Genomic DNA, 72,089 nt, shown 5'->3' on the forward strand with positions numbered 1-72,089 from the left:
AGGAATTTTCGGAAAAGAGAATCAATCTCATGGAGCCTAGAGCTGTGGAAAAGTCATCTTTGTGTATAAATAATGAGAACCTATGGAGTAGGGCGTGTTGAACTATTTTCACTTGTTAAGCATTCCCCCTAAGGGCTAGCTTAAGCTAGTTCAGGAGATTATCCCTGGTTTCCTTTCATTCACTCCTTGAATTGGATTAAGCTATCGTATTTGCTTGATCTAATTGCAATAGCTTTTGCCTTTTTAAAATTGCAAGCTCTTTTCCTTCTTTTATTATTATAAATATGTTCTTCAATCTATCAGATATAATCCTGTTCGGTGCAACAATTCTTTATTTAATATTTAGAATCAGTCATTTGACGAGTAATCTAAACATTCTAATTAGTAATCTTTACAGGACTACAAAATGCAAAACACAGAGAGGTCAGAGCTCACCAAACTCTCTAAAGTCTAAAACAAACACCACAACAGAATAAAGGCAAAAGTAAGTTTTCATTTTCATCCCCAACATGAGAAGCTAAACACCAACTTAAAACTATGTTTGCACATCTTCTTCTCCACCATGTGCCGTCTTTTATTATTAACCAAAAAAAAAAAAAAAGCCAAGCTGACAAATAACTGAAGCATTCTGTCTGTTATATGCATATGCAACACCACACACCACACATCACACATTTATGTAATTCATTCCAACTAATGTACTACTCATTACACAAACATACTAAACGCCCACTGAAACTTATCCCGCAACTTTTCTAGTATAACTTCTGCCAGGTTGAAATTGATGGGTTTGTCTGAGAAACATGTCACCAGATTCACCACTCCACTGCACTCCAGCTTTCATAGGTGGCGGCTTAGGTTGTGCCCCAATCTGCCTGTGAGAACCAATCGACATACTCGCAAACTTATCAGCTGCATCAGACACTCCACGTGTACTTCTAGCCTTGTTAATGACCACTGCCAATTAATATTGCCTATAAAAGTTAATTTTTGAAATTTGGATTGACTTTTAAAAAATTGTCATTTGCCGAATTTCAAAGTTAAACATTATATATATATAAAAAAAAAAGAAATTCTAAATATTATAGATTGTCATGGTTCTTAAATAACATAGCTTGATTCGCATGTAATCAAGAGCAGAAGTTTTAAAAGATCTCAATCAATTCAAAATAAATAAACTTACTTGGGCTCTTCCTTCCTGGTGGTCGATATTTCTGTTGTTTAGCAGCACTCTTCAATGATTTTTCGTTCCTACTTGCGTCCTTCATCCATAAAGAAAGCCAGCTTAGAATTACTAATATTGCAGCCATATACACAATTTATTCAGCTATGATTTTCCCACCACTAAGCACTAATTTTCTCTCTATGTATGTATGTATGTGGGAAAAATAAATTCAAATTGGACTTCATATCTGGTTATGATAATTCCTATGTTCAAGTAAAAAAAAAAGTACAGGCAACGCACTACTGCATGCCATAAATGCAAGTAATGTGTCAAAGCTCCTTTATTTTAACTCTTGTAAGAAACATAAAATGATTGCATGAATAGGGGATTCATGGGATGGGAGGAAAGTACATCAAATTGTGAGCAGAAAAAGCTATACTTATGAAATATCAAATTGTATGCAGCTGAGAAATGACATTTGTAAAAACTATCTTGAGCCAAAATTCTGCACGACTAGGGTTTACTGCATAAAGCCCAAAAACCCTTATATATTAACTAACCCAACCCAACCCAACCCAATCTTCCAATAACATATTTGAAGTATGCGTAGATTTTGACCAACAGAGTATACGTGGCCTAAAACCTAGATGCAGCATCTTCCTAAAAGATTCTCAATTTCATTCTCAAAAAAGAATATTAAAAAAAAAATGATGTGATAGCAATACAGAATTTAACAGAAATGCTATAGCATCTTACCTGGTTAACCAGGTCCAGTTTACGCTGTACACCTGCAAAATTAGCACATTATGAGGATGACAACACAACATTCCCAACCAACCTACAATTAAAATGTATGACAACTAGTTTAGCAACTAAATTTTTCATTCAACTTCCAGTGCATTTTATAACATTACAATGGAACCATATACATGCAAATCCAAAAAATAGAGATCCAAAATTGATCATTTTAATATTTTTACAATAATGTACAAACATTGCATTATGTGTATCATATTTACAACTTCTAAATAGAATATCCACATTGGCACAAAAAATGCATATCATCATACAATTTATACATACAGAGCTGATAGAAGACTAGATTTAATATGCAAAACAACTTACAAGTTCAAAAGCCAATTAAATTATACCAACCTGAGCTCAAGGAAGCATTTAACTTTGAAGATAGAAAACCGTGAGTGACCTTTGAATTAGGCAATGACGCTGGCTGCCTCCTAGCACATTGCTGCTCCAAGGCAACCTTTGTTCCAGCTGTGCAGAAGCACGAGATCAAATAAACTAGGTTAGAATATGTTTTCTTTGTAAGAGTAAACACTCTACAATAGAAATTAACTTTTGCAATTGAAACCGTTCAATGCAGGTAGAAAACAAACCAGATGGAGGAGTTCTAGTAACAGGTGCTCTCGAACGAAGGGTTGGTGGAACATAAAAGCAACTCTGCCACACCAAACAGATTAACTTTAAATTGGGTGATTAAAAATGATACTTAGCAAACTTCAGCATACATTGATCCACAAAATGCCACCTGGAAAAAAGGATGTTGAAGTGCCTCTCCAGCTGTAGGCCTCTTGCTTGGATCCCAAGAACAAAGCAACTGCATGTTGAAAAAGACGAGTTGCAGGGGAAAGTCAGGAAGGACCTCTTAGAAAAACATTTTCCTATCCAATGTACTAGCACATAAGAATAGAATGTCTATCAAGTAGGATATTGCTGAAGATGTAGGGGGAAAAATTGAAACAACGCCAGAGCATTTAGAAACTGGTGCTAACCTTGATAAGGTTGACTGCATCGTCACTTGCTGATGGTATAAGTGCAGAAAGGTGGACGCCAACTGACTGAAATGTTAAGACAACTTTATTTTAAACTCCTATAGTTATGTACAAAGAGTAGAATTTATATTTAATATGCCTAGCAACAAGCACTAATGACTAGAAATTTTTCAAGTTTGCAATACATGAACCATAATTCTATCAGTAATTCCCAGTTTTATATATCCAATTGGAAAGATGTAACCGGAGGCATACACAAAGGAAATAGGCAACCACTACACAGAGAACAATTAAAATAGGTAAATTTAACCTGTGGGAACTGATAGTTAATAGCACTAGCAAGATTAAGTCCATCAGCCCAGGAGTCCTTTGTTGGACTCCCTATTATATTGCATATTTTGTAGATCTCATCTGCTTCACTGCACATATAATAAATGAAAAAAATTTCAATGGGCAGAAACTGTGCTGAGCAATTATCAACTCTTCAAGTTATTACCAAATTTTAACCAGAATTCAGATAACTACCTTGTACCAGGAAAAAGAGGACGAAGAGTGAATAACTCAGCCATGATAGCACCCATTGCCCACATATCTGCAGGTGAAGAAAATGAATAAATAGTTCAAATTATATTTTTCAGGTTAACTCATTGACTTATTAACAGCTGATACTGACCAACTTTGGAACTATAGAGGTATGACTGAAGCAGCACCTCAGGGGCCCGATACCTGGCACGTCCACATGGAAGAGGTCAGTGAGCAGGAAGACAATAACGTGAGGGCATCTGCCCATCAAGTGGCAGCATAGCAAGGAAAAACAAATAACATACCACCGCGTTGAGACATACTCCGTATAGGGTGGTTGTGAATTGATTTCTCGAGCAAGACCAAAATCAGCAATTTTAATTAAATGCTTTGTAACCAACAAGTTCTCTGCCAAGAAATGTGCATGTAAATAACTTATAATTGCAGCACATGCAAAATGGGAAACACTAGGAGTAGATGATACAAAGGATAAATAATATATCCAGTCAGAAATAAAGGATAATGCTGAATGGCATTTAATAAAACAAGCAAACAAATGTCATTATGAAACCACCAGAGGAAGCAAACATGTTGAACCTTATTGACATCATAAACAAACAAAAGAAAACAACATGCTTAAAAAAACAGCTGCTTATCCGGCTTGGTTAAAACCTCAATTCATGCCTAACTACATATTCACTTATTTCCCAGGGCATTCAGTGACAGCCCTTTGCTTCATTTGAGTTGCAACACCTAATGACCAGTAATTACCTGGCTTCAGGTCACGATGAAAATATCCTCGCTGGTGCAGGTAAGCAAGTCCTTGAAACAATTGGAAGCACCAATTCCTTATTTCAGCTTCAGAGAATAGCTTCTCTCTGTCTTTAATAAGTTGGTAAAGGTTGTATTCCTGTAAAGGAAATGTGCATGAAAAAACAAAAAATATATGCCAAGTAATAAGCAAGGAGTCTTTTTAAAATTGATGAAAAAATGTTTACCATGTACTCAAAAACAAAGTAGAGAATGTCATTTTCCCGTATGACTTCCTTGAGTCTCACAATATTTGGATGATTCATTCTCCGCAATGACTGTTGAAAGAAAAAGGCCATTCTTGGTAAGACATACAGTGAAGTTCATTATATAACAAACATGTAGGCAATATTACCTTAACTTCTCTCAGATTAACGCACTCTTCCCATGAATAATATTTTTTCTTCATCTTTTTAATTGCAACCTGTTCATTATTAAAGAAGCAAGTGTTTAGAAACAAGAAAATCTGTGAACCTTATAGTTGCACTATAGTTATCCATGCTACATATAACCAAAAAGTAAAATCATACTTACAACTTCACCAGACTGCTTATTAATCGCTCGCCACACACTCCCAAATGTTCCATCACCAACTTCCTTGATTAACTTGTACCTACATAAGAAACCACAAAAGCTTACAAATAAATCAAATCAACAACTATTATAAAGATTGCAATGCAAATGAAATGTGAAAATTCAACTAACCTCTCCATTCTTCCTTGTGGAATACAAAGATGCTCCTCCTTTATTCACAAAAAGTGCAAGTCTCAAAAACACTATATGACATCTAAGGTAGATGAACCGTAGTAGAAAGTACAGAAGTCCGGCTGGGTCCAGCTAATTCTCCAGTTAATTTTCTGTGGAGGTAATTGAGAGCACAAAACCAGAATGTTTTGGATGGAGGGGCTTATTCATTGCTAAACCCGCAACTTCAAGATAGCAAAAAAGCATGGAAGGCAGGACAAAACAAAGACCACAAAACATATTGGAACCAAACACAGAAGTAGGAACCCACCAGAATGATGGTCGTAGACAATCTTAAGAAAGTCACTAAAAGGTTTGATAACACAATAAAGAGCTACCTCATCTACGCTACATGGAAATTGTTCAGTGAGCAGATATCTTGACACTCAAAACCAGTACCCATCAGGAGCAACCATTTTCTAAGAACTACAGTCTGCAGGGATTTGAGGTAAGGTCTTATCTAATTCTTAATTACTTAAGCAGCTTTCATTTGGCTCCTTGCAGACTTTTAACTCTGGAAAAAAATCATAAAGGTTAGAGTGAAATTAGACAAAAGATGTGAAACAAATGAATCAAAAAGATGATGTAAGATATATATATATATATATATATATATATATATATATATATATATATATATATATATATATATATATATATTCAGTACCTGGATGACGTGTTCCCAAAAGCTTTGACTGGATGATGTATCAACAATGCACTATAACAAAATAATTTTGTTAGAGATGTCCTATTGTAAACTCTCTTCAAAAAGAAAGGGATAACTTCCTTACTTGAATAAGTGCACTAAAGATCTAACACCTATCTCAGAAAAATTTTGCATCACGCCTCTTGTTCTGTTCATTAAAGAGAAACTGACCACTAAGTGCAATTAACAAAGGAAACCAAAAGAAAGTCTCCAAGGACAAGACACCTCCAGTCGAGCACTTCTTGAAATGAAAAAACTCGAAACTGGAAGCAATTTGACCAGAAGCACACTTTCTCCATGTCTTAATAAAGGAAATGAAGCCGTCTAGATTCAAGTCCGTCACAACCTATCATTAAAATTTAAACACTGAACTTCAGTAGAAAAACATCACTAGTAACTAATACAAATGCAATTCATTTCAGACTTCCCAAACTCAATATCATCTGACATGCAAATGCATTTAAAAAAACTAAAATTGAAATAATTGCAAGGGAATGAGACACCAAACTCAGCTAAAAAAAAAACTGTGCAAATTATTAAATCTCATAGCATTGTAACAAGTTAACCATAAAATTCCCCTCATGATGAGAGTTTGTTGGACAAAACAAATCGCAAATAATGAAATAAAGGTTAATGGAAATCAATGAAACAGATCTGATAACATGGCAAAAATTACAAAATATGAATCATCAAATCAACATGAACAGATCAGCATGAGAAATCCTACAGGAGACAAAAAAAAAAGTAAAAACCAAGAAAATCCCAAATGCTTTAGATCCTAAATAATTAATTTAGGAATAATTTCCAAATTGATTTTAAAAACGATTGTCTAAAAAAAACGATTAGCTGAAAATCAAATCCCAACAACAGCCATCCACTTTCAGCTGATCAGAAGATCTGATTACAAACCTAATTGAAACGGCAATGAATCGTCCAACAAAGTCAAATCAAACCCTAATCCTAATAGAAACAAAACCCACGCACGGCACATCAAAATCAAAACAATCGGACATGCGAAGAAAACTAAGGGAGATGAGATCTGATCTGATACAATTCAATCGTAATCTCAACAAAAGCAAGCAAAGAAACATACATACATATATAGAAAAATCAAAACAAATATAGAGAAAGAGAAAGAAAACCTCGAAGCCAACCGGCATATGAACCGTCGCTTAGGACGGTAAGAGGAATCCAGAGTTTCTGTTTCTGAATCTCAGCTTTTTAGAGACCGAATTGGACGCAATTGCGCACCCACCGCCTACAGATACCCCTCTTTCGTACCTAACTTCTATCTATGTCCATGGTGGGCCTCCTAAACCCCTATTTATAGCTCACGACCTTTCCATTCCATGGAATGTGGCCTATGGCATTTGTAATTACCATGTTTTCTGGCTCCTCATGTTATTTTTGAAAAAAAAAATTATTATTTAATTTTTTTTATTTTAAATCAAATTAATTATTTAATTTTTATTTTAAAAAATATATTAATTAATTTTTATTGTCTACTTTTTAGTCCCTTGTCCAGCTGAGATCAAGTATTTCGTTGATCTATATATTTTAAAAAAAAGAAACAATTATTTTAAAAATTAAATAATTTAAAAATTAAATAATTTAAAAATTAAAAAATAGATAAATTATATTATTATATTTCTTACTAGAAGCAAAAGATATTCAAATTACTACTTAAAATGACAAGAGGAATTAAAGAGGCTTTTTCTAAAAGGTTATATTAAAAAATTTACCATGTAAGGTGACTTTACATTCATTTATCGAAAGGGATGATTTGAGAGATGGATAAGAGAAGAGAAAAAATTAGTATAAGTAGCGTCTCACTATTAAAAATTAATAAAAAAAGTATAATCTTTAAAAGTAAAAATAAATAAAAAATAGTTGAATGCTATCATAAGCGGCGTCGATTATTTTAATAATTTTTTTTACTCCTTTAATTTACACTCAAACTCACACTATAATTCTCTCTGTCATACCCATCATTTTTCGTTGTCGGAATATCTGTCTATGACAAAATATTTTGGTGAAAACTAAGACTTTACTATCTTGGGAGCAGCGGTAAAATGTGAAAGTAGGTGCATGTATATATATATTTTGTCACACCTTACCCCTCTGTAAGGTATAACATAATCTCGTAGTATACCTAATGAATTACCGACTTCGTCTACCGATAACCCATTAAATATACTACAAGAGATTTTAAAATAATTTTCTTACTTTTTGAAAGTTGTGAGTATTTCTAGCAAGCATTAAAAAAATGTAATTGAAATTTAGAAGTTATGTAAAATTTTTATCCATTTTTATTTTTACGCAAATTTTGGAAAAATTTCGGCAGAGTGTCAGCTGTAATTGAGAAAAATAAAAAATTTTCACCTGTAGAAAACACTTTCAATTTATGCACTTCACTAAAATCAACCACCATCATAGCTCAATTTTCAACTCAAATATCTTCAAAAATAATGCTAAATAATTTTATTCACATTCCATTAAAAAAAAATTAATTTACATTCATTAGTATAAATTTACAGTAGAAATTTAAAAAATAATATTATTATAGTTTCTATACAAACTGCTCAAGATCAGTTTACAATGTACACACATTCATTTATATCAAAATAAAGATATACAATAAGGGTATAATGTAATACCCGACAAAAGATCCAAGGTAGTACTATGATTCTTAGCAGCTCACTCGGCTGCTTTACTAGTCTCTCTACCTGCGACAGCAATAAAAAGTCATCGCTGAGTACAATAACTCAGTGGTGCACAACGTACTAAAAATACTCATTTATACATAATTAAATCACAAATATCCAATTATAATGATGAAGTCAGTAAATAGATGCAAAACACAATTTTAAATTTTAATCAAAGCATTTTCGTTTCAAAAGTCACAAAACAAACTTTATAAAAATACACAGTCATATCGTGCAATCAGTATAGTGTTTATCTCAATAGCCAGAGGCTTATGAGACATACCAAGGCTAGCTAGCTTAAACTATGGGTACCCATTCAAATTTCTTCATCTACTGGCACACACCTCAACACTTCAGTCAGAGAGGGAATTTAAAACTATTTCCTTCCACTAGTCATGCTAGTGAGGTATTCAGATATATAGTCATGACACTGTGGTTTCAAAACTATCTTAATAATTTTCTAAATATTTATTTGCAATTCATCACATACCACTAAATTTTCTAACAATTTAGGTCAAAAGCATATTGTTCCATTAAATCACAATTTCCAATACAAATAAGTCACAATTTATTCATTCAAATAATTTGCTAAAGGAAATTTACATAAAAATTCTATGTTGTGCACAAATCTCGTACGAGTCGCCTCTAAGCCTTGACTCTGTGATTCAGGTTCTTTTCCCGTATTTTTTTCAACTGAAACACACAATTTGCAGTGTTTCAGTATCACAACTTATAATAAATTCAATAATAAATAATTTCATGTCTACTTAATTCTAATCTTAATATGCTTAAAATCATGTTCTTAAAAATTTGTATTTTGGGGTTACTATTCATGGCACTATTCGAGTTAAAATATTGACTTTCTCATGCTTAATAGGTATGTGAATTCCAATTACACCCACATACTACATTTTAGGTGTCTAATTTATTGGTTTTGGTTGTCTCTTCAATTTTTAGGTCTCCTAATGACAATTTCAAATTTTCAGTTTTTGTGTCTTGTTTTGCACTGTTCCATTGGCCTGTTTACTGTGAGAATTTGGCTAAGTATCCTCAAAGTTCTTTCTTATTGTCTTATATTTAATTCTCTTTTTGAATCACTCCATTTGGAGTTTTGTAGCCCAAGATATGATCATTTGAATAAGGCTGGCCGGATTGGTTCTTAACCCAGAATTCTAGGCTTGTTTAGGTTCTGACAATTTTGGACAACTAATTTTGGGTGGCAAAATGACTTGGTTATGGGCAGAATTTGAGTTGGTATTCTTCATGAAAGTTGTAGTGCTATGTCATACCTTTCCAATGCCATAAAAATCAGGTCATTTGGACCTGTCTAGCCCAAGTTATGGCCAAATGAACACTATTCATTTGGTCATTTTTGTATAGTGGCAGTGCACATTACAAGGATTTGACCTGATTGTTCACTATCTAAATGTCATTTTCTGGGCATGGTCTCTAAACAAAAATTGTGTCTTTATGTTTCTAATTTCATTCTCAATTGGCCTCACACAAATTGGGTTGGTAAATTTTCACTTTTTGTCCTTGAAAGGGACCTAGGTCAAACTGCCAGATTGGAACCCTAACCAATCTGAATTGCTTTTTAATTCTACCAATTCCAACACATCACAAATGACCCCAATTAACCATTTCTAACTTCAATTAAGGTCATTTGCATCAATTGACTATTTCCTTCAATTTTTCTCCTAATTTCAAGAGGCTTAAGAATCCTAATTCCTCAATTGTGTAATCTAATGAAATTAAAGTGCATAGATCTTGTTTACATGCTTAATTCAACTAAATTAATACTTTAATTCCATCAAATTCATGCAATTTCATTTCCCCCTATTGCTGGCTGAATTTTTCATTTAGTCCCCCATAATGGTTTTTGTTTGAATTTAAGTTAAATTCTAAGTTAACTAAAAATATAGAAATTAAACAACAAAATTCAAGTTTAATTACTAACCTCAACTTTGATTTCTAATTCTCCAAATCTTCACTTTTCTTCCTTACTTTGTTTCTTCAATCTCCTTATCTACTTGCCAAAGTAGGGTTTATGGGGAAATTTTGGGGAAATTAGGGTTAATTTATGGGATTGAAAAGTTTGGATCAAGCTTTAATGGTAATTTTCATGGAAGTTTGAGAGAGAATTGGAGAGAGAGGGACAGCACAAAATTGAGGAAGATGAAGCAATTTTTATTTCTTTTAATTTTATATGTTTTTATGTTAATTTGACTTAGTAAAAAATTTAAGGAAATCAAAATTTTATTTTAACATCATAGATGATGTCATCAAAGTGATGTAAGAATTCCTTTTCTTTTCTTTTTCTTTTTTTTTTTCATAGTTCTTTAATTTAATTCTCTATTCCAAAATTTTCATTTCTCCGATTTTATTGAACAGTTAGGTCAGGAGTCACCTCTAGGGGTGAATTGACCAAATTGCCCCTCACCAAATTGATTCGGTTTGCAAATAATCCAGTATTTCTTCCGGAGTCCTAACCTAATTATTTGACCTATTTATCAACTCTTTTCTGTGATTTTCTCTTTTCCACTAGGTTCGCAACAGTTCTTAGGACAGCAGCGTCACATTTTCCTATTCAAAATTAGGGTTAGGACTGACCTCGCAGTCACTTCCAAGTAAGGTCACCCATCATTGTGACTCCCGGGTTATTTAAACTTTTATGTTATGTTTTTCTTATTTATACTTAACTATCTAGCAATCACTAATTATTTGCATTCAGGGCTTATCTAGGTGTTTTAGATGTGGTTTTAATCCCTTTAATTGTCCGGACTGACACCGGTCACCGGAACAATGCAATATACTAGGCTATGCATATAGGGGTGTTACAATTCTCCCCTCCTTAAAATAAATTTCGTCTCGAAATTGTACCTGGTATCAATCTCTGAACAGCTATGGGTGCTATCTCCTCATGTCCTCCTCTCGTTTCGAAGTAGCTTCTTGGCCCGAATGATGGTTCCACAGAACTTTAACCAATAGTATCTACTTGTTCCGTAGCTACTTCACCTCATATGCCAGAATCTCTATGGGTTCTTCCTCATATGTGAGGTCTAAATTTACTTCAATCTTTTCTACTGGTAGTATATGAGATGGGTCTAATCTATACCTCCTCAACATGGACACATGGAAGACATTATGTATCTTTTCTAGCTCTAAAGATAGTGCTAAACAATATGCCAAAGGACCCACTCTTTCTAGAACCTCATATGGCCTGATGAAACGAGGACTCAGTTTCCCCTTTCTGCCAAATCTCATAATTTTCTTCTAAGGGGAAACCTTGAGGAATACTTTTTCACCCACTACATACTCAATGTCTCTTCTTTTCAGATCAATATAGGACTTCTGATGGTCTGATGCAGCTTTGAGTTGATCTCTGATCAATCTGGTTTTCTCCTTTGTTTGCTGAACAATCTCTGGGTCTATCATTTTTCTTTTGCCTACTTCATCCCAACACAAAGGAGTTCTGCACTTTCTGCCATACAAAGCTTCATATGGAGGCATCCCAATGCTTGATTGGTAGCTATTATTGTAAGCAAACTCAATCAGAGGCAAGTGTGTGTACCAACTACCCTCAAACTCAATCACACAAGCCCTTAGCATATCCTCTAATATTTGTATTACCCTTTTAGACTGGCCATCTATCTATAGGTGGAATGCCGTGCTGAAGTTCAATCTAGTTCCTAGGGCTTTCTGAAGACTACCCCAGAATCTAGAAGTGAACCTAGGATCTCTGTTAGATACAATCGATACTGGCACTCCATGTAGTCTCACAATTTCATTTATGTACAATTTGGCCAATCTTTCTAAACTATAGTCCATCTGGACTGACAGAAAATGAGCAGACTTGGTCAATCTGTCAACTATGACCCATACTGCATCATGGCTCTTTTGTGTTCTCAGAAGTCCCATCATAAAATCCATAGTTATCCGCTCCCATTTCCATTCAGGCACTAGTAATGGATGTAATAAACCAGTTGGTACTTGATGTTCTGCCTTCACTTGCTGACAAGTTAGGCATTTAGAGACAAAATCAGCTACATCCCTTTTCATACCCATCCACCAGTAATGCTCCTTCAGTCCTCTGTACATTTTAGTGCCACCAGGGTGCATAGCAAAAGGAGACTCATGTGCTTCCTTCATAATGATCTGTCTCAAGTCAATGTCATTAGGAGCACACATTCTGCCCTGGTGTGGCAGTAGGCCATCACCTCTCACTGAGAATTCAGTTCTCTTGCCCTGCCAGACTTCTTCCAGTAGCTTCTGATATTTCTCATTATTATGAGTAGTCATTCTAATCTGATCAATCTACACTGGCTATACATGCCATACAACTACTGTCTGCCCCTCATCATTAATCTCTAAGCGGGCATGCAATGCACTCAACTCATGTACCATAGACAAAGGAGAAACTCTTAAACTTGTCATAATCTTGCAACTTAAGGCGTTAGCCTCCATATTAGCTTTCCCTGGCTGATAGTCTATCAGACAATCATAATCTTTAATCAGTTCTAACCATCTCCTCTGTCTCAAATTCAACTCTTTCTGGGTGCCTAGGTACTTCAAACTTTTATGATCTGTGTAGATGTAACACTTCTCCCCATATAAGTAGTGTCTCCAGATCTTAAGAGCGAATAAAATAGTTGCTAACTCCAAGTCATGTGTCGGATAGTTCCTTTCATGCGGTTTCAGCTGGGGCGATGCATATGCAATGATATTTCGATCTTGCATCAGTACATAGCCTAACCCATTGTGAGAAGCATCGCTGTAAACAGTATACTCTTTACCCGGGGTAGGTAAAGTTAGGACTGGGGCTTCAGTCAAACATCTCTTCAACTCATCAAAACTTTATTGACATTTATCCGTCCACTGAAATTTCACGTTTTTCCGAAGTAGCTTGGTCAAGAGAGAAGCCAACATAGAGAATCCCTTCACAAATCGGAGGTAGTATCCAACTAAACCCAGAAAAGTGCGAATTTCTGTGATATTTCTGAGTGGCTTCCAATTAATGATACGTTCAATCTTACTGGGATCTACCTTAATACCCTCTGTCGATACTATGTGCCCCAAGAAAAAAAATTTTTTCAGCCAAAATTCACACTTTGACAGTTTAGCGTATAGCTATTTTTCCTTTAGGGTCTGCAGCACAATCCGCAGATGTCTATCATAATCCTCTGCACTCCTCGAGTAGACCAATATATCATCAATGAATACCACCACAAACTGGTCAAGGTATGGTTTGACGATAGTGTTCATCAGATCCATAAATGCAGCTGGAGTATTAGTTAACCCGAATGTCATAACCAGGAACTCATAATGGCCATATCGAGTTCTAAAGGCAGTTTTTTGGATACTCTACTCTTGCACTTTCAACTGATAATAACTCGATTCAGGTCAATTTTGGAGAACACAGCTGCACCCCTCAACTGATCAAACAAGTCATCAATGCGAGGCAATGGATATCTGTTCTTTATTGTCACCTTATTCAACTGCCGATAGTCAATATATAAATGGAGAGTGCCATCTTTCTTAACAAACAGCACTAGCACTCCCTAAGGTAACACACTAGGGCAAATGAAGCCTTTGTCAAGCAGTTCTTGCAACTGCACCTTCAACTCTTTCAATTCTGCTGGTGCCATTCTGTATAATGTTATGGAGATTGGGTCCACACTAGGTATAATATCAATCTCAAACTGCACATCTCTTTCCAGAGGTAATCCTAGCAACTCATCAGGGAACACATCCGGAAAGTCACATATTGTAGGGATGTCCCTCAATTCTGGACTCCCCACTTAGGTGTCTATCACATGTGCCAAGTATGTTTCACACCCTTTTCTAATCATCTTCTTGGCTAGTGCAGCTGAAATAATGTTTGATGGCAATAATTGTCTCTCCCCGTGTATTACCACATCACTGTACAGAGGGAGACCAAAAGTGACTGTCTTCAGTCTACAGTCAATCATGGCATGATATCTGGCTAACCAATCCATGCCCAAGATGATATCATAATCTCTAAAGGGCATTTCAATCAAATCTGACAGAAAAACATATCCTTGGATCACCAAAGGACAATCTCTATACATTTTGTTGACTCTGATCTCTTGTCCTAACAGACTAGTTACTAGCACCTCAAAATCCATTTTGATACACGGAACAGCAAGGAAACTAATGATGCTAGCACTGACATACGAATGAGTAGAGCCCGGATCAAATAGTACAAATACATCTTGATCAGAGATAGAGAAGGTACCGGCCACAATGTCAGAAGTTTCAGCTTCTTCCTTTTTTCTCATCGTGTAGACTCTGGCCGGAGCACTACCTTGTTCTGACTTGTTTACTGTACCCTAACTGCCTAAAGTGCTACCTCGACCTCTGCCTCTACCTCTGCTAACTGGTTGTGAACCTCTGGTAGCAGAACTCTGAATAGATCCTTCTACAGTAGTAGGAGGTGGCCCAAATCTATGGGCACTGGTACAATCTTTAGCTAGATGCCCCATACCCCCGCAGTTAAAACAGGCTCTTGTAGCCTAGTAACATATCCCACCATGGGTCTTGCCACATGTCTCATAAGGGGAGGGAGGGTGAGAACTCCTAGTCATCTGCTAATCAGACCAAGGGGGTCTCTGCCCAGAAAATCTACCCTTACCAGACCTTCCACCTCTGCTTGATCCCTCAAATTTCTTTCTTTTTCCAGTATTGCCATAAGAACTTTGATCCGCTAACTTTCCACTTTTTTCTTTTTCTGATTTCTCTGTCTTTTCTGTTTTCTCTTTCACTGGTGCCCCTTCTGACTCAATTCTTTCTAACTCAAGTGCTTGAGAGATGAGCTCAGAGAAGTTATTATGTCTGAATCCAACCACTTGCATCCTCAGACTGGGCTTCAAGCCAGTTTCAAACCTCTTACATCTTTCTCTGCTGGTAGAAAGAAGATTCCCTGCATAGTGACTCAAGCGGGAGAACTCCTTTTCATATTCTGTCACTGCTCTATTTTTTTGCTTCAGACTTAAGAACTCTTGCAGCTTATGGTCCACATAGGCATTGGGGAGATACTTTTGTCTAAACTCTCTGATGAAGTCATACCATGTCAGTACTGGGGGTTCAATAAGCTATGGGGGATGGTTTTCCACCAATCATACGAATCCCGTTACAGTAGTGACACTGAATACTCGAATTTCAATTCATCTGTGCAGTGCAGTTTCTTGAACACTTTGTCCATTCTCTCTAATCACTGCTCTGCCTCTAAAGGGTCTACTGTACCCTTAAACTCTGTAGCCCCATACTTTAGTAGTTTATCATATTGTCTGGCTGGAGCCTGAGGTTGCACCACCGGTGTCTAAAATAGAGCTTGAGCATGCATACTTCCAGCCATCTTTTGGAACATCGTAGCCATCTGCTGGGCAAATTGTGCAGGAAACTGCAGTATTTGTGGGGCTGGTACCACTGAATCATTGACATTTTGAAGAGCTGGGGCTTCCTCTTATGTCCCAGCCTCTACAGATTGCTCAACTGAGCGGTCCCCTTCTTCCATTTCAAATCAGGGGTAGGATATCTCTTGGACAAATAACACAAGGAGATTTCCCTCCGTTAGTTTATATTTATAATGTAATGCACTGTATGTATCAAATAAGGACATTGAGCAATTGTACTTATCAAAGGAAATATACAAATTCACAAGTCAAAACATACTTTAAAAATTTGCTCTTATACCACTAAAACATGTCACACCTTACCCCTCTCTGTAAGGCATAACATAATCCCGTAGTATACCTAATGAATTACCTACTTCGTCTACCGATAACCCATTAAATATACTACAAGAGATTTTAAAACAATTTTCTTACTTTTTGAAAGTGGTGAGCATTTCTAGCAGGTATTAAAAACATTTAATTGAAGTTTAAAAGTTATGTAAAATTTTTGTCCATTTTTATTTTTACGCAAATTTTGAAAAAATTTCGGCACAGTGCCGGCTGTAATTGAGAAAAACGAAAAATTTTCACCTGTAAAAAATACTTCCAATTTATGCACTTCACTAAAATCAACTACCATCATAGATCAATTTTCAACTCAAATATCTTCAAAAATAATGCTAAATAATTTCATTCACATTCCATTAAAGAAAAATTAATTTACATTCATAAGTATAAATTTATAGCAGAAAATCCGAAAATAATATTATTACAGTTCTTGTACAAACTGCTCAAGACCAATTTACAATGTACACACGGTCATTTACATCAAAATAAAGATATGCAATAAGGGTATAATGTAATACCCGACAAAAGATCCAAGGTTACTCTATGATCCTTAGCAGCTCACTCGGCTGCTTTACTAGTCTCTCTACTTGCGACAGCAATAAAAAGCCATCACTGAGTACAATGACTTAATGGTGTACAACATACTAAAAATACTCCTTTATGTATAATTAAATCACAAATATCCAATTATAATGATGAAGTCAGTAAATAGATGCAAAACACAATTTTAAATTTTAATCAAAGCATTTTCGTTTCAAAAGTCACATAACAAACTTTATAAAAATACACAGTCATATCATGCCATCAATATAGTGTTTATCTCAATAGCCAGAGGCTTATGAGTTATACCAAGGCTAGCTAGCTCAAACTATGGGTATCCATTCAAATTTTTTATCTACTGGCACACACCTTAACACTTTAGCCAGAGAGGGAATTCAAAACTATTTCCTCCCACTAGTCATGCTAGTGAGGCATTCAGATATATGGTCATGATACTGTGGTTTCAAAACTATCTTAATAATTTTCTAAACATTTATTTGCAATTCATCACATACCACTAAATTTTTCAATAATTTAGGTCAAAAGCATATTGTTCCATTAAGTCACAATTTCCAATACAAATAAGTCACAATTTATTCATTCAAATAATTTGCCAAAGAAAATTTACAGAAAAATTTTATATTTTACACAAACCTCGTGCGAGTCACCTTTAGGCCTTGACTCGGTGATTCAGATTCTTTTCCTTTATTCTTTTCAACTGAAACACATAATTTGCTGTGTTTTAGTATCACAACTTATAATAAATCCAATAATAAATAAATTCATATCTATTTAATTCTAATCTTAATATGCTTAAAATCATGTTCTTAAAAATTTATATTTCGGGGTTACTATTCATGACACTATTTAAGTTAAAATGTTCACTTTCTCATACTTAATAGGTATGTGAATTCTAATTACACCCACATACCACATTTTGGGTGCCTAATTTGTTGGTTTTGGTTGCCCCTTCAATTTTTAGGTCTCCTAATGACAATTTCAAAATTTCAATTTTTGTGCCCTATATTGCACTGTTCCATTGGCCTATTTACTGTGAGAATTTGGCTAAGTGTCCTTCATCAAAGTTGTTCCTTATTGTCTTATCTTTAATTTTCTTTTTGAATCACTCAATTTGAAGTTTTGTAGCCCAAGATATGATCATTTGAATAAGGCTTGCCGGATTGGTTCTTAACCCAAAATTCTGGGCTTATTTAGGTTCTGGTAGTTTTGGACAAGTAAATTTGGGTGGCAAAATGACTTGGTTATAGGCAGAATTTGGGTTAGTGTTCTTCATAAAAGTTGTAGTTCTATGTCATACCTTTCCAATGCCATAAAAATCAGGTCATTTGGACTTGTCTAGCCCAAGTTATGGCCAAATGAACAGATTGGTCATTTTTATACAGTGGCAGTGCACATTACCCGGATTTGACTTGATTGTTCACTATTTAAATGTCATTTTCTGGGCATGGTCTCTAAATGAAAATTGTGTCTTTATGTGTCTAATTTCATTCTCAGTTGGCCTCACACAATTGGATTGGTGAATTTCAGTTTTGGTCCCTGAAAGGGACCTAAGTCAAGCTGCTAGATTGGGACCCTAACCAATCCGAATTGCTTTTCAATTCTACCAATTCCAACATATCAAAAATGACCCCAATTAACTATTTCTAACCTCAATTAAGGTCATTTGCATCAATTGACCATTTCCTTCAATTTTTCTCCCAATTTCAAGAGGCTTAAGAACCCTAATTCCTCAATTATGTAATCTAATGAAATTAAAGTGCATAGATTTTGTTTACATGCTTAATTAAACTAAATTAACACTTTAATTCCATCAAATTCATGCAATTCCATTTCCTCCTATTGCTGGCTGAATTTTCCATTTAGTCTCCCATAATGGTTTTTATTTGAATTTAAGTTAAATTCTAAGTTAACTTAACTAAAAACATAGAAATTAAACAACAAAATTCAAGTTTACTTACTAACCTCAACTTTGAATTCTAATTCTCCAAATCTTCACTTTTCTTCCTTACTTTGTTTCTTCAATCTCCTTATCTACTTGCAAAGTAGGGTTTATGGGGAAATTTTAGAGAAATTAGGGTTAATTTATGGGATTGAAAAGCTTGGATCAAGCTTTAATGGTGGTTTTCATGGAAGTTTGAGAGAGAATTGGAGAGAGAGGGACGGCACAAATTGAGGAAGATGAAGCAATTTTTATTTCTTTTAATTTTATATGTTTTTATGTTAATTTGACTTAGTAAAAAATTTAAGGAATTCAAAATTTTATTTTGACATCATAGATGATGTCATCATAGTGATGTAAGAATTCCTTTTCTTTTCTTTTTCTTTTTTTTTTATAGTTTTTTAATTTAATTCTCTATTTTGAAATTTTCATTTCTCCAATTTTATTGAACAGTTAGGTCAGGAGTCACCTCTAGGGGTGAATTGACCGAATTGCCCCTCGCCGGATTGATCCGGTTTGCAAATAATCCGGTATTTCTTCCGGAGTCCTAACCTAATTATTTGACCTACTTATCAACTCTTTTATGTGATTTTTTCTTTTCCACTAGGTTTGCAATAGTTCTTAGGACCGCGGCGTCATATTTTCCTATTCAAAATCAGGGTTAGGACTGACCTCGCAGTCACTTCCCGGTAAGGTCACCCATTGCTGTGACTCCCAGCTCATTTAACCTTTTATGTTGTGTTTTTCTTATTTATACTTATATATCTGGCAATCACTAATTATTTACATTCAGGGCTTATCTAGGTGTCTTAGATATGGTTCTAATCCCCTTAATTGTCTAGACCGACGCCGGTCACTGGAACAGTGAAATATACTAAGCTATGCATATAGGGGTGTGACATATTTAAAATGTTCAAAATGTATTTAAGAATGAAAAATGTTTTAAGAGTTTTATTCTTTAAAAGGTTTAAAGAAGTGTTTTGGGCAGAAGAAACTTTGGCAGTCGAAAGATAGATTTTTAGCAATCGAAATCCTTTTTTGGTGCGAATGCCCAACTGAGCAGAATCAATTCTGGCAGCCGAAAGTCTCTCGACTATCAAGGGTATAAAAGGCACAACAACTCATTTTCAACTCAAACCACTTAGGGTTTTTTTTCTTTCCTCTCTCTCTTAACTATTAGAGCATATAAGGAACTCTTTAAAGTGATCCTTTGAGTTTTTGAAGATCTAAAGGTGGATTCTTCTATTTAGCTATGTGGAAGAGTTGATTCAAGTTTTAAAATCTTAATTATCTCGCCTCCAAGCTCCAAGAAAAGATGTAACCTTTTTTTCTTCTTAATCTAATAGATAGATCTAAGAGAGTTGATGATAAATTAGGTTTCTAAAGTTTTAATTTCATAAAAAGTTATTTTAAGTTAAATTTTTAGAAGTTTGTGCTATGTTGGATTGGGGAAAACATAGGATTTGAGCTTTTTAGAATGTATGTGGGTTTTAAAAATATTTTCTAGTTGTTCTAGGCCCTAGAGATGTATATATATGTTGGGATTGTATTTTGAAACTTTGAAATGAGTTTGGGTGTTGATGGGAGAAGGGATCTATAGGTTTTTTACTTGGGAATTCTGGAAATTCCCAGGTTTGGCTATCAAAAGCCAGAGATTCGATAGCCGAAGCTTGCTTTTCTCAGAAAATCTAAAAATTTTTTAGGTTCGACAATCAAAGTCCCAGACTTTGACAGCTGCAGTGGCTATTGCCCAAAATTGGGTACTTGATGTCCAAGGTTCGGCAGCCGAAGTTCAAGTTCTGGCAACCGAACTTGGTTCTGCCCACTTATTTTCTCTTTTGATTCTAAGGTTCTAAAACCTGATTTCATAGTTCTTAAAGGCTTAGAATATGATGTTTATGTTATGTATAGAGTTTTAGAGCCTTGTATAATACTCTACGGTCCGATTTTATAGGATCAGGCTTGAGGGACTTGAAAGAGTAGGGATCTAAGGATAGTTCCAGTTCGAGTAAGGAGGTTGATAGGTTACAAAAGGTGAGTAACTCTAACCTTGATAAAATGAAAACTATATACAAATAATTAATTATCATCCTCATACATAATGTCATATTTTATTTAGGATGTATGTATCTAGAACATGAAGATGTTGCATAATTGCATAAATTACTGTTGGTGCATTAATGGATATTGGATGACTCATTACTCCCCCCATGTTATGTTATGTAACGTTATGTATGTTATGGATCCATAAGTAAATTCTAAGGGGAGATCTTGACGTTGCCCTTCAAGGGAGATCTGATAATTGCCCCTGGGTACATAACACAAGTTATGTATAAAAGAAAAGTTTAAAAAGTTATTGGTGATAATGTCCATCTTACGTGAAATATTTGTAATGTGAAAATCACTGTGAATGATGCATTGCATATGTATGAATGAATGATAAAATTAATAATGGTTAGCTTATTCACTGAGCTTGTGTAGACTTACCCCATTCTCATAACCCCTAGGTATAGGGTTGCGGGACTAGAAGAATTCCTTAGAGAAAGAGTAACAAGGGTAGTCTTAGTCTTCCCTTTAAGTATGATGTACGAGTAGATGAACATGTAATTTATGAATGGATAGTACTGTGCTAGTGATTAAAGAAAATATGTCATGTTGTTTTAGTATAATGATGTATATGTATTGTGTAAACCCTTTTGAGTGTATGTATGTTAAACCATTACACTTTGGAACTTTTATATGTTAAGGTTCAAATTAAGAACCATTATTATATTATAAATGTTTATGCATGGATGAAAAGACTAATGTGTAATGGTTTAACATATGTTAAGATGGTGAGATGTAGGAATATATGTATGTTTCATTGGTTTCAGGCTTGCTACGAGTTTCAGCAGTTTTAAGTTTACCCAAACCATAGTGCTGTTAACAGCTCCTGATTTGGATCGTTACACTCTTACATGCACTTCTACCCACACAATATATTTATTGATTAACTAATAATGTTATAAAAAAAAGTATTAATAATTATCGAGCATATAAAATTTAAAAATCAAATTATTTATAAGTAAAAGTTTATTAATATTATCATAACAAATTAATAAATTTTTTATATTGAATGAGTAATGTTAGATATTTTATAAATAGTTGAAATTGTTATTATATAGCATTTATTAATTTAGTAAAATATTAAACAATGATAATTGTTATTTGGATTTACATTTAATATAAATGAATAAAAAAATTAATAAATAAATGTTGAAATAATCTAATTAAAAATAAATGGAATGATTTATAAAAATTAAATTAATATTTAAGAAATATGACATTAAATAATTAAAATAAATAAAACTAAATATTTTCAATATAGTTTTAATAATTAATTGTATAAAATTTTGATCATTACTCTATAATAGTTAATCTCTATTAATTATTAAACAATTAATTAAATTGGAGAGAAAAAGTTATAGTTAAATAATAAAATAAAAATAAATAATCACAAAAGTGAAACAATTAGTGAAACAACAAATATTAAAATTTTATCTAATTTTTATATTGAGATTTAATTAATTTTTTAGCATATAGACAAAAATTTAATTATCTTCATATATATTAAAATTTAATTAATTTTTTTAAACATAAAAATAAAAATGAAACAATTAGTGAAATACAATAATAATTAAAACCTTTTGTTTTTTTTTTTTGAAGGATATGCTTTTGCGAATTTATTGTGTAATTATGTGAAAAACAGGTTAGTAAGCGGGGATTTTGTAGTCAACTAAAGACTTTTACAACAGTACCTTGATGCATTAAATTAACAAATATTAAATAATAATAATTTTCAATTATTTATAAAATATTTAATATTCTTCATATACTATAATAATTTATTAATTTTCTATGGCAATATTAATAAACTTTTTCTTATAAATAATATTTGTTTTTAAAATTTTTTATTCTTTATAATTATTAATATTTTTTTATATCACATTATTAATTGATTAAACAATTGCACTGCATGGATGCAATTATTAATAATAAATTTTTATTATTTATTTATAATTTATGTATAAATATTAGATAATAACTTTAGATATATTTAAAAAATATAAAATTATATAATAAAATAATTGGCGCTCTCTTTTTATACAAAATTACAAATATAGGATTCAACCAATGCTTTTGTATGCGTAAACAAATCCTAGAAAATGCTCGTTGGTCTTTATCAAAAGCGTGAATATTGATTTGATGGATCATTTACAAATAGAAAGAATGACTCAAGTGAAATTTGGTGGGATCACTCTGACGTTTAATTGAATTTTTTATTTAATAAGAACTTATACTTGATTAGGGTTTCAAGAGATATTTAAATGGATGAACTCTTTTTTTTTTAGTGGAATTTATAATTCGGGCCCTTCCTATTTTACACTTTAAATCTCGAATTTTAAAAATTAATTATTTAGTTTTTGATTTTTGTATCATATTAAACTTCAATTTTTAAATTTAAAAAATTAATTATTTAATTTCTTTAATTTTAATATATAAAATAATTTAATTTCTATAATTTTAATATTTAAAATAATTTTAATTTACAAAAAGATTAAATTATTCTATATATTAAAATTATAAGTATTAAAGTATGATACATTATAAAATTTAGAGACTAAATAATTAATTTATCAAAATTTAAGGATTAAAGTATAATATAATATAAAATTTAGACATTAAATAATTAATTTTTTAAAATTTAGAGACTAAAATATAATATAAGCAAAACCCAAAGATCAAATTATAAATTTTCCTTTTCTTTATATTTATCCTTTTGGGGATATGACAAACTACTCTCCTGGTTATGGGATAAATTTTGACAACCGTCCCTGAACTTATCTAGTATAACATTATAGTCCTTCAACTAAAAAATGTAACATAAAACCCCTTCAACTTAAAAATGTAACATAAAACCTCTTCAACTTAAAAATTTTACACAGTAAAATCCCTCTAACCTCTAATTGTCGGTTTTTCAGTTAGACGTTGATCTGAACAGTTCTAGCATGGAGCTTAATCAATATTCCTCTTTTCTCTCTCAAGTTATGTATAAATTGAATCATTTTTCTCACTGTAAATAGAATGATTTTTCAGGTGCAGAGAGAATAATTTTACAATTTGAATAAGTGAGGAGAGAGAAATATTGACTAAGAGCCCGCGGGAGTTATTCACATCAGTTTTCAACTAAAAAATCAGTAATTGAAAGTTAGAGGGATTTTACTATGAAAAATTTGAAAGTTTAGGGAGTTTTATATTACATTTTAAAATTTAAGGACTGTAGTGTTACAATCATATAAATTCAGGGATAGTTATTGAAATTTACCCCCTGGTTATGATACGTTTATATTCAAATAAGGAAGTGGGCGTAATTTGGCACATTTGAACCTATTATAGGTTTGGCAAAGAGGTCAGATCCTGGATTGAATCGACATTGATAAAAATTAAATTTAGAATCGGCTTGAGTCAATATTGATTCGAGGCCCTTAATTGGAAGTTGGAATTAGTTTTGATTCCTCTCTAGATCTTAAATCAAAACCAGATCAAAACTAATTTCAAATTATTAATTTTGGCTCAATTTAAATCATTTTTGAATAAATAGCCTTTAAAAGGTGCCACATGGACCAAATCATTTTTCAACAAGAACTAAAACTGTTAAAAATTGAAATCAGAATCAATTTTAAACTAAATCGAAAACCAAACTGCTCGTTTTAATTTGGGTTCACTCCCTCCTCAGAACATAAACCACCGGCACTGGCCCAAATTAGACCGATGGTCAAGCCTATCCTTTGGACATTGGGCTGTAGGATATTTAGGGGTGAGCAGATTTCGGTATAAATCGAAAAATCAAACCGAACCAAGTCAATTCGATTTAATCGGTTTGATTTTAAAATTTAATCTATTCGGTTCAATTTTATATTATAAAAATTTCAGTTATTTTAGTTCGGTTCAGTTTTGAAGAGAAAAAAATCTGTTAAACCAAACCAAATAGTAATTTTATATATTCAAATCGAACCAAATCGAACCGAATCGATTTTTGAATTGATTTATTTTTATGGGAAATTTATGAATTATATTTAATTATATATATATAAATTGTTTAAATTCATTTATTAATGTTTATTAGGTTCAAACTAAAGTCAAAATTAGACCAAATAACTTAAAAATCAAGTCTAAATTAAAAAATAATAAAAAATCAAAACCGATCGGTTTAAACTGACACCGAAATGAAATAGAGCGGTTCGATTTGATTCAATTTTTTATTTATTTCGGTTGAGTTCGGTTAATACAATATGTAATTCGGTTTTCATTATTTAATTCGGTTCAGGTTAAACCGAATGCTCACCCCTAAGGATATCTCGTAAATACTCTTATTAATATAGAAGAAAGAACTTTTTATCTCCAGAAACATAAATTAACCAGATTTAGTGCTTGTTTGGCATTGCATATGGAAAGTCAAAATTATTTTTCTGAATAAAAGTATAATTTTAGATGCTGTTAAAAAAAGTTTGAAAAAAATTATTTTATTATTTTAATGTTTTTATAACTAAAATTTTCAAATTTAATTTTAAATTATTTTTCAATATTTTCTAACTAATATATTTAAAAAAGTTATTTTTTCAACAGTAATACCAAACAAGTCCTTATTCAGCTGAAGACCATAGAATTTTCTTTCTTACTCTTCTTTCTATTCTTTGTTCTATATTTATTGTTTTTCACTGATGGGTTTAGGATTAGAATTAAAAGAAGCTGTTACTGATTTTTGTATTATAAAGAACTAAATTCTTAGCAAGGTGCTTGATGAAAATAATATCGAATATTTTAGGATTATTCCTCCGCATATTAAATAATTAAAATAGGATTGTTAATCAATTAATTTGAATTACTATTCATCATGTGATTGCAAGAACGTTTAACTTACCAACCAATCTTCGATATCTACCAGATCCTTTAATGGCTCTCCCTATGCAGAAAGCAATTGCTCATTTGGATCAATGGGGACATCCACATTTTAGTCTCTTCCGGCATATATATGTTCAAGGCATATTTCACTCATATATTGGTTAAAACTAGCTAAATGCTTGTGATATGCACAATTTTAATATAAATAAAATTTTTTAAATATCTAATTTAAATTTTAATATTAAAAAAATAAATTTTTTAAATATCTAATTTTTAGACTTGAAGTCATTAAAAAAATAGTAAAAACAAAAAACAACGTTCCCATATCATCCATTCCAAACATAGGATATATAAAGATTCAAGTAGCTTCTATTACAACTTCATTGGATTAGAGAATAAAAGTGTTTAACAAAAGGTCTTGTATTGTAAAAAATCCAAACATTTAGGATTAATGATGCCAAACAGACCTTAAAGAGTATGTAATTTGAAATACAAGAAAATTACCAGATGATGATTTAAGAAGGTAGTAATGTCCTCAATCCTTCAATGTTGAGCTTAGTGAGATGAATCTCCTGAGGAAGGAGACGATAGTTGATACCCAGATTTTCAAATATTTTCTTCAACTCCAGAATTAGCTCTGATATGCGAGCAGAACGTTCACCATAGTTTTGATGGTTGATGGTGTGCTGCACATACAAAGCCATTTTCAGAGAGTGTGCATTCTCTATTTCTTTCACTACCACTGAATGTTTTGGGTTCCAATAGCTTGGCTTGCTCTCAATGTACCTGCACTCACATAACCATCATCTCAATGTAGCTGCATTCACAAAATCACCTTAGAAATGAAAGGAGTTTGCTTACAATTGTATGGCCTTTTTAAGAGCAACAATAGTCTCCATTGATGTGGAAAGATCAATAGCAAAATCAATGGCATCACCCATCTCTGGACTTCTGTAGAAGTTGCTGATGGGTTTTGTGAGCAAAACTGCATTTGGGTAATAGATTTTCTCCATATCGTAACGAAGAAACACCGTTGTTAAGATATTCATCTCTTCTACAATCATCTACAAACGGTGGTCAAACTAGAAATTTAAAATTGGAGAGGCCATATTGAAGTAAAGATGACAACGAAATAACTTGCATATTTCAAGGATTGAATGAAAATTTTTGAATTTTAAGAGCTATGAGGAAGGCTTAAAAAAAATATTTCAAGAATAATGTGAAAATTTTTTACTTTAAAAAGCCGAATAGATATTTTCAAAGTTATTTATATAAAGGAAAATTATTATTTAGTATCAGCATTTTAATAAAATTAACTATTTGATCCTTATATTTTGAAAAATATACAATTTTATCGCAATATTTTACTTCCGTTGCATTATTGATTAGTCCCTCCATCAATTTTTACATAGTCAATACTGTCAAACTACTATTTAGTTTCTCTCTTTTAATAGAACTAATTAGTTAATCCCTATATTTAAAAAAAATATATTGACAGAGGGACAAAAGTAAAATATAATAAATAAATAGTGTATTTTTCAAATACAGGACTAAGTAGTTAGTTTTGTTAAAATATATGGACTAAATAATTAAAATTTATCTTAAATTAGTTAAACTTATCTCAAAATTGATTATTATTAAACGAATAATGCCAAGCCTGTTTAATTTTATATATTTAATTAATAATCTACATAAAATATACTTTTTATTTATAATTTAAAATTTAAAAAATTTAATAATTCTATAAAATATTCAAATTCTATTTAATTAAATATAATATATAAAGTTTTTAAATATTACTATAAAAATATGTATTCTATATTTAATTAATTATTTATATAAATAGATTTTGTTAATGGATATCCAATGTATAACATCAAAACATGATTCAAACTTAAACTCACCCCAATTCTAATTATAAACTATATAAACTAATTCTATTAGGATTTGGACGGGTTGGATACCCTAAAATACTCTACTTGTTGATATTCTTAGGTGGAATCCACATATTGGCTTTGAGATTCAAGAGTTAAAAAAAAGTTTTCACAAAAACACCAATTTAAAATTAGTACTATAGGAAAAAAGAAAAATTCAAAAAAATTACAGTTATTTTAGTGTTTTCATAATTAAAATATATTAAATTTAATTTTAATATTTTCCAATTATGATATTTAAGTAGATATTTTTCTCATTTAAATAAGAAAATTCCATAAAAAAATATTAATTGATTGAAATTATTGAAAAGAGAGGGAAAAATAAACACAAACCTGAACACCATCAATAACGCATCGATCTCCAATATCAAAAGGGTGCATAATGAAGACAAAAATGATAGATTCAAAGACAGTCTTGCACATATTTTGAAAGACGACACCCAAAATGACGAGTTGAGTAGCCACGAATAAAACAATCTTCATTGTTGCTAAACCCATCACCAGTAGAGTAACCACTATTATAATCACTGCCACAATTGAACTTGCTAGCTTGTGAAGTTGTTGCACTGCTGTTTTTGTATCATTCAGTGAATGTGCTAGTGATTTTCTCTCAAAATATGCTCTTACCTGTTTTTTCCCAAAATTATTATTATTATTTTGCAACACAAGCTAAGAAATTTTTTTTATTTGATTTTAATTTTCTTATAGTTTTTCAATTTTAAAAAATTAATAATTACGGTATAAAATCATATATTTATAAAATGTATTTGATTTAATTTGTAAATCGATTAAACTTACTTATAAGTAGAAAATCATAAATAAATTGGTATTTGATTTGATTTATAAGTTAAAAATCATAAATAAGAGAGTGATTACTTATGATTTATTTACTTATTTAAAACTACTATTTGATCAAGTAATAAAAACTATATTATCCTAATAATTTTTAAAAATATAAAGACTATTATCATTTTAATAATCATAATACTCAATGATATATCATTTTTTGTCATTTACAAATTGAGTTCCTTTCAAGTACTTTTTGACCAAATAGTTAAGCTATTTAAAAGTTAATTTTAAATACTTTTACTAAACAATTAATTACTTATTTCTAAATTAACTTATAAGTTAAAAAATACATTTTAAGTCAAAAGTTGAAAGTAAGTAGTTAACCTAAACACTCTCTATAATCATTGTTACAGTTTAATTTGGAGCTCTAATCCAAAGTTGAAATCAAACTAAAATTGGTATGCATCGATTTGATAGAAACTAACAGGTTTGACCCGATTTCACATTCAAAATCAAGATTTTCTTTTAAAAAAATTAAAAGAATTTCAACTTTTAGATTTGATCAATTGAGATTGAATTAGAACCAAATTGAGACCGAATCAGAATCAAATCAAAATTAAAATCGAAATATGAAACTGAAGGGTCTTGGCAATATAATTCCGATCCTTTGAACTACTAAACGGAAACTGCCGTTTTCGAATTCCAAGCTAGGCTGGACAAATGGCCATGACTATATATATATATATATATATATATATATATATATATATATATATATATGTAGGAGCTAGTGGAAAAGCATGGAGTAGAAGTGAGAGTTGCAACTTACCACCCAATTCCTGAATGCTGACTTTGAAATTCTTCCAGTCTCAAGGGCTCCTTCAAAGAGTGGAAATATTGTGTGAATTTCAATCCTCTTTAAAAACCTCATAAGATCTTCCTCTTCAATATACCTTCAAAATAACACAATTGTTTTCTATTATGGGATGTTTATGCTTGCATCCAAACTTTAAACAAGCCCAACAAAACAACTATATAAGTACGCAGTAGTTTTATTATGAAAGTTGATTATGGTAGGATCTGCTCAGCATCCACTTTAATCAATAGTTTTAATAAAATTATTATATATATAACGATTACATTGAATAAATTCTTTAAGAATGTTTTCAATAAAAAGTTAAAAAATAAGAGTTAAATATCACCCTTATAAGTTTTAACTTTTAAAAAAAGGTAATTATTTACCTATTCATTTCAAGGTTAACATTTAACTTCTCGATAGGTTATAAATATTAATGGATAAAAAGTTAACCTACTCTTTTTAAGTGTTCAAATAATATTAATAAGAAATTAAAAGTTACAAGGGTAATAATTATTTCTTATTAATCTTGTGCCAAACGCCTCCTAAGAGTCATTGCCCTTTATACAACTATATATATTATGGTACTCTATTCATGCAGCAAGTATGATGTAGACAAAAATTTCTGTATGTTTACGGGGGAATAGATATGTCATTCGCTTTTTAGATTTTCAATACACCAAATAACATCTTAGAATTGCATTCAATTCTAAATATTGAGATTTGTGAAAAATTAAAATGTTTGACTAAAATAGCAAATTACATAAATATTTAATCTTCTATATCCGATTATTCATTAAAAAAACGTGTTAAAAAAAATGTCTGCTGAAAGCGATACATATTGAAAAATTAGTGGTTCATAAATTCTTAGAAGAATGAAGGAACAACCACTTTGAAGAAGTGGGGGACTATGTATGCACCATCAGTGATAGAAAATAATGTCATGCGCAACAACAATAACACCACCAAATACTAGGTGATGCCCTTTGGACCACATGAGCAAACACAACCAAACCAATTCTCCATTAGATAGAGACATACAGGACATGCACTTTGGATCTGATATGTGGTTGCTTTTAGATTTCAGAATATTCCTACTGTTTCCAACAATTTTGCACCATATCAATTTCTTTAAATGCTTTACAGCTTTATCAAATTGATTTCAATAAATACTGAAATCATTTTCAGAGTTATAAAGTCTCAAATTTGAGTTTAATCAAAATCAGTTGTACTAAAAAAAGAAGAAACAAATACTTAGCAAAGTACTGTTGAAATTTGAATCAATGTTTAAATATTAGATCGAGTTGTCTACGCCATGTTACTACTCTCAAGAGTAATAAAAAAAGAATGTAGAGAACTATCCCCAAAGAGTAATCTAATTCACCAAAGAGCCTTCTATAATTAGGGTAGTTATTAGTTCTTAAATTCTATCAAATTCTTTCTAAAATATTGACTTAACATTTATAGTATTAGGTTCATCAGAGATCTTCTTGTCACGTTTTAATCATCTCTACTTGAGGAACTCTCTCTCTCTCTCTCTCTCTCTCTCTCTCTCTCTCTCTATATATATATATATATTAGGTACATTAATAAAAAATATTTTGACTGTGGATGCATGACTCTATATATTTATATGCAGAAAGTTCATCAACTTTCTTGATATTTCTTCAATTATTTTTTATTAGTTGTATCCCTCAAAGTTCTTTAAATTAAGGCTAAATTTCAATTAATAATTAATTCCTTCAATATGAGAGAGAGAGAGAGAGAGAGAGAGAGAGAGAGAGAGAGAGAAGTATTACTTGGCCCCTGGTTTTGCTACGTTTTTGAAGATCCGTTTGGCAGTGTTCCTAGCCTCCCACTCGCTAGTAATCTCCGATTCCGCTTTGCCAAAATCATCAACAGTTTTGGAAATCGTCGACAACCCTGACAACCTCACGTAGTTCACCAATCTTTTCATACTCCATGCAGAAGCCGTCTCCTCCATGCTCAACTGCCTCAGCTTCTCCACATCAATTTTTCTTGATGAGCTGAACTTCTTCGATTTCAGCTCATTTCTTGCCTCCTTCCACTTCCCTTTCTTCTTCCAACTTGCAGGCAGTGATTTCGATGCAGAAAAATTATGTGTTTGATTCGTTTCCTGAGCCAGTTCATCCATTGGAGGACCAGAAAGTGTATCAAGAATGTAATGGTGGAAAACGATTTCTTTCATTCGATCGAAATATGTGGTAACGTGGAAAGATGAAGCTAGCATTTTCACTAACACGATCTTCACAAGCCAGATTGTTGCATCTAGCAATACTGCTCCAAGTGCTTGGAAGACCTTTCTCAGGATCTTGTTTTTCTTGTGAATTTCTTCATTGAACATGCAAGTCCATGCAAGAAGAACAAGACCTAACCAAACACAATTTTGAATGCTCTTCCTTAGTCCATAAACGAAGTACAATACCTTCTCTCTGAGCATGAAGTTTCTTTCGATCAAGAACACTGCAAAACCCATCACCCAACCAGAAACTAAACGACCACAAAAGGTTACCATAACCATTAAGCACCATTTCCAGATTTCAAGACCCCATTTACGCATATTTTTGACAGATTCTATCGTAAGAGAGCAGAGCAAGCAAGTTAATATCATAAAAAACATTACCCACTCAACCACAAGTCTCCAAGGGACCTTTCTCTTTTTCTTTCTACGCTTTTGATCAGGCCTCACTTCTCCATCATCTTCATTCCACTCATCTTCATCTTCGTCGTCATCATCATCACTATCTTCATCGCCATCGTCCATCGTCGAAGAATAGTAGCCTTTCTCGATCAAGGGTTCCATATTGTTGGATGCAGCGGTTGTTTTCTGGGCAGTATAAGAATAGTTGTACTCGATGAATCGAGCTTTGGGTTTCGAGAAGCTGAGACGACGAAGGTTTTTGGTTGTGTTTTGGGATTTTTCTTCTTTAGTGATGTGGTCTTTGAGCTCAGTTTCCATTGATGGAGTTTTAGAGTTTCCTTGATCAATTATTAGAACCACATCAGACTTTGCTCCTTCCATCTCTCTCTCTCTCTCTCTCTCTCTCTCTCTCTCTCTCTCTCTCTATCGTTTTTGAATCTCTCTAGCGGCTATCCTATCTATATATACAGTGCGATTTTATTTTTTTGTTAAATTAAATTTTCCCTTCAAAATTAAGTTGGATGGTTACACTTTCTATGATGAAATGATTCAATCAGGTTTGTTTGGGTTATGTAAACAAACCGAGCTGAGCTGAAGAGCTCAAGATTGGTTAGTCAAAATTTTCTCAATTTATGTTAAACTCAAGTTGAATATTCATAAGTTTATGCTTGACTTGCTTAGAAAATGAACTCTAGATGAGCTGGGCTAGCCAAATTTTTTTATCAAATTAAGTCTCAAGCAGCTCGGGAGTAGCTCAACTAGTGAGTTTTAGGTTTATGATTATAAAGTATAAATTACATAATTTTGATTAGTTCTCATATAAAAAATTAAATTTAAATTACAAATAAATATATTTTAATAAATATTTTTATATATTGATTATACTATAATTTTAAATAACATATTTATTTTAGAATATTCATATATAAAATAATAAATATTTATAATATAATGAAGTATAATAACTAATATAAATCTTTTTACAAATTAAACGAACCTATAAATGAGCTAGTTCACGAGTCTTAATGAGCCAAATATTATAAAATTCGAGTTCAGCTCATTTATTAAACAAGCTTAAAAATCAAGCTCGACCTCGACTTATTTTCTAGACGAGCCGAACCGAACCAACCTTTTATTGAGCCAAGCCTTGAGTAGCTCGTGAACAGTTTAATTCAATTACAACCCTAGTGACTAGGTTTAGGTTTGAATAATTTAGATTTAGTTTAGGAAAATTATAATTAGTCTCAATAGTTCAACAAAATTAACTACTTAAACTCTCTATTTTGAAAAATACACTATTTGGTCTCTCTATTTTGAATCTATTAATTTTGTGGTCTATCCCGTCAAATCTAGGTGTTATTGAGGGTTTAGAAGACTAAAATGCACCTCCTCCTTAATGTAAAGACTTAAGTACATAAATGTGACTAAAACTGATTAGGGATTAGAAAATTGAAATCCCTAAAATAGATCCTCTCCTTTCACTATCGTGATTCTCTCCCCCCCACCATCGTGATTCTTTCTCCCTCTCACTGTTAAGATCGTTCCCACTTGGTTTCCTATGTTTAATCTCACCGTCTTTACCACTATACTTCATAAGTGCGGCGCTTTGTTATTGTCCTTTGATGGGTTCCTTAGGTGAATCCTTCGATGGGTTCCTCGATTATTTTCAATTAGTGGTTCTTTGGTGTGACATAACATTAAAGGTAAGTTTTGTTCCCCAAAAATATCTGGAAAGGACAGTTTCAATATTTTCCATACCTAATCCTTTGTATAAATGTTAGTGTTAGAGTCCAAGTCCAATTAGAATCAAGAAGTATAATTAATTTAGGAAATATAATTAGTTTAGGAAGTATAGTAGAATTTAAATTATGAAATTTAATAATTAGAGCCCTAAAATGACTAGATTTTAGTAGTTTATATATATGAATAGTAGGTTGGCCATTATATGGAATGTATTGCAGAGAGCCCAAAAAAAGTAGAGAGCTGTGTTGAATTCCATGAGTTTTATTTAAGTGATTTTGAGGGTGAGAAAAATAATTAGTGGTTATAATTATTTTTCCTTGACAGTGGATTTGTTTGGTGGAGTAAGTTTACACCGAACCACGTTAAATTTTGTGTTTTTTATTTTGTGTAGGTGTAATTTTTCACAACAGTTAGGGCAAATAAACACTAAGATGAAATAGGCCTGCTAATATGCCCAATGTCCCCACTACAATATGATGTTAAAAAAAAAAACACTCATTGTACTATTAGAATTTGTTGCTTTAAATACTCAATGTACTATTATCACATGTTACTTTAAATTTGTTTTTAATGCAAATTGATTGTTGACTGTATACATATATAGTGTGATAAAAATGATATATTTGGACCCACTTGTTAGTTGGATGGTAATATTTAGTTTGTTAGAATGTTGAAAGAGAAAATGATGTGTTGTATTGGTGCAATATAATACCATAGACTTGGCCATGATTCGGTTTGGACCATGAATCGGACTGAATCGAGGCTGGCCTAGGTCAATGGTTCTAGCCCTTGGATAAGACCAGTCTAGGAGAGCCAGTTATGGTTCCCCCTCTCATTAACAAAATTTGGAACTGGCCGGTTCAAACCAGTAGTTTGGGTCGGTTTCATTTTGATTTTTTGTTTAACTTTTTAATTTTTTAATCATTTTATGTACTGACCAATTAGAGGCTACCACATATCTGCTGACTGTTGGCCCAATCAACAGTTTATTTATTTATTTTATGTTTTTTTTTTGTTTTTGTTTTAATTTTTTTAAGAAAAAGACTAAATGTATTTCCAACAAAAAAAAATAACTATAATGTGGGGCATTTTGGGCAATGAAAAAAATTGTTTATCGTTATATATATATATATATATATATATATACACCTCCACAAATCTCTTCAAAAAACTAACATATATTCAACTTTCCAAATTCTCTTAAATCTTAATATAATCCCTCACTATTTTAATTCGCCAAAATTCAACATCCAAATTTTTATTTTTCGTCATCCAAAACTATATTTATTTCTTTCTTTTACGCAATTTCCTTATTCTCTCTAGTTTTCCTATATTGTTCTCCTCATATTGCACCAAAAAAAAAAAAATGTAACATCCACACTTGGGGGTAGTCAAAATTAGTAACCAAAGGGAGGTGGGAGGGACCTCCCATGAAGTCAAGAAGAGGAAGCTCGGAAGAAGTAAAGTGTTTGGAGAGAAAAAGAAAAGAGGGGTAATAAGCCCTGTCCCGGCAAGTTTGGCTGTGGAACTTGATCTAAACATAATATAAAACCAAAGGGTTGGAGCTTCACCAACCTACTCCCTCTGTTTCCTCTAACCCATATTCCTAAAACTTTACATGAAGAAGAATCATATTAAACCTCTATAAAAGGTAAAAAGTATCATTTTCTCTCATCTCTCAAATGGCTTGAAGAAGAAATGGGAGAAACTCCTCCCATTGGATGGCAAAAGTAGGTAAGCTCCTTCTCCTTCTTATTGGTATGTTCAAGAGGCATTAAAAAAAAAACCTAAAAAAACATCCTCTAACATGAGAAAGAATTATCCTTCAAAAGGTTTATTACCATCAAATTCAATTAACATGTACTAAATTAACTATAATTGTGCTCTCATGACCATGTACTTCCTAAGATATGCAAACAATTTCTCAACAATCCGTAATATTTTTCTCCTTGTTGCTTCAATCAACTTCTTTTTCAAACAAAAGACTTGTGCTGCACCATTCTCTTAGGATTCCCTTATTACAATTTTATTATTTATAATTTACTAAAATATATGGATTAATTTAATTTTTTATTATCCAATTAAAATGAAATAAAAATAGACTTTTATTATCATAATTATATTAAATTACTATGGGTATTTTTGACAATCCCATTATTCCCCTTCACATTTTTATATAAATTATAAATTATTAATTAATTAATTATAGATTATAGATAGATGAAATAATAATAATGTTTTTAACAAATTCAATAAAAAAGAGATTAAAATTAAAAAAAAAAAGTAATCACGAACATTACAATGAAGTAATAATTTTATATTTACTAAAATTACAGTCATTTAAAAAATTACAATGATGCATTTGTATTTGTATGGAATATAAACATTAAAACTCCACCAAATCTATAATTGTACTGAAATTTGTATGACTTCCATGACAATAAGGAAAGGCCTAAAAAAAATAGGGATTATAATATTGAAGTAGTAAATTATATTGTAGCTCTCACATTGTATTGAAATTATAGTAGCAAATATATAACACTGAGTCATTAACTACTCAACGTTGCAAGTAGATTTGTAGTATTGAAATTGTAGTAAATATATACATAAGTTCATAGCTAACTTCAAAACAATTCTAGTTCATAATGGCCAAATACATTATCACACACTTGTATTGTGTTTTTGTCTATTGCATTGTTAGAAATAGTTAGTGATAGGAAAAATTGTCCAATATAGAAAGAGTTTTGTCTGCTTATTAAAAGGAATTAAGATGAACTGTTTATTGCTAACAATTGTATCTATTCTAAAAGATCTAAGTGAACATATGTAATTATTCTAAAAGATATAAAGTAAACTGTTGTATCTATTCTAAGAGATGTGAGTGAATAAATGTTATTGTTCTAAGAAATACGAAGTGAACTGTTATATTTGTTCTTAGAGGTGCAAAGGCTTTATAAATAATAGTTTGAACAAAAATCAATTAATTTTTCTCTTCTATCTCTTCTCTTCAATTCCGCTTACAATCAACACTGCTATTTTTTAATTCATTAGTAGGAAAATTCTAGAATTATTGTCTAGAATTCTATTTTGACTTTGTTATCCTGAAGGATTTGCACAAACTACGTAGTACTAATATAGTGAGAGGCATAATTCCCTTAAGTAGAGTGATTACACAATCGAAGCCTATTGTTATTTTTTTTTTCTAGCAATCTTAAGGGAATTATCCAATAATAGAGGCTTCTGGTACTGGTGGTTCAAATTCTATCTTCAACAAAATTGTCAATCCTTATGTCTTCAAACTAGAGCATTTTGATGGAACTAATTTCACTTGCTAGAAGGACAAATTACTATTTTTGCTTACTGAATTGGGTATTTCATATCTACTGAGTGACAATTTGCCTAAAATTCCTGAACCATCTGATAATGAGACTACAACAGTCATAGTATCTCGTAAGAAACATGACGAAGATGAATTTTGCTATAGAGGATTTATTCTAAATTCTCTTTTTGATAGGCTACATGATTCATTTTGATTTATCGAATCTCCATAACAAATCTAGCAAGCATTAGAGAATAAGTATACTTCTGAAAAACAAGATACGGAAAGATTTTTAAATATGAAGTTTTTTTTTTAGTTTCAAATGTCAGAAATAAACCTGTTATGAATCAAGTAGTTTTAGTATTTAGACTCAAGGATTTGAAAATAAAAATGTCCAAACTGTGATTGGAAAATTACCAATGAATCTCTGGGGAGAAGCATTATTTACAGCTTGCCATGTGCACAACAGATGTAGACCTTTATTTTTGTGACCTTGTGGGTATGTGCATTGAAGTCATGAGGAATCCGAAAATGAAAAAATTATATGATTATGAAATATATTTGGAAAAATTAAAAAATAAATAATTATATATACTCCATTATTCTTGAAGAACATTTTGAAGAGTAAAAAATGATTAATTAAATTTAAATTAAATTTATTTTTGTTTAGATTTAATCTTGAAAATTTGTTTTGTTAAAAAAAAAAACCCTAATTGGGCTCTCTAAGGCTAATAAGGCCTAGTGTGGGTTGGGGTCACATGACGTGAGGTAAAAGATCATCTACAAGGATTGCATAAAGTGCACTACATAATGCCTAGAAAATATGATATAGTTACATCAGTCTTACTTAAGTACCACCTCCTTAGACAACATTTCTTAGATATGAAATTTATATAATCTTAATAGAATCAAGTCTACTAGTAAGTATCGTCTTCCCATAACACTACCACAATACTAAGGATTTATGCCACAAAAGCATAGATAGACAATAGTCGCTATCCGGGTATAAATCGGGACATATTCATCATTTCTTTCAAGGAACATCTGATTGAGGCATCAATTTTCAAAAGGACAACAAAAGGAAGTTGACTGATGCACTCAATTTTCCGATAGGGTCATAAATGACAACTTATTCCTTGCAGAGGTTTCACAACCATTATTACCATAGCCCAATGTCTAGGTTCGAGATAGTGGGTATGTAAGGGGAAGGTGTTAGGCACCCCTTACTCCTTGTTTAACCTCGTTAATTCGAGTGCTAGTCCTTTACTAATATTTCTAAATGTCTTATTTATTATTCATTTTTCAAACTTCTTACCAAAAAAATGTAATTTTTAAACCTACACACGCAAGTAATTTAAACATGTGTTGTTATTTAAAAAAAAAATTTCATGCACAAGTACTACTTATCTATGGGATTGCTAAATTAAATTAAGTAAAATTTACTAAATAACTAAAATTAATTTATTATTGATAATTCAATTTACAAATAACCCTAAATTTCTAATTAACCTATTTCATTTATTTAACAAGTTACCCTAAAGATAATTAAACTAAATAAATTATGTACATGTGTAATTAATTCTAATAAACACAAAAAGGCTCAAACAATTACACCCTAAAAATATTTGTTTCCAATATATTAATTTATTTTATTTCTGACCAAATATTTAATTAAATTTAATTTACATGCCAAAGTTAGTTTTTTATACAAATAAGATTTAATTTTAATTTACCTAATATTTATTTAATTAAATTTCATAAACAAGTGGGTTAAAAATACAAATAAAATTGATTTTATTATTTACCAAGTAAACCATATTATTACTACATATTACATATAAAATTATTATCTTAAGAAAGTTTGAGGGGAACTTACATTTTAATTATTGCAATTACCACTGGGGCAAGCTATCCTTGAAGAAGGGCTTTCTTTTCTACTATCCTTGTCTTACTCTCGTTAAGCTCCATGCAATTAAATACCCTTTTTTATCTTAACTTAGGGGTATTTACCAATTTGTTTTTTCTAAAATAAAATAAATGTTACAATTAAAAATTTAATCACTTACAATATGAGCTTTTAATGGGCTAAAACTATACAATGGCTATGAGTCCATCTAGCCTGATTTTATCACTTCATAATACCATATCAAATTATATACATCATTAAAATTAGATCAAGATACAATTTAAAACTTGAACACAAAAAAAAAAATAAACAAAATAAAATTTTCAGATTTTGCAGATTCATTGTCTTTGTATTTGAATTTCTAAAAAATCTAAACAAATATAAAAATTACAAAAAAGTTATAGGAGCAAGATCAAACATCATATTAAATTATGAAATTAATAACTAGGTCAAAATTATTACTAAATAAGTTACAAAAATCGAAACTTTTGATAGTGACAAATTTGCACCACTTTTTTAAAACTGCGATATCTCTCAAAATACAAAAAAAAGTTTCATTAAACTAATGGGAAAAATTAGACAAGATCTTGAATTTAATTTTAGACTCAAGAATAGTAGAAAAAGATAAAGAATTAAAGGATATATAAGCCTTCAAAGTCGACTACACTGCAAATTGAGATATGCAGGCACTCTAAATTTGGATAGCTATAACTTACTCAATTTAACAGCTTTTTTCAAGATTCTTAAAGCTAAAATTATTAAAATTTTATGAAGATTATAAATATAATTTTTATACAACTTTTACAAGATCATAAGTATACAAAAATTAATTAAAAACAAAGTGATAGTAACAAAAATATGTGCAGAGTTATCATCATCCTCAAAATTTTCACATATACATGAACAATATGAACATATGAAACCATCTAAAGGTACATAAATATGAAAGAATAGATATATGACATATTTCTTGAATATTCATAATTTAGAACACATGCTTTAAAAGAAACTCGAAGGTTTGTTGAAGAAAAAAGAAGAAAGTTAGGAGAATAAGAAAGAGTGAGATGGTGAAAACTTATTGAATTAGAGAGATGGAGTGAGGGTTTTTTCTTATGTTATGTTGTTTTTTCCTCTCCTCCTCTCTCCCCCTTTGTTTATTCTTTTCTGTGAGGTATTTATAGGGTTTATATCAAAAAACTATATAGGAAGTTTATATAATCCATAAATAAGAAGATTTTAGAGTCTTAAATAGAAAACTTCCTATTTAATTTTTATTTTCCTTTTAAAAAGAATTGTAGGCTCTTATTTATTTAATCAAAATTTTCTACTGAGCCTTATTGATCTTAGAGAGCCCAATTAGGTTTTTTTAATAAAACAAAATTCCAAAATTAAATTTAAACAAAAAAATAAATAAATTTTATTGTTAAACACTTTTTACTATTCAAAATTATTTTCTCCTAGAAACATGCCATACATATGATTATCTATTTTTTATGCCTTTAAATATATCTCATAGTCATACAATTTTTTCATCATTGATTTTCTCACAGACATACCCATAAGGTCACAAAAATAGGGGTCTAAAATTTGCCTGCTACTTTGGCCAAACTTAAAATCAATGCGAAGGCATTGCTCAAATTTCATCAAAGTAACAACACAATTTTTTATTAGAACTGTTTGAAAGTAAGTGAAATATCAACTATTAGGATCGAGTATGTCTTGCTCTGTCGACACATTTTGCCTGATTCATGTTCAGGACCTTAAGTTATAAGATTAGCCATGGCCTCACAATAGTGAAAATCGAATGTACTTATTCTGTTGATACTCTTCGTGTCATGGGACTAGCTATGATCCCACAATAGTAATAACTATGTTATTTGAAATTTTAAGTGTATCTTGCTCTATTGATACTCTTGTATCATGGGACTAGCTATGGTCCCACAACAGTGATAACTCTATGATCTGAAATTTCAAGTGTATCTTGCTCTGTTGATACCTTTTGTGTCATGGGACTAGCTAGGGTCTCGCAATAGTGATAACAGTGTGATTTGAAATCTTCGTGCATTCGTACTTAGGATAGCAGTCCTAAACTGCCTACGTAATCCCCCTCATTATCCTTGAAGAGGAATCAGACTCACTCATAGTTCAACACTTGAAAACTGTGGTGATGCATGATCTTCTACACCTTACACACTCACAAGTGATATTTTGATGCATGATCTTCTATGCCTTACATAATCATGTCATATGCCTTAAACAAAGTCTAAGCACTTACAAAAAAAAAAAAAAACTAATCTGTGATTTGAAATTTTTGAGGCTTTGAACCTAAAACCTCCAGACTTCCTACGTATCTCCTTTTTGGGGAGAATCAAATCCTCTCATAGTTCGAGACTTGAAAACTGTGGTGATGCATGATCTTCTACACCTTATACACCTACAGGTGACATGTTAATGTCTAATCTTGTATACCTTACAAAACTATGTCGTGCACTCTGAACAAAGTCTAAAGACTTACCAAAAAAACTAATCTGTGATATGAAAACTATGATGACTGAATCTCAACTGCCTATGACCTATGTGCTTTCTATCTTTCATGCATGCATGTTTATTTCCACTAAGGAATATCATTGAAAACTTTAATGGGAATGAATATCACTTGGGATTTTTCTGAAAATTTCAAAACTTTAATGGTGGTATTGTGAAAAATTCATTGGGAAGGTGAGAATCTTTCAAAACTTTTCAAAAAATGCACACCAAGAGACTACCTCTAGGTTAAAATAAAATTTCTCTCTAATTTTTCTTTAAAGTTCCTTCTCCTTCTTACCATGGCTTGTCATTCCAAGTCATGTTTAAGCCCATGCCTTGTCTTGATTGATTCTGCTCATCTTCTATGTGTTTTATTCTTTATGCCCTAATTTTTGCCTGAAATGCCCTTTTGGGTTTTTATCTCAGCAGGTTTATTCTAACTTTTGTCTAAGCTGTCCTTTCGGGTTTTCATCTCAACGGGCTTTGTTTTTATCTAAATTGCCTTTTCAGGTTTTCAATTTAGCTCTCTTTTTTTTTCTCTTTTTATTTATTTTTCTTCTTTTTCTTCTTTTTTTTTTTTGTACTCAAACTACTATCAGGGAATTCACCATCAATTATTCTATCGTGATAAGAAAACTCATATTAAACTGAAACATGCAGTCCTACTACTTTGTTATTTAATGTATCTTTCTGGACAAAAGCATTTGCAATCATAACTATATAGAATCCATTTCTTATCATGCAATAACAACCTTCTTTATTAATTTGGGTGCACCATTATCCCTTTTACATTTAGTTTTGCCATATTTCTAAAATTTCAAAGTCAGAAATAAAATGACAACTTACTGAATGGCCCTTTCGGGTTTTCTATCTAGATATTCTCTCAGTCTCCCTTTTTCTTATTTTTTCTTGACCCTAACTTTTGCCTAAACCGCTCGTTGTGAGTTTTTAGCCTAGCGAGTCTATCTCATTCAAAGTATTTTTTGAGCCTATCAAGATTAACTGATTCTTGAAACTCATTTTCATTTAGGTATGATATTCTCACAATACCTTGTAAGATTTTCTTAACAATATATGGATTATCCTAGTTTGGCTTGAATTTTCCTCTTAGATCAAAAGGAATGGGCCAGGCTTATTTCAAAACCATATCACCTTTTTTGATTTTTCTTGGCCTAACTTTTTTGTTAAAGGCTGGGGTTATCTTTCTCTGAAAAGACCACATGTGATATAAAGCCCTCATTCTTTTCTCATCAATCAGAGCCAATTCCTTATATCTTTTCTGAGCCCAGACATTTTGTAGGACCTTTGCTTTAAGCATCACTCTTAAGAATTCAACTTCCAACTCAATGAGTAGCACTACTTCAGTCCCATACACTAGAGAGAATGGAGTTGCCCTCATGGATATTCTTATAGTAGTGCGATAACCCCAAAGAGCATAAAGGAGTTTCTCAAGCTAATTCTTATAGGTTTCAACCATTATCCTCAAAATAGTTTTCAGAATCTTATTTGTTGCTTCAACTGCTCTATTAGTTTGAGGCCTGTATGGTGAAGATTTATGATGCTTAATCTTGAACTCTGTGATCAGTTCTAGAAAATCACCCTTGAATTGAGTGCCATTATCTAAGACTATCTCATGAGATACCCTAAATCAGTAGATCAAATTCTTTCGTACAAACTTGATCATCTGCTTAGCACCGACTACCTTGAAGGATTCAATCTCAACCCATTTAGTGAAGTAGTCAATTGCCACAATTATAAATCTATGGCCATGAAAAGCTGTGGGAGTAATCCTCCCGATGATGTCTATTTCCCAAACTGAAAATGGTTGTGGTGAAGTCACACTGTAAAGCTCACTCGGTGCTAGATGATTCAAATCCCCATGGATTCGACATTCATTGTATTTCTTGACAAACTTAGCATAGTCAATCTCCATAATAGACCAGTAGTAACCCAGTCTTAAAATTTTCCTAGCCAAAACCTTTCCATTCATGTGGAGACCACACAGTCCCACATGTACATCTGCTATTATCTATTCAACCTGCTTCTCTATCACACATAAGAGCAAAAGCCCTTTAAATAATCTTTTGTAGAGTTCCCCCTCAACTATTGTAAATTGAGTGGCTAATCTATGAATTGTAGCTCTATCTCTCTTGTTGGCTGATCTTGAGTATTCCCTCACTTTTAAATACCTCCTTATGTCTTCATACCATTTTCCTTCATCTTCCAGGTCTAAATGCATTATTACTAATCCTCCATAGCATGTAATTCTACTCCTCACTAGGATAACTGACTGAGTCAACTTTTGATCACCCTTTTCCCAGAGGAACGATAATGTGGCTAAGAAATTAGCCATATGATTCTGAGCTCAAGACATGCTTTATAGTCACCTAATTAAAATGAGACAACAGTCTTTTTGCATATTCCAAATATGGCCTGAACTTTTCTTTTTTCAATCCCCGTTCACCTTTAACACGGGAGACTACTAGCATTGAATCCCCAATTATCTCCACTTTTTTAGTACCAACAACTATCAATGCTTCTAGGCCACAGATGTAGGGCTCATATTTGGATTTATAGGGATCTTGTGTTGTACTATATCCTGATTAATTCCATGCATATCCTTATAAGACCAGGCTACTTCTTGGTACTTTGTTAATAAAGTTATAAATTTATTTCTTTCTTTTTAAGTTAGATCTTCAGCTAATTTTTTTTCTTTAGGGTTTTTTAGTGTACCCAAATTAATAGAGATCAATTTTAATGCATTAATAGCAATATAATGTAAATGGTTATGAATGCCATGCATATGCCCATTAGGATAAACATTAAACAAGTAAAGAGACTGGTCATGTTATTGATCTTTGCTTTAAAATCAACATAAAGTACATCAGAAATTTAAACATCAGTAGCATTGTCATTATAAAAGACAGACTCAAACTTAGGAATGTAGCTTCAGGTACTTGGCTTCCATGACCTTTTGATCAGTGGTGCCAATTTTCTATTCTGGCTCTTTCACATGTTATAGCTCTAGATCATCTTTTTAGGTAATTGCCCCCCTGTTTCAAGAACTTGGGAGGCTTTGGCTCTTCTTCCTCTTCAGTTGGCTTATAGCCTAAATCATACCTCGTGATCTACCCCTTAATCTCAAAAAAGTCACCGGGCCATCTACATATTTTCGTAGGCCCATGCCCAAAAAAAAACTTTTTCTCCTTCTTCATAGTAGCCACTTTTGGATCCATCTAGTTTTTTTAGATCCCAACAACCTGAAAACCAAACATTGGTGGAGTTGAACCATCTACTTACAATGTAGCTACTTTCCTATCAGAATCGGTCCAGACATCCAAAGGACCCTCATCATTACTGGAGCTATCACATATGTTAACAACCATTAAGAATGAGGTTCATCGGGCTTCTGGATGGGTTGGAAAAGGTCAATAATTTAGTTAGGGTTATTTGTGATGGTGGATATCATGTAAAGGCTAGGTGGGGGTGGAATATTGTGGTTGGGCATAGAGCTAGTAAGGGTGTTTGGTTGGTTCTCAGGGTCGGCTATTTTCTTGGCAGCAATTAGATCTTGGATTTTATGCTTAAGCTAGAAGCATCGATCGGTGTTGAACTGGCAATGTTGGTTGATATCATAGCTAGGTGGGAGTAGATTTGGTGGTGGTCCAGGTGCTAGGGGCTGCAGGAGGCCTCAAACTGTGAGACGCTTGAAAACTTTGTACAAGAGTTGGTTGAATTAGGAAAATCCCCTTGGGGTGCAAGACATAGCCTGAACTCCAATAACCTTATTTTCTCTTCCAGCTCAGATATCTTGACATTCAAGGTTTCATAAAATATTTTCTTAAACATGGCCATAGTGTCTTCTATCTTAACCGGTACAGGTGAAATCCTTCCTAGTCTCTTCCTTTCCCTAACCCAACTGACCTGATCAAAAGTCTCTTTGGTGGGTTTCGAGCCTATATTTGCTCAAAGGATAGGATTTAAGGGTTAACCTAAATATGCTATGTACATGAATGCAATGCATTAATGGACTTTGTTTTTTTTACCTTTACCTATTCTTGAAGGTACATAACCAAAACTGAAGTACATAAATAGGATCAAAATCAGAACCAAAACCATAATCTGAACCAAAATTGAAAAAAAAAAAAACTGAAACCTTCATTGTAACTAAATCTTTGCCCCTTATTCCTCCAATTCTCACATATTGGGCAGGGTAAAAATTTATCCTAGGCTTTAGTACACTAGACACACCAATAGGGGGTGGTCTAGGATGATCCTCTCCTCATAAACAATGGGTTTATATCCTTAATGTTTAACCATAAGGAGGCATCCCCTTGCCTAATACCGGTTTTAAAATGGACCTAGGCCTATACACATATTGGGTTTATGCATAAGCCTAGGTTCATTTCAATTATCTTTAAGACTTATAGTTTGGATAGAAAGACTATAAATTCAACACAACGAATCTATAGAGTACTTAGTGTTGAAAGGAAGGGCTCATGGGCTTCAATGGGTAGGAGAAATAGCCATGCGAGAGCTTATTGATTAAGCACAATGACCGGAGCTATGGCTCTTTTATATACCTGAAGGTACGGGCATGGGGTGCTAGCATTCACTAACTTGCCATAGCTTGAGTGGAACTATGCCTCCTCAGTTAGTACTAGTGGGCTATAAGGGTAAACGTGATTCGTGTGATAGTGTAGTGAAATGTAAAGAAGTTTAACAAAGAAATAATATTAGACTAGTAAAAACACATTGAAGTAACTATCCATTATCCCCAGTGGAGTTGCAAAACTATGGGTTAGGGTCATGTGGCATGAGGCAAAAAATGATCTACTAGGATCACATAAAATGCAGCAAGTAATGCCCAAGAAAGATGATGGAGTCACATCGGTCTCACTTAAGTACCACCTCCTTGCACAACATTTCCTAGACATGCAATTTATACAATCTTAATATAATCGAGGCCACTAGTAAGTACCGTCTTTTCATAACACTATCATGATACTAAAGATTTATGCTACAAATGCATAAATAGACAGGAGTCACCACCTGCATAATAATGGGACATATTCATCTTTCTTCTAAAGGACATCTAACTGAGGCATTAATTTCTGAAGAGACAACAGAAGGGACTTGATTGATGCACTCAATTTTTTTATAGGATTGTGGATGGCAACTTACTCTTTGTAGAGGTTCCACAACCATCATCACCATAGCCCAATGTCTAGGTTCATGATAGTGGGTACTAAGAGGAAGGTATTAGGCACCCCCTTATGTCTAGTCTAAACTCGTTAATTTGAGTGTCAGTCCTCTATTAATGTTTCTAAAATTCTTGTTTATTATTTCTTTATCAAACTTCTTGCCTAAAAATGCAATTTCTAAACCTACACAAGCAAGTAATTCAAACAAGGGATTGTTATTTACAAACAATTTTCATGCGCAAATACTCCTTATCTATGGGGTTGCTAAATTAAATTAAGTGAAATTTACTAAATGACTAAAATTAATTTATTATTGACAATTTAATTTACAAATAACCCTAAGTTTCTAATTAACCTATTTCATTTATTTACCAAGTTACCCTAAAGATAATTAAACTAAATAAATTATGTACATGTATAATTTATTTTAATAAACAAATAAAGACTCAAGCAATTACATCCTAAAAATATTTGTTTCTAACATGTTATTATTTTTTTCTTATCAAATATTTAATTACATTTAATTTACATGCCAAAGTTGGTTTTTTTTATACAAACAATATGTAATTTTAATTTACCTAGTATTTATTTAATTAAATTTTATACACAAGTGGGTAAAGATACAAATAAAATTGATTTGATTATTTACCAAATAAATCCTATTATTACTACATATTATATACAAAATTATTATCTCAAGAAAGTTTAAGGGAAACTTACCTTTTAATTATTGCAGTTGCCATTGGGACAAGCTACTATTAAAGAATGACATTGTTTTCTAGTATAGCAAGTTGATCCCTGTCTTACTCCCGTTAAGCTCTATGCAATTATTGCCCTTTTTGGTACTTACCTCAGGGCTACTTACTAATTTATTTTTTTAAAATAAAATAAATATTATAAATAAAAATTTAATCACTTACAATATGAGCTTTTAATGGGCGAAAACTATACAATGGCCATGAGTCCATCCAACTTAATTCTAACACTTCATAACACCATATCACAACATATATATCATTGAAATTAGATCAAGATACAATTTAAAATTTGAACAAAAAAAAATAAAAATGAAAATTTCAAATCTGGCAGATTCACTATGTCTTTGTATTTAAATTTCTAAAAAATCTAAACAAGTATAAAAATTATGAAAAAATTACAGAAGCAAGATCAAACATCATATTAAATTATAAAATAAATAATTAGGTCAAAATCTTACCAAATAATTTACAAAAATTGAAAATTTTGACAGTGAAAAATTTACACTACTTTTTTTAAAACTACGATATCTCTTAAAATATAAAATATTTTTTCATCAAACTAATGGAAAAAATTAGATAAGATCTTAAATTTAATTTTAGACTTAAGAATAGCAGAAAAAGATGAAGAATTGAGGGAGATATAAGTCTTGAAAGTTAGCTACACTGCAAATCGATATATGCAAACACCCTAAGCCTTGAAAGTCAGCTATACTGCAAATCGAGATCTGCAAACGCCCTAACATTGGATAGCCGCAACTTACTCAATTTAACAGTTTTTTTCATAATTCTTGAGGCTAAAATTATTAAAATTTCATGAAGATTATAAATATAATTTTATACAATTTTTACAAAAACAGAAGTATACAAAAATTAATTAAAAATTAAGTGATAGCAATAAAAACATATGCAGAGTTATTATCACCCTCAAATTTTCACATATACATAATGTTATAAACATATGAGACCTTCTAATGGCACATAAACATGAAAAAATAGATATGTGGTATATTCCTTGAATATTCATAATTTAGAACACATACTTTAAAGAAATCTTAAAGGTTTGTTGAAGAAAAAGAAAGAAAGTAAGAAGAAGAAAGAAAGAGTGAGATAGGAAAAACTTACCGATTGGAGAGATGGAGGGTTTTTCCTTGTGTTGTGTTGTTCTTTCCTTCCCTTCTCTCTCTCCCTTTGTTTCTTCTTTTATGTTAGATATTTATAGGGTTTAGGTCAAAAAACTATATAATAAGTTTACGTAATCCCTAAATAAGAAGTTTTAAATAGGAAACTTCCTATTTAATTTTTATTTTCCTTTTAAAAAGGATTGTGGGCTCTTATTTATTTAATCAAAATTCTCTACTTGGCCTTATTCGCCTTAGAAAGCCTAATTAGGTATAATTAGGTTTTTAATAAAATAAATTCTCAAAATTAAATTTAAATAAAAAATAAATTTTATTTAAATTTAATTAAACACTTTTTACTCTTCAAAATTATTTTCTCCAAGAAACATGCCATACATATAATTATCCATTTTAATGTCTCTAAGATATCTTATAATCATACAATGTTTTCATCATTAGATTTCTCATGACCTCAATGCACTAGCCCATAGGGTCACAAAAATAGGGGTCTATACCTAGTATGGGATTTTAAATAAATAAATACAAGTCCACCATTTTTTATCCCTATTTATTCCTATTTGTCTATATTTATCTCTATCTATTCCTATCTCATTAGCACTTCTAAACCTTCTAGAAATAGGATTACCCATCTCCCTAGAATTCTACATTCAAACCGTATAAAATATCCCGCTAGGGAGATAAAAGGAACATAATCTGAAATTAGCCCCCCTAGAGTTCTCTCTAAATTTCTCTCTTCCTTCTCTCTGTTTTCATTTCTTTCTTTAGTTCAACAAAAGTTTTTTTAAGATTTAATCAAGGTGAATTTCTTGATACTTTTTGTTCAAGATCCATGCCATACTATAGTTGTTTCATATTTAGCCTTTTATGTTCATAATTTACATGTGTATGTGATAAATTTGAGACTGATAACAACTCTGCACATATTCTTGTTTCTGTCACTTTATTTTTTTATTAATTTTTGTGTATTTGTTCTTCATAAAAATTGTATAAAAATTATATTTGTAATCTTCATAAAATTTTGATAATTTTAGCCTCAAGAATCGTGAAAAAGGCTATTAAATTGAGTAAATTATGGCTGTCTAAAATTAGAATTTCTGCAGATCACAATTACAGTGCAGCCAAATTTCGAGTCTCATATCTTCCTCAATTCTTCATCTTTTTTTTTTTTTTTGCAATTCTTGGGTTTAAAATAAATCTATGATCTTGTCTAGCGCTTCCGTTGGTTTCACAAAAAAAATCTTTTGTATTTTGCAATATTGCAGTTTTAAAAAAGTAGTGCAAATCTATCACTGTTAAAGTTCTCATTTTTGTAATTTATTTGGTAATGATTTTGATATGGATATTAATTTTATAATTCAATTTGATGAAGCTCTTGTGATTTTTCTATAATTTTACACTTGTTTAGATATTTTTAGAAATTCAAATACAAAGACGTAGTGAATCTGCTAGATCTGAAAATTTCATGTTGATTATATATATATATATATATATATATATATATATATATATATATATATATATATATATATATATATATTTGTGTTTAAGTTTTAAATTGTATCTTGATCTAAATTTAATGATGTATATTTTGTGATATGGTGTTATGAAGTGTTAGGATTTGTGGGACCCTCAAATCTGGTTTAGCATTGTCTTCCGATAACACTACCATGATGCTAGGATATTAATGCCATAAAGGCGTAGGAAAGGAGTCACCACTCAAGTAATAATCCGGACAAATTTATAAGAAGTGGTGTGGGTGGTAACTTACCCTTTACAGAGGTCCACTACCCTTCTTTTACCATGAGCTCAATGGCCTAGGTTCAGTATGATGGGTGCAAGAGAGGGAAGGTGTTAGGCATCCTCTCTGCTTGGACTTATTTTAGAATAAGGACCAGCCTCTACTAGCGATTCGTAAAGCCAGTCTTAATGTTTCTTTTATTCAATTCCTTATTCATACATTTTATGTAAGTCTAAAGTTACACACACAATTAACTCAACTAAATCAATCATGTACATGCATAAGTAATTACCAACATGCCAAGCTGTTAATTTAGCAATGTTACCCTTTTACCACCTTATCCTACATGCATATTTAACTAATTTAATTTCATATAAACTTATTTACATTCACAAAACAAGTAGAAAGAATTAATTAATCAAAGTCTAGCAAGCACATTATCTTTTTAATTTACCAAGTTGCCCTATATGCATCTTTACTAAGTCCAATTAATTAAGTGTATTTCAACATGATTAAAATAATTAAAAGCCCAAAGTAAAATAAATAAAACCTACAACTAAAGAAAAGAGAGGGAAAAAGAGAATTAAAGTTAAAATGGCCTTCCCAAACCCAATAAAAATCCTATAATTATTACCTGACCTTTTAGACTTTTACCCCATGCAAAGAGCCATGAATTCTGATGTAGCCCATTTCATTCCAATTTTTAGCTTGCGCCTTTAAGCTCCATTCCATTTTTTCTTTTGACCATATTTTGTCTCCTTTTGAAATTTCTTTAGATCTATTCATGCCTTTTTATGCTCAAAAAAGCAAAATATTAAAGCAAAAAGAATAACAACAAAAAAATTAAAGCCCAAAATTAATAAAACTTATTTAAAATCTTTGATCTCACATTTGAAACTTCAATCTCAATTTCTCCCATTCAATCTTCTAATATTCTCAAAACATCGAACTCATGCACAATAAAATAAACAAAGTTAGTATGAAATCAAAATAAGAAGGAAAAAAATGGGAATCATAATGTATGAGCTACTACTTTGTGTTCACATCTAAAAATATCCAAAATAGGAAATAGGTTAATGTACGATGAGACACAAAAATAAATAAATAAACAAAAGATGGCACTACCAAGAAATTGATTGGGCAATAAAATAAACCAAATGAAAGTGACATGCCATATATAGTTCATATGTGAATACTAACTCATCAACCAAATTGATTTTTTTTGCATAAAAAAACTAAAGTTATTGCAAATCCAAAGACATGGAATTGAGATTGACATCTTAACAAACAATTTAAAAGAAATAAATACTAAAATTAAAAAACATTTACCCAAAGTTATAAATTTGACTTACATATTTGAATGCAAAAAAAAAATAAGATTTGCCCAATCAGATTTATCTTGTAATTGGTCTTCAATTCTTGGATTAGAAGACTCGTAGAGCACTCAAGAATACCTCCAAATGATTGAAATATGTCTAGATCAATGGAGACATGATTTTAGTCAATTGGGTACCTAGGATGAACCTAATCTAAAAAATTAATTAAAATAATTTTTGTAAAAGGATGAACAATTGTAGCTCTAATAGCATAAAAAATAGTCTTCTAATTAATTTAGAATCTCCCTAGAGTGCTCTAGTAGATTTTTGGTTCTCTATCTTTTTTTCTCCCCTCAAGTGATCTGGGTGAGGGTATTTGTAGTAAAAGAAAAATAATCTTAAAGCCTAAATGAATTCAAAATAATAATAACAAAATAAATGGGGAATAATTATCCCTTTAACCAACCGGTTATGAGGGATAATTATCCCTCATATAATTTCAAAATTCGAATTCCTTTAACCAACCAATTATTAGGGATAATTATCTCTCAAATAATTTCAAAATTCTATCTGAAATAGATAAATAAGGGATAATTATTCTACTAACCAAGGGATAATTATCCTTCACATAATTCCAAAATCCTACCTGAAATAGATAAATGGAGGATAATTATTCTTCCAACCAATTGGTTATGAGAAATAATTATCCCTCAAATATAAATTTTTTGTTCTTTTTTATTTTTTAATTTTTATCTTAAAACATTAAAAACCCACTTTTACATTAGAAAATTTTAATAAATTTAATGAGCTTGGATATTTAATTAAAATCCTTTAATTAGTTTTTAAGCTGACATGAAGCCCTAAAAATATTAAATTATGCCTAATTAAATAATTTGTGTTTTTAGACTTTTTCAGTAAAAAAAACATTTTTATGCTCCCAATTAGAAGATCAAAATCAAATTGAATTGATTAACTAAAGATATTTATGTCATTCTAAAGTCTCTTGAGTGCTTTAAGATTCCTCATTATTCAGTGGCACTTCATCACAGTCTCCTCATTACTTTTACAAATCATGCATTCTAAGAGTCAAAAAAATAGATGTCTACAGGTTAGGAAAACCTTTGGCCATTAGGTAGTTTTAACCAAATAGAAGTCTAAACCACTTAGGAGATTAGTGTTAGATTTCAATACAATTTGTTATTAGTTTATTTCACATTATAAATAAAATTGATAAGTAACCTTAAGGTAAGTACCAAAAAGAAGAATAATTACGTGAAGCTTATATGGAGCTTAACGAGAGTAAGACAGGGATAATCATGTTGGGTTGGTTATTAGATACCAATTTGATTTAGGACATCAACATTGGAAAATAATTAAGATGATACTAAGGTATCTAAAAGCACATTGATATTCAATATAATTTTGCTAGAGACATGGTTGCAAGAAAAAAGATGAACATAAAGTACATATCTATGTATGATATGGTAACCTATTGTAAAAAAAATGTTTACAATAGGCATATTAAATCTTTGGGTTGCTTAGATGTTGCTGATGTACTTATATTATATTTTTCCCAAACATGTTCAAATGCCTAACTTATTTTTATCAATTCATACACATATGTGTGTATATATGTTTGGTACATATATTAGAACTTGATAAGTATGTCGGACAGATAAAAAGATTGGCCTTCTTATACAAGCAATCGCCTCCATAGCTTTAGCAGTGAATGGGGATGAGACAGTAATAAGCTTGTTGTTATTACATGATAATAATAAAGAGCTCAAAGCTTATAACATGAAATGTCGCCTCAGAGAAGAGATAAAAAAAAAAGGTCATTGTAAGCTAAATAATAGCATTGACCATATGTGATTTAAGTTACATTATCTGTCTTAATGCCAGATGTGAGTTCTAATGTGAAAAGAGTAGATAAGTGAACTCAAAGTTAGACTTTGAGCTATCATCTGTATGGTATTTAATAAAAATATACCTCCATGGGAAAGAAGTAAATACCATAGCATGTGATTCATACCACATGTGCAATTTGTGTCCATCAAAGGGAATGTAAGTGTGTTCTCTACTTGTTATTGCATGAGACCTTAAAGGTTATAAGTAATCTTTACCTAGTATCCTCACAACACTAATTAGTTATTTGAGACTTAGTTTAATGTTTTCTATCTTAAGGTGTTGCTAAAAGGACTATGAAAGACTCGGTCCAGAGGGGCATTCCTAGAAAAGCAAGTTAAATTAAGGTTGAGAGTATTGTGAAAAGAGAAAGATCATAGGCTAGCCAATTATGTTTATCTTTGCAATAAAAATATAATTATGAACTCAGGATATGCGAACGAGCTCTCAGAAGAAATTTGAATGTGGTAAATGATCTAAGATGCTGCATACTATATTTACTCTAAGCTCCATCAGTCAAAATGCTATATTATCCTAACAGCTACATAGCAAACGAGCTCTCGAAGTATGCACTGATTACACGGTCTATTTGTGAAGTATGAATATTGCAGAATTTGAAATGACAGTTGACCCATCGTATGTGAGTGGGAGATGTTGGAAATATGGATTGGGTCACCCATGTGGGTCAACCCAGATCTATTAGACTTAAAATGCAAAAGTCATGTACATTGTCAAATAATGGCAAAATCCAAAAGTCATTTACATTGCCAAAAGGTGTAACTGCATAAAAAGATGCTACTCTTCTTAATAGTTATATATATAAAGTCATGCAACTATTAGTGAAAAGGTGCCATGACTTTATAAATAGCTAAGCTTTTGTCCTCATTATATATATAAGAAAAAAAAAAAAAGAAAATCACATACTGAAGTGTGAAGTGTGTGTGCTCTGAGTGGTGGTGCATTGACTTTTTCTTAACATTCTTAAAAAACTCTCGCTTGATTTATTTGTGGATCATTGATTACTCTGAAAATAAGGTACATATCTAGACTATGAATTAACCTATATAGTTCATATTATTCATGTGATTATATTATAGACTAGTGATATAAATATGATATAGATCTTAGGGTTGTATGAACATGGGTTAGGATTCATGTATTTGAATTCATGTGTTGAGTCTCTTTCTTTATAATTTTTTTTCTTTAGGCGGCAATGATCTTCACTTGATCATTTATCACCACATCTACTTGCTTCATGGCATTCACCAATCTCTCATAATCGTACAAATCTCCCTACATAGATCAAAGCTGTATGCTATGGCCAATGGCATATTTATTAACCTTTGAATTTCAATTAGTTAAGGATTTTATATGTTATTGCCTAACCTTTTATTTTGCCTTGTATTTCACTTGACTTAGAATTTTATATGCTATGGTCTACGAAGAGATAAAAATAAGGTATTTTTAAAATAAAATTATATTTATATAACTGTAAACTTATTAAAATTCTAGTTAATTAAGAAAATAAGAATTTTAAATTTTTATAAACTTAAATCTAAATAACTATATTATAAATCAAAAATTATAATTTTAGTAAAAAAATTAAAAATAATGAAAATGCACGTGCATCTATTAGTAAAATCAAAATTGAAACATTACGATAAAATTGTAAATTGACGAAAACGTTGGTATTATTTGTCCAATTAACCTATGTTGAAATATAAAATTTAATTTATAAATATTTTATCAATAAAGTTTAGCATCGAAACTTTTCCCCTCTCCCATCTTTCTTCATCATTTTTCCCTTTCTTTCTTTTCTCTTTTAGAACTCTTCCTTGGGTGGCCACCGGTGTGTATTCCCTAAATTGGTTTTTTTTTTTTTTTGCTTTTAGTTGTCTTCTATTTTTTTTTTCTTTATAAATTCCCAAATCTATGTCCGTTTGGAATAGATCTAAGTTTATCTTCTCAAATTTGTGTCCATTAAGAATGAATTTGAAATTCTCCCTCTAATATTAGGGTCATATTCTCCCCTTATTGGGAATCCTGTCTCTTCTTAGCAGAGTTTTGTTTTTCTTTTTATTATTTCTTGTAGTATTTGATTGTAATTTTTATAGTTCAAAATATAATGTGGATCATTGATTCCTTTTAATTGGAGACATTGGATATTTAAGTATGTATGATGATCTTCTATCGATGAAACTTGATAATACAGCCTATTTCTCTAATGAAATTTGATAGTTTAAACTTTTCTATGGACCACAAATGGAGGGTAGTATTGCAGAAGATTTATTTTGTCATCCAAAATGAAAAATGACAAGTTACTATCCAAGAGGTTATTTTCCTATACCTAGATTATCTCTGTATAAAAGTTTTCAATTGTCTATATGTTATAGTAGGCACACAAATCTAAGGTACATACATAAATTGCACAATCATGCAGTATAGAAAAGAGAAAATGTCACACCCTACCCCTCCATAAGGCATAGCATGATCCCGTAGTATACCAAATGAATTACCAAACTTCGTCTACTGATAACCCATTAAATACACTATAAGGGATTTTAAAACTTTTCTTACTTCTTTTTACAGTGGTGAACACTATTGACAGGTGTTAAAAAAATTTTTTAACTGAAGTGAAACCAAATAACACATTTGAAGTATTAATAATTTCTGTAAAAATTTTGGCAGAGTGCCATCTGTATTTTGAATAAAATAGTTCTTCAAAAACATGTAAAAAGCATTTCCAATAAGTTTGTTCAATCCCCAAACTCTAATAAATTTGTTCAACACAATAAATTTCTCATCATTATCAACTCAGTTCAATAATCAATTTTCCAGTATTTCCAAAAGCTGAGATAAGATAAATATATCACAATACTTTTATAGGCCAAAATAGTTTACAATTTTAGTTTACAACTGCTCAAAACTAAGTACAATATATACAGACAGTGCACATACATTACAACAAAAACTATAAAATATGGTATACTCAATATATCGGTGAAATCCCAAAGCGAAGTCACAAGCAGCCTACTCTACTGCTCTGTCTGTCTGTCTGTCTACCTGCGACAGCAATGAAAAAGCTATCGCTGAGTAAAATTTACTCAGTGGTACATAATAACAATTTAAAATGCGGTATATAAAACTTTTATTAACAATTTACAATTCAAATAATTCACAATTTCATGTCACAATTTTCAAAGCTCATATAACACAAATTTGATTAAATAATTGAATAACACAGTATTGCCAAACAATAACACAACTTAGGTCATGACACAAAATATTCCGAACATGCCGTGTTGTACACCACGACAAGACATACTCACCCCACTAATCGAAATCAATGAGGGAGGTGGCTAGCTAGCTAATGAGTACTCATCCAAACTCACCTCAGACTGGCAAGCCAGAGAGGGAGAAAAATAATCAAATATCAAACTCAACCTCACAAGTGGAGGAGGAACAGAGTAAGGGACTGCCATGCCAAGTGTGAACCAAAAACAATTTCAAATCATATTATTCAAATATTTCATGCAAAACATAATCAATTTCCGAAGTCAAATTTTCATTCACAAAGTAGGCAACACAATAATTTCCAATAAAATTTCCAAAGCTAAAACAATAAAAAATTATTCATAACTCATTTCTCCAAATAAATTTTCTAGTAAAAGCAGTGAATATAAAAATATTGTGCACAGACCTCGGATGAGTCGCCTCTTGGCCTGGACTCAATGTTCCTTATACTCTTCAATACTCTTTTCAACTGAAACACACAATTTAAAGTGTTTCAGTTAAATTGTTTCTAATCATAACGTTCCATAATTAAATTTTATTGATACTACTCCTTTCATTAGTCAACCTATAATGTTGACCTTTTTAGATAATATGGATAAGTTGATTCTAGCATCAACATGTCACAATTTACAATTCAATATGTTGTCAATATAATGCAATTTACCCTTTTTACAAGTTGGCATTCATTGCCAAATTATTTCAAGCATCATTGTATGTAAATGTCAAGTTTTCAATTTTTGTGTGCTAGATTGGTCTAGCTTAAAGTCTTATTTCTCTTGGTTTTTAGCTTCTAGTCAAAGAAGCAAAATTGTAGCTCTATGTCTTATTGCACTTGGGGCAAAATTTCAGGTCATTTTAAGCTGTATAGACCAAGATATAGTCAATTTACTAAAGCTGGACAGATTGCACTAAAAGGGCAACTTTAGGTCATTTTTAGGTCATTTCTGGTTCTGGTAGTTTTTATACCCTAACTTGTGCAAGCTATTTGACTTGCTTATGATCATTTCTGGGTTTTGGTGTCTTCATAAGAGTTGTAGCTCTAGGTCTAATCTATTCATGGTAAAAATTTCAGGTCATTTGGACCTATTTTGAGTGAGTTATGGCCAAAACACTAACTGCTGCCTAAATGGTCAATTTTCAGGCTTTCAAGTCACTAATCCGGATTTGGTCATTTTTCAAGTTACTTTCTGGACAGAATTTAGGTAGGCTTTCTTCATGAAAGTTGGCACATTTTGTGCCTAGTTTCACCTCCAATTGGCTTCATACCAATTGGAGTCACACACTTAGGGTAATAGGTCCATTTTCACACTGCCCTCTACATGCTTTTCAAACACCAAACCAAATACATGTTTACCAATTACATCTTCACTTCCCCACAACATTCTGCATTTGGCACTAACCAAAACCATTCAATTCTCTACATTATAGGTCAAATTGGACAGAATATAACCACTTCAAAATACACCAAATGCAGTCATAATTCACAAAGTTCAATCCCAACAATATATACACATAAATACTTCTAATTATCACACAAACTTCCATCATCAAATTACATACCTATCACTACTATTCCACACACATATATGCTGCCATTTTTTTGTACAATACTTCAATAACATTTCATGAATTTGAACATTACCAATTTCTATTTTGAGGCTGCCCAAAATTTACACATACACATCAACTTCCATTTTCACTTTTCAAGCTTACAAATCAAACTTTATACATGAAAACCAACTCCAATACATTTAAACACTTAATTTAACATCTCAAACAACCATTTACATGCAAAGACAAGCTGTACATGATGAAGTTCCATGGCTACCGAATTGCTCCATCACCAATAATTCATCAAACCTCAAACTTCTTCCATAATTCAACTACCCACAACCTTAATTACACTTTTAATGAAACAAGAATTGAAAATAACCACTTGCCTCTTTTGAAGCTTCTGTAAAACTCACCAAAACTTATCTTTCTTGCTCCCTTATTGCTGCCTAAGGTGTGTAGGTAAGGTTTAGTGAAGGAACCTAGTGAAAAAGGTGACTTGATCAAGGTTGCATGGAGGTCCTTCCATGGCCGGCAATGGTGATCTGGAATGGAGCTTGAATTCGGCCAAAGTGAAATTGTGAGGAAGAAGATGATGTTGAGCTGTCCACTAAGGCATTATATATGGCCACTTAATACATAGTTATTGGAGCACTAAGTTAGCTTAATGATTAATTAATTTTCAATTTCCTTCATTTGCAATTAGGACACAATTCTTTCACTATTTACATTAGGTACCACTCTTTTAATTTTCATGACATTTTCAAAGTTTAATATCATTTATTTTTAATGGACATTTAGGTCAAAAGGCAACTCGGGATGTCAAATGACCACAATGCTCCTATTCGGGTCGCATTCCCGATTTTTCGGTAACACCGAGTTTTGTCGTTTTCTTGATTTCTCGTTTTTCTTTGTACTAATTAATTAATTTTTCTTTGATATTTCTAATGACATTTATACTTCAATAAGTCTTTAATTATTTCTCGAAACTAAATTCTGAGAGTTCCCTGCAGTCTTGGGGTCGGCTATTGCTGGTAACTTCCGGTCACCCATTCTTTGCGATCTTTGGCTCGTTTAACTTAGTTTCATTTCATTGCCATTATTTTTCCTTTATTTTCTTGTATTTTCCTTTCTTGTATTTCATTCTTTTATGTCTCCTCACTAACATTTAAATGTAGTTCTAGGCATCCTAGCTGTCCAGACAAATAGTGGTCACCGGAACAATAGAATGCACAACCGAACATAGGGGTGTTAAAGAAAAAGAATAACATAGGATTTAACATTGTTCGATCATAAGGTCTACGTCCATGGGCAAGAAAAAAGAAAAGGTTTCACCATAATGAGAAAATAAGATACAATCATTCAGAACTCTCACTTTTTATCATAATCTGGTCGCAACACAAAGTTTTTGGTTCAGGTTACAATTTGGGTCCATGAAGACATCTAAAATTCAAGTCATGTAAAAATAACACTATATACATATATATTAGGATAAATTTCAATGACTGTCCCTGAACTTATAGAGTTATAACACTATAGTCCTTTAACTTTAAAATGTAACATAAAACCCCATAAACTTTTAAATTTTGCACAATAAAATCCCTCTAACTTTCAATTATTGTTTTTTCAGTTAGAAATTGATGTAAATAGCTCCCACATGACACTTAGTCAATATTTCTCTCTTCTCTCTTATGCAAAGTGTAAAATTATTCTTTTTATGTCTGAAAAATTATTCTGTCTATAGAGAGAAAAATGATTCAATTTACACATGGCTTGAAAGAGAAAAGAGAAATACTGACTAAGCTCCATGCTGGGACTGTCCAGGTTAGTGTCTAATTGAAAAACTGGTAATTGGAGGTTAGAGGGATTTTATTGTGCAAAATTTGAAAGTTGATGGGTTTTATGCTACATTTGTTAGTTCAGGGACTGTAATGTTATAACTAGATAAGTTCAGGAACAGTTGTCAAAATTTATCCATATATATTATGAGACTATTATTATGTACCTACATTCTGATGATTATTAATAAATTGTTAAATTTTCAAAAAGAAAGTTTAGCATCAAATTCGAAATTCATAACTGAAGAGATTTAAAATCCTTACACGCATTTTAGAACTTTTAATTTTTCAGTTTAATTCTTAAATTTTAATATTCATTTTGATTTCCGCGACTTTTTTTTTATGAAAACCAAATTTCATACAAACAGAAAACGAGCTATTAACATCAGCTAGTGCTAAATGTCAACACAGCATCAGGCATGGGACAATTAAAAACAGAACCAAGAAAAGAAACATCAGGAATTTGATGACCCAAAGAAGCAAGATAGTGCACCACCTGATTAGCTTCATGCCTGATATGGTGAAAAGAGCAGGAAGTAACAATAGCAGAAAGTTGGGAGACAACATCAACAAGCAAACCCAGAGGTCCCGCATAAGAAATGGTAACCAAAAATGCCTGAAATCAATTCCACAGTCACTCTCACACTGAATTTCATCAAACCCGTTCTGTACAGCCAGTTGGAGACCAAAACATAAGGCCATTCCTTCTGCAACAGAAGCATCAACAACCATCTGAAAATGGTTACAAGCTGCCCCCAGATACCACCATATGTATCGCGAAAGACACATCCCAAGCTAGTGGAACCCGAAGATTGGATTACCGAGGCATCCACATTCAGCTTAATGCCCGATGTCGGACACTCGAAGGGAGCCATCGAAACAACTGCTGGCGCATGACAGGAGCTGGAGAAGCCACCTGATCAGGCTGGAGCATCCCATTGCCAAACTCACCACCTCCACAGGAAAAATTATTAATTGAAACTGATGTATGTAAGATGGTTCTATTAATTGTAGTGGGTCTAACATAATCAGTTATTATAATTAAATTATTATATATACAACGATTGTATTAAATAAATATACCTTCTTAAGAACGCATTCTAAAAGGTTAATAAGTTGAACTGAAATTTTCAGTTCATTTAAATGAAAAATATGAAACCCATTAATAAAATATAAATTTTTATTCTAATCGCCATATTATAGTAATTTCATATACTTTCGTTTATAAAATAGTTATATAAAATAGTTTTAGTTAATAAAACTGAAATCAATGTCAACGATTTAGAATAAACTGAAAAATTAAAAAATTAATTAAAATAAAAAATGCACGCAAAATTTTGAATTTTTTTAGCATTAAATCAATAAATTATTTATATCAATTAATTTGATTTCAGATTATATTATAAAAAGTATAGGTGATGGGAGGTTTATCAATCTAAAATTAGGGCATACCATAAGATTATAAAATAATTTATAGATCACTCAGAAAAAAAAAAAAAAAAGTTGCTGACACTGTTTCTAAGATTTTTAGTTCATTGATAAATGGGTTGAAATAGGAGTAAGCCCAAAAACACAAAGATTGACAAGGAAATCTAGAGGCTCAAAGCTGTCCTTAAAGCCCACAGACTCGAAAAACCGTGCGCTAGCATTGGAAAGAAGCAGAAGAAAATTAAGCTGCCCTGCCCCTCTTCTGACCACCATCTGGAAGATTACAATATAGTTTATTAAAATGTATTTTTTTTAAAAAAAAATAAAAGATGAATCATTCATTAAATAAAAATATTATATAAATTTGAAGTATAAAATTTCGTATTATTACATTTTTAAATAAGAAATTTTAAAATAAATTATTTATACAAAATATAATAGTAATTGTATTGATTTAAAAGATCTGATCATGTTGATTTGGCCATTAATTCAACAGGAAGCACACTCAAATCAATGGTAATCTACCAGTTTAACTCCACGATCTTTTTACGAGCTCAATATGAAATGCATCAAATTTTGATATTCTCATGAAAAGAAAATATGTACTTCCTATTATTACATTCCTCCCCAAATAATAAATTAAAAAAGAAAACCTAACAACTCCATAATAAAAAAAAAAAAGAGAAAAAAAAAGATCCCATGGAGAAAACAATAAATTATCGCAAAGGAGAAAATATCAAATCTTCAAAAAAGAGGAGGCAATAAATCCTTTTAAAAGAGGAAACAAAACTCAGATCTAACACTAATAATAGAATGAGGACAAACACAAATTTACTAAAAGGATAAAGATTTGGACATTATTGAAAAAAAAAAACAAAATAAATATAAAAAGTGCAAAAAGGAAAAGATAACTATAGGTGAAAATACTCACCAGTGGTCAGTTCAAAGGGCTCACAAGGGGAAGAAGGAAAGAGAGAAAGGAAAGAATTTAAAGAAAGAGGAGGCTTGATTAAAATATTATTAATATAAAAAGAAAAAAATATATATATATATAATATCATTTTATAAAATTAAGTAAAACATTTATAATTAAGCAGAGTTTGAATATCATTGAATTAAATAAAATAATATTTATCTAAATTAACTTGTTACTTTGATCAATCTCTGCTACTGCTTTTGCAACACCACAAGTACAATCGCCGCAGGTGCAAATAGGAGAAGGCTTCAAAGATTGTAGTTCATCTCACATCTTCTTAAGTTTGGTGAAATAGATCACCAAAAACGTATTTCTTTGAGAGAATGCACTAATTTCACATGTGATATTGTATAGTAAAGGTCCATTATTTTCACTAAAGCATTGTTCCAATTTAATGTGTGTCTAATATTGATTAGTGGGCTGATTGGTATAAAAGGAAAACATGCTCTGTAGTTAACTGTGAATGATATGATTGAAATCTTAATTCTTCTCTCTATTCATCCCTTGCTTCTCAAAATTCTTATGTTCTTCTATGCCTTTCCCCTTTCCTGGTTCATTTCTCCTTTGGTTTGCATCAATGGCATTAGAGCCAATGATCCTTGGCCATGGATTTCTACTGGCAAGTCTTTTCTCCTGTAACACCCCAAAATTTTAAATTTTATGAGCATTTTTGGTATTTTAATTTTATTTAAATTTTAGGAATTTTTTTAAGATTTTTCGAATTTTAAAAATCGGGTTCGATTTTTCGAAAATATAAACTTTGATGATTTTTAAAAATTAATTTAAAGACCACGTGGCAAAACTAAAAATATATTTGGAGTCTACGTATTTTTCTGAGTTTTCAAATTTTTGAAATTTTGGACCTCGTTTTCAGGCGAGTAAAAATTCAAAATTTTGTATTCGAATCGAACCGTCGAATCGAATCGACCGGATCGGACCGGTCGAATCGGACCGCCTTTTCCTTCTTCCCTTTTTCTTCCTCGCGTCGTTCCTCTCCCTTTTCTCTCTCTTTTCTCTCTCTCCTCCCTCCCGCCACGGCCACCACCTCCCTGTCACCCCAGACGGCGCCGCCACTGCCACCACCGGCCACTGGAAACCGTGACGCGATCCTCCTCGCGCGCACGGCGTTTCGGCTTCTTCGGCCAAAATCCGGCCGATCCGGCCACCAATTGGACCGGGTCTTGTATCTAAAATCATCTACTCGGCGAGAGCTTTCCATAGACACCAAGAACGCTGAAATCCATCGAGCGGTTTGTCCGATTTTCGCTCGGGAAAATTTTAGCCCATTTCGACCTTTGGGCTAGATTTCTCGAAAACCGTGAATCCCACGAGGAAACCGAGGGTACCAGCACGCTCCACTCGTCGAGAGCTTCGCGGCGACATAAATTTCAAATTTTTCCGACACCGTTTTTCGGTGGGTCCCACGAAACTTCGCAGTATTTTTCTGAGCATTTAATGAGCTTAGAAAATTCTGAAAAATTTATGTACTAACCCCCGTGTTATGGGCTTCGTGTAGGTATCCTCGATTCGCGGAAATTCGACAGTTGACCGGATCTGTGAAATTCCGGCCAGACAGACCCGTTACCGGAAAAGTCTCCGAATTGGACCGAGGTTTTGGCTAGCCCCCCATTGTCAAACGTCCCGAGCGCGTTCCCGAAGTTGGAATCGGAAAAGGTAAACCCGAACCTTGTTTTTACGTAATTTTCTAGTGCTTAAATAGGATTAAAAATCCGTAAAATATTCGTGGTAGCTCAGAAAATTATGATTCTTTTTGAAATAGCTTAGTAATATTGCTAAGGACCGCGGGGCAAAGTTTTAGAATTTTTAGAGCTGATTTGGGCAGTTTTTGCAAAAATGGTCAATTATAGGGACTAAATTGAAATTTTACATATTGTGATGGATGATTGATTTGATGGGCCCAGGAGGGGCTGTGTGATGTGATTGAGTTGTGGATATATGGATTGTGAGTATAGAAGTATATTTTGAGCCCTTTTGCAGGTTGGGTAGGTCCTAGGTATAGGGGAGACTCTACCGGATTTTCGGCACGACTTAGGACGTATTGGTCTTTTTCTTTGTTTGTATTGAGTCAAATTTATTAAATGATTGTAATAAAATTGTCGTGAGCAGATGACCTTCTTCCTCCGCCGCCTCAGTGACCATCGTCAAGTCTGTGAGTAAAATATTAATTTTAAATGTAATTTCGATATTATTATATGTTCAGCATGCCCATGCATCACTTATATGCATATAATTATGTAGTTAAACTCTAGGCACGATTTATGTTGCATTGATAACTGTTAAAGTGCCATGAATGTTGTTGTGGTAATTTGGAGCAGTGTGCGTGCGTTGGCGTGCGTGTGATGTGGTGTAGACTATGGATAGGACGGGTAGTCACGACTTGAGTTCTTCGCTGGGACTCGATCCTTCGAGGGGTAGTCACGGCTTGAGTTCTTCGCTGGGACCCTCGATTTGGTTATTAAGTGGAAGTCCGAGCTGAGTTCTTCGCTGGCACCAGGTTGGATTTAAGAGAGCTGTATAGGGGATCAGCTCCCATATATTATGATTGATGCTACAGGGTGCGTGAGTGCTCCAAATTACCTTTTTGATGCTATGATGTGAATTTAGTGCTGATGTTGCATTTCATTCCACAGGTTGCATTAGTTTTAGATAGTTATAGAGATTATGGTTAAAATTGATATTTTACTCTCTGAGTCGAACGCTCACTCCTGTTCAAAAATTTTTACAGGCCACAGGAGGATATTTTATTCTGGGTTAACCTGCTTTTCTACTTCGCAGGTTGTTTATCAATATTTGTGTAATTTTATTTTCTCCTAGAATTTCCGCATGTGTTAGCAGTAATTATTTGAATTTGGTATGTAATATTATTATCATGTTGGACCTGTAAACTTAATATTCTATGTCTGTTTGATGGATTGGATGAGGGAGCTGAGCTCCCATTTCTTTTATGATGTTATGAGTATGTGGAGGTTGAGCTGAGCTCCCCAATTGAGTATTATTATGTTTACAGGTCGGGTGAGTCGAAAACTCCCCGTTGGGAAGTCCATTTTATGGCCGGACTCTGTCCATTTGTTTTCTTGAATTTGGGCCCAAATGGGCCTTAGAGTTGGGTTAATGAACAGTTAGGCTTACTACGGGCCTCGGGGGCTTTAGGCTGGCTCAGGTCCTAGTGCTGGTCCGGCCCATAGGTTGGGTCGTGACAAATGTGGTATCAGAGCTTAGGCTCCAGATTCTTAGGGAATGTTTGTCTAAAGTGTTGGGAAGAGTCTACTAGGAGTCACATGCGGAAAATAGGGTCCACATTCGTCTTGCATTGTCATCTTTGCTTCTAGTTTCTGCACCATATATTGTGTATAAATATGAGTCCATAGAGCTGTGTAATGTGCAGTTTTGAATTTTGTGGGCTAATGCTGCTGAGTTTCAGGAAAATGCGTAGAAGCGTGAGAGCGCCATCGCACTGTAACAGATGTGCCTGACGAGGTGTCGACACAGGATGAGGCGCCTGCCCCGAGGAGGCGGGGTAGGAGGCCTAGAGCTGCTCAAGTAGAAGAGCAGCTGCCCACAGTTCAGGAACAGTCTTTCATGGCACAGGGTCCCATGGACCCCATGGCAGCTACTCTAGCTGGGTTGCAGAGAACCATCGACATGATGGCGCAGTATATGGTCCACCCTCCACAGCAGCAGCAGTCCAACGCACCAAGAGGGGAATCTTACAAACAGATCATAAATTTCAAGAAGTTGGTGCCTGGTACTTATGATATGTCAGACGATGCATATCGGTTTTTGGATTCCTGCAGGCGAGCAGAATGATTGGTGATAGAAAGGCGATAGAGTGTATGCAGCATGTCATGGGGCCTATGCCTAGACAATGGATGAATGACTACGTGTTACCCCGGATGGAGGGTTTGTCGTGGGCTCAGTTTGTGGAACTGTTCATCAATCGGTTTGTGCCAGAAAGCTTCAGAGATCAGAAACAGTGGGCTTTTGAGGCCTTAAGACAGAATGGCAGGTCTGTAGATGAATATGCTACAGAATTTCTGGAATTGAGCAGATATGCCCCTACAGTAGTAGCTACAGAAACTATGAAAGTGAAGAGGTTCCTAAAGGGGCTTGACAGGAGGTATGCAAACCTGGCCATGATGTCTGATCAGTCTTTTGACGTGGTAGTTGATCGAGCCAGACAGATAGAGATTAGCTATGCTGTGGATGACAGCGGAAGAGCAAAGAAAAACAGAGCAGAGGGTTCTACCGGTGTTCCCCAAATGGGTACTCCGGATAGTGGTGGCCAGAGTAATTACAGAGGAAAGAGTAGGAACAAGAGAAGTGGTTTTAGACACAAACCACGAGGATTCAGACCAGGGTACGGATCCAGCAGTGGTCACAGTTCGGGGTACAGCAGTTCTGGGTCTGGTTCAGGATCCTCTTTGGCACCGTGTGCACAGTGTGGAAGAGGACATTCAGGACCTTGTTTGATGGGGTCAGGAGTATGCTTCAGGTGTGGCCAACCAGGTCACTTTGCTAGGGAATGCCCCATGTTCCGAGCCACGAGATGGGGTCACAGTGGTTACATTGCAAATGTTCCTCGCCGATTGTATCCGGTACTTCCAACATGGCAGCGATACAGGGCCGAGGACAAGGGGGACGTGGATTTGGAGGCAGATTAGGAGGTAGAAGTCAGTATCAAGGTTCTGCCACTCAGGGTAGGGGTCAAGCTCGGGTTTTCACCTTGACCCACCAGGATGCTCAGGCTTCAAATGCAGTTGTGGTGTATTCTTCCAGTCATTCCTATGAAGCTCGTGTTTTGATAGATCTGGGTGCTACGCACTCATTTGTCTCCCCTGTGTTTGCCATGAGGTTGGGTAGAAACCCTACAACTTTAGAGTGCCCTTTGTCAGTAGCTACCCCACTTAGCGACAACATAGATGTAGATATGATTTTTCCGGGTAGCCCAGTAGTAGTGGATGGAAAGATCCTCCCAGCAGACTTGGTTCCTTTACCAGTAATGGATTTCGATGTAATCTTGGGGATGGATTGGTTGGCAACTCACTATGCCACTTTAGACTACAGGAACAAAAAGGTGTATTTCCACATATCTGGTTTGGAAGAGTTTAGCTTTGATGGTGATAGGAGCGTGGCTCCATATAATTTGGTGTCAGTAATTAGTGCTAGAAAAATGTTGAGGCGTGAATGCCAAGGGTATTTGGCATTGGTGAGAGATACATCTGTAGAAGGTGTCAGCATGGAAAATATTCCTGTTGTCAGAGAATTTATGGATGTCTTCCCAGAGGAGCTTCCAGGGTTGCCACCAGGAAGGGAAATAGAGTTTTGCATTGATGTTGTGCCAGGTACAAACCCCATATCGATGCCACCTTACAGGATGGCACCAGCAGAATTGAAAGAGCTGAAGGAGCAACTACAGGAGCTTTTGGACAAGGGTTTTATACGTCCGAGCACTTCACCTTGGGGCGCTCCTGTTCTATTTGTGAGAAAGAAGGATGGGTCATTGAGGTTGTGTATCGACTACAGACAGCTGAACAAGGTGACTGTGAAGAACAAGTATCCACTTCCTCGGATCGATGATTTGTTTGATCACCCAAGGAGCTAGATTCTTTCCAAGATAGACTGCGATCAAGGGCTACCATCGCTTGAGAATCAGAATGAGGACGTGTCCAAAACGGCTTTCAGGACAAGATATGGTCATTATGAGTTCTTGGTGATGTCTTTTGGACTCACTAATGCACCAGCAGCCTTCATGGACTTGATGAACAGGGTGTTCAAGCCATTTTAGGACCGTTTTGTCATCGTATTCATAGATGACATTCTGGTATACTCTCGCATCGAGGAAGAACACGTGTGGCACTTAAGGATGGTGTTGCAGACGTTGAGGAGCACTATATGCCAAATTTTCAAAATGTGAATTTTGGCTAGAAAGCATCTCATTCTTGGGACACGTGGTTTCTAGTGACGGCATTCAAGTGGATTCCAAGAAAATTGAAGCTGTAACTAATTGGCTTAGGCCTACAACAGTCACTGAGGTGCGAAGTTTTCTGGGTTTAGCTGGCTACTATAGGCATTTTGTACAAGATTTCTCGGGATAGCGGCTCCCTAACTAAGTTGACGGGAAGAATGTTCCATTCATTTGGACAGATGATCGTGAGGTGAGTTTCCGAAGCTTAAGGAGTGTCTAACCATCGCCTGTGTTGACACTACACCGTGAGTGGTGAAGGATACAGTGTATTGTGACGCCTCGAGTTGGCCTAGGGTGTGTTTTGATGCGAATGGAAAGGTAGTGGCTTATGCTTCAAGGCGGTGAAGAGGTATGAGCGAACTACCACACCCATGATTTGGAAATGGCGGTGTAATCTTTGCACTAAAGATCCGGAGACACTATCGTATGGTGAAGTGTGCGAGATATACACCGACCACAAGAGCTTGAAGTACATCTTCCAACAGAGGGATTTAAACTTGAGACAGAGGAGATGGATGGAGCTTCGAAAGACTATGATTGCACCATCGGTACCACCACCGAAAGGCCAATGTTGTGGCAGATGCCTTGAGCGTAAAATCTTCCGCGCTTGGCGCACATTTCAAGAGAGAAGAGACCATTGATTCAGAGGTACATGAGTTGATGGATCAAGGTTTAATCCTAGATCTTTCAGATGAGGGGGTATTGTTGGCTCACTTTTCAGTGAGGCCAGACTTGAGGGACAGAGTTAGAGTTTCCCAGCATAGAGACCAACAACTGATGAAGATTATAGAAAGAGTACAGCAAGGTGAAGGTGGTGAGTTTGGATTTGCCAATGATGGCGCCCTAGTGCAAGGTTCTAGGATATGTGTGCTCGATGTGGACAACCTCAGGAATGAAATCATGCGAAAGGCGCACTACACACTGTACAGTGTCCACCCAGGTTCCACCAAGATGTACCATGATGTGAAAGATAGCTATTGGTGGAATGGCATGAAGAGAGACATAGCAGACTTTGTGTCCAAGTGCTTGACTTGTCAGAAGGTGAAGTTTGAACACGAGAGACCGTCGGGAAGCCGCAGAGCTCCCTATCCCAGAATGGAAGTGGGAAATGATCACTATGGATTTTGTGACTGGGTTGCCTCGTACCACGCGAGGATATGATTCGATATGGGTAATTGTAGACCGCTTGACCAAATCAGCTCACTTCTTACCTGTGAAGACTACATATTCTATGGCACAGTACGCCCGACTCTACATTCGAGAAATAGTCAGATTGCATGGAGTTTCGGCTTCCATAATATCTGACAGAGGGCCCCAGTTCACTTCTCGGTTTTGGAGAAAGTTGCAGGAGGCACTTGGCACACGCTTGAACTTGATGCGGCTTTCCACCCTCGCAGACAGACGGTCTGAAAGGACAATCCAAACACTGGAAGACATGCTTCGCATGAGTGTCTTGGATTTTGGAGGTCAATGGGATGAGCAGCTAGCTTTGGTGGAGTTTGCCTACAACAACAGTTATCACTCCAGCATAGGGATGGCACCCTATGAGGCATTATATGGAAGAAAATGTAGGTCTCCTCTGTGTTGGACAGAAATGGGGGAAGCGAAGGTGCATGATGTAGACCTAGTGCAGTACACTTCAGAGGTAGTTCCTTTAATCAGGGAACGACTGAAAACAGCTTTCAGTAGGCAGAAGAGTTATGCAGACCCCAGACGGAGGGATGTGGAGTTTGCAGTGGGTGACTATGTATTCCTGAAGGTTTCTCCAATGAAGGGAGTCATGAGATTTGGAAAGAATGGCAAGTTGGCACCTCGGTATATTGGACCTTTTGAGGTTACTGATAGAGTTGGAGCAGTTTCCTACCGGTTGGAGATACCACCCTACCTTTCTCACGTTCATCCGTGTTTCACATCTCCATGCTCAGAAATACATTCAGATCCTTCTCATGTACTACACTGGGATGTGATAGAGCTAAAAGAGAACTTGACATTTGAGAAGCGACTGTAGCCATAGTGGACTACCAAGTGAGACAGTGAGATCCAAGCAGATCCCTATGGTTAAGGTTTTGTGGAGAGTCGATCGGTGGAAGAGTGCACTGGGAGTCGAGCGGGACATGCGTAGCAAGTACCCTATCTGCTCAATGTATAATCATGTGCTTTATTCTGCCTTGTGTAAAATTCGAGGCGAATTTTACGTAAGGGGAAGAATGTAACACCCCAAAATTTTAAATTTTATGAGCATTTTTGGTATTTTAATTTTATTTAAATTTTAGGAATTTTTGAGATTTTTGATTTTAAAAATCGGGTTCGATTTTCAGAAAATATAAACTTTGATGATTTTAAAAATTAATTTAAAGACCACGTGGCAAAACTAAAAATATATTTGGAGTCTACGTATTTTTCGAGTTTTTCAAATTTTTGAATTTTGGACCTCGTTTTGGTCCGAGCGAGTAAAAATTCAAAATTTTGTATTCTGAATCGAACCGGCCGAATCGAACCGGACCGGATCGGACCGGTCGAATCGAACCGGCCTTTTCCTTCTTCCCTTTTTCTTCCCCGCGCGCGTCGTTCCCTCTCCCTTTTCTCTCTCCTCCCTCCCCTGCCGCCACCACCTCCCACCACCCAGTAGGCCGCCACCCTACCACCTCGGCCGGTCGCGCTTGACCGCCGAAAACCTCGCGCGAATCCCCTCCCTCGCGCGCGCGGCGTTTCGGCTTCTCCGGCCAAAATTCGGCCGATCCGGCCACCAATTGGACCGGGTCTTGTGTCTAAAATCATCTACTCGGTGAGAGCTTTCCATAGACACCAAGAACGCCGAAATCCATCGAGCGGTTTGTCCGATTTTTGCTCGGGAAAATTTTAGCCCATTTCGACCTTTGGGCTAGATTTCTCGAAAACCGTGAATCTCACGAGGAAACCGAGGGTACCAGCACGCTCCACTCGTCGAGAGCTTCGCGGCGACATAAATTTCAAATTTTTCCGACACCGTTTTTCGGTGGGTCCCACGGAACTTCGCAGTGTTTTTCCGAGCATTTAATGAGCTTAGAAAATTCTAAAAAATTTATGTACTAACCCCCGTGTTATGGGCTTCGTGTAGGTATCCTCGATTCGCGGAAATTCGACAGTTGACCGGGTCTGCGAAATTAGGCGAACGGACTCCATTCTGGAAAAGTCTCCGAATTGGACCGAGGTTTTGGCTAGCCCCCCATTTTCAGACGTCCCGAGCGCGTTCTCGAAGTCGGAATCGGCAAAGGTAAACTCGAACCTTGTTTTTACGTAATTTTCTAATGCTTAAATAGGATTAAAAATTCGTAAAATATTCGTGGTAGCTCAGAAAATTATGATTCTTTTTGCAATAGCTTAGTAATATTGCTAAGGACCGCGGGGCAAAGTTTTAGAATTTTTAGAGCTGATTTGGGCAATTTTTGCAAAAATGGTCAATTATAGGGACTAAATTGAAATTTTACATATTGTGATGGATGATTGATTTGATGGGCCCAGGAGGGGCTGTGTGATGTGATTGAGTTGTGGATATATGGATTGTGAGTATAGAAGTATATTTTGAGCCCTTTTGCAG

At 33.2% G+C, this 72,089-nt stretch overlaps 2 protein-coding genes across 2 annotated transcripts; both read right to left on the bottom strand.

Moving 5' to 3' along the window:
- Positions 1–473: 473 nt before the first annotated feature.
- LOC110646993 (cyclin-dependent kinase F-4) lies at positions 474–7,042 on the bottom strand. Its single transcript, XM_021800656.2, has 19 exons — positions 6,880–7,042; positions 5,823–6,083; positions 5,699–5,749; positions 4,993–5,545; positions 4,822–4,900; positions 4,643–4,711; positions 4,476–4,565; positions 4,249–4,387; positions 3,783–3,885; positions 3,629–3,681; positions 3,481–3,547; positions 3,266–3,374; positions 2,956–3,021; positions 2,712–2,780; positions 2,560–2,623; positions 2,321–2,437; positions 1,922–1,953; positions 1,184–1,262; positions 474–957 (listed from the first exon to the last, which is right to left on the bottom strand). Exons 4-19 carry the CDS (start codon positions 4,998–5,000, stop codon positions 740–742), a joined length of 1,362 nt encoding a protein of 453 aa, XP_021656348.2. The 5' UTR covers positions 5,001–5,545; positions 5,699–5,749; positions 5,823–6,083; positions 6,880–7,042; the 3' UTR covers positions 474–739.
- An 18,959-nt stretch (positions 7,043–26,001) lies between these two features.
- LOC110647177 (mechanosensitive ion channel protein 10) lies at positions 26,002–32,293 on the bottom strand. Its single transcript, XM_021800921.2, has 5 exons — positions 31,023–32,293; positions 29,197–29,320; positions 27,912–28,205; positions 26,506–26,708; positions 26,002–26,430 (listed from the first exon to the last, which is right to left on the bottom strand). Exons 1-5 carry the CDS (start codon positions 32,264–32,266, stop codon positions 26,160–26,162), a joined length of 2,136 nt encoding a protein of 711 aa, XP_021656613.2. The 5' UTR covers positions 32,267–32,293; the 3' UTR covers positions 26,002–26,159.
- Between the last annotated feature and the right edge of the window lie 39,796 nt (positions 32,294–72,089).

This window comes from Hevea brasiliensis, chromosome 18 (genome assembly GCF_030052815.1).
Source record: "Hevea brasiliensis isolate MT/VB/25A 57/8 chromosome 18, ASM3005281v1, whole genome shotgun sequence".
Lineage (NCBI taxonomy): Eukaryota > Viridiplantae > Streptophyta > Magnoliopsida > Malpighiales > Euphorbiaceae > Hevea > Hevea brasiliensis.

Excerpts from the sequence above, each read along its gene's own strand:
- LOC110646993 (XM_021800656.2), bottom strand. Across the intron at positions 4,566-4,642 it reads TTAATCTGAGAGAAGTTAAG|TCATTGCGGAGAATGAATCA; the intron begins GTAATATTGCCT and ends TTCTTTCAACAG. Across the intron at positions 958-1,183 it reads ACCAGGAAGGAAGAGCCCAA|TGGTCATTAACAAGGCTAGA; the intron begins GTAAGTTTATTT and ends ATTAATTGGCAG.
- LOC110647177 (XM_021800921.2), bottom strand. The coding sequence starts at position 32,266 with ATGGAAGGAGCAAAGTCTGATGTGGTTCTAATAATTGATCAAGGAAAC. Across the intron at positions 28,206-29,196 it reads CAGCATTCAGGAATTGGGTG|GTAAGAGCATATTTTGAGAG; the intron begins GTAAGTTGCAAC and ends GGGAAAAAACAG. Across the intron at positions 26,709-27,911 it reads GCGTTATTGATGGTGTTCAG|ATGATTGTAGAAGAGATGAA; the intron begins GTTTGTGTTTAT and ends CACCGTTTGTAG.